Below are 62,558 nucleotides of genomic sequence, written 5' to 3'. Positions count from 1 at the left end.
TAGGCTTTCTTTGTATTCTTATGGTTTTATTTTTTGAATGAAAATTTCAACATTAATTTCACTTTCAAGATTATTTTCTTTTTAAAGTTTCAACAAACTCTTTGTTCTATTTTGTTCCAATACAATGTTTTCTCATGTGTTTTGTTTGGACTTAGGACTTCTAAGTAAAAAGTAAAGATTTTTTTTCTTTTTTTTTGAAAGGTCACATACATTCTGCCAAATAAGAATATTGTTAGTGAGCCAGATATCTCCAGGAGAAGGCTTATAAAAGTGGCTTGAAAGTGTCTGGGGTTTAGAAACCATGCAGTATAGAAACTCATAAAATACATTATTTATGCAGAGAGAGAGAGTTCGAGTCTAGAGAAAAACACTCTGGGGCTCAGAAAGAAAGGTAGCAAACTCTAAAAAATATTTTTAATTTGCTCAGGATATAATTCCTCATGTATTATATGCACTGCCTGCAAAGTGCAGTATTCGACTCTGTAATAGAAGCACCTCAAGCAAGTCATTACTTGAACTTTATTTGGTCTAAAATAATTCATTTAGCCAAACTGAACATACATAGGTCACTTATACTTTTTTAATTTACAGTGTAAACTTTAAAAATATTTTGCTGTGATGTAAATGTTGAATGTAGACGGTAAGAGAGGGATTTTTGTGCAGACTAACTTCAGCATTTATAGTTTCCTGCCTTTCAACTGACTTTTTTTTTTTTCCAAATTTCAGTCTTAGATTGCTGCAGCAAAAAATCATCTCTATAAACAGAAATAACGTAATTAAACCTTCTGTTTAAAAGCTTGTAGATTTTTTGTGTACACAGTAATCTCAATTTAAAAGATGAACAATTGTTAGTTTTCACATTATTTCCCTTGTCCTGAGGGCAGAAGTAACATCTATTATTTATATCAATGAGAGAGAGGTTACAAAATTTGCAATCCCTCAGCTCCCCAGGAGCCATTGTATTAGGTGTTACGCATGGATAAGCTTTGCGATTGGCAAAGTTTATATTTCTCTCAAAATTTTAAATTGGCAAAATGAGTTGCCAGACATTTTCTTTCTGCATTAATTTGTCTGCCGTTTCTAAGGATGAGAAGCACTTGAACATCTACTCCTTAATAAAAGACTGAATTGCTCGTATTCCAAATATAAGAGAAGGATTAATGTCACTGAAACATCTAATTAAAGCTTCAACTAGTTGAAGCTACATGTCAGTTTCAATAGGAGCAAACCCTTCTGGAGGATGGTTCATCTCACGCTAACACAGGTTTTGTCTGAGAAGAATGACTGGTCTTCTGGAGCTGCCCAGCTCTTTTCCTGTCAGCTGCAGAGCAAAAGCAATGGTCAGAGCAAACTGATCTTACCTTTAAATGACAATTTATTTGAGAGGAATCTTACCCAAAGTGCCCAAATGGAAATTAATCAGAAATGGTAGCTGTGGTAAAAAGCTCAATTCTGTGACGTGTTACATTTAAGGATTTTAATTCTGTCTCTGTATTAATTAATTAATTTTTGACTCGGAAGTAGTGCTTCTGCATCCATAGTATGTCAGTGAGAAATATGGGTGTCTGGAAAGTTTGGTACCTTCTGAGACACCGTGAAAAACCTGAATAACAATTGAACCTTGGCAAAGTATGGGAGAAGCCAGATGGTATATGCTCTTCTACGCTAGTAGCAGGGGAAGAATATAACATAAGGAAACAAAGTAAATAATGCTGGTTCTTTCTCCTTTATATTTTGCAGCCAGTTGTAAATCACTATTAATGCAAAGAAATTTAATTTGTAATAGATTATAAAAGCAGAGAGGCACCTTAATCATCTGCCTGCTAAGGAAAGACTTCTGGAAACTCAGAAATGTCATAAGCATAAGTGAAAACACAGAAAAACAAGGTAGAAAAATAAGAAAGTCAACGAGGCATTGGTTTTCCCACGTACTGTTAATATTACATTTTTCAAGAAACATTGTCTTCTCTAGATGTCATTGTTTCATTCTAAAGAACAAGTAACAAAATACCGGAAAGAGGAAGAAGAGCTGCTCTTGCCTGCTGACACTTGTGTGTAAGCAAGGAAGTGCCTACAAGGCACCATTATGGAGAAATCCCCCAAACCCTCTCCAGGAACTCCACACGCTGGAGCTGAGTTCCTGGAGTGCCTTCATACTAGCGCACACAGTATGGGGAGTGAAGGGGGTGAGTTGGGGACCTGCGTGTAGTTGCAGGGCTGTGATGTTGTTGGGGTCATGAAGACGTGCTGGGTTGGCTCCATGACTGGAGTGTCACGATGGAGTGATACTGGATCTGTAGGAAGGGCAGGATGGGCAGAACAAAGGGGAGTTGCCCTTTATGTGAGAGAGCTGCTGGAGCGCAGGGAGCTCTATCTGGGGATGGATGAGGAGCCAGTGAGAGCTTATGGTTTAGGATTAAAGAGAGGACCGTAAAGGTGACGTTATAGTAGGTGTCTGCTGTAGGCCACCTGACCCGGAAGAACCAGTGGATCAGGCCCTCTGCAGACAGGTAAGAGCAGCCTCAAGTTTCCAGGCCCTGGTCCTCATGCGGGACTTCAGCCACTCCAGTATCTGCTTACACTCATGTAAGAAGGCTGTGCATTGACATAGATTATTCGTGAATGTATAGGAAGATGATTTGTATTGTTGCTGTGAACAGAGGGACTCAGTTGCTTCAAGTTTCAGGTTTTGTTCTTTGTACCCACTGAAACCTGACAGAAGTAGTAGTATGTGGACATGCATGTAACTTTACTGTGACGGGAACTTAGAAATATTTCTTGTCCTAGTGCTGGGCTGTTGGACACGTGCAACAATAGGACAAAAGACATTGCTGGAAATGGAGTGTGGATTGGAAGCAACTTGAACACCTTGTGAAGCTGTGGAGGTAAAAAAAGGGGGGGAGAGAAAAGAAAAGTGTGATTGAGCAAATCTAATAGAATTGCAGTAGTGAAACACCACCTATCATGCTTGCTTCATTTTGAGGTTATTTCTCCTTAAGTATACAAAGAGGAGATTTGTTAATATAAAGTAAAAACACTTAGAAATACCCTTTTTTTTAAAGTAATCTTTAGTTAGTTTTCTTAATGTAGATCACATAAATGGGATCAGGACTCTTTCCAAGATGAGTGAATAAGAAGATGTTACAGACTATATTGTAGGAATTGTTTATCTTCTGTAAAGAAATAGCTACATCTTGGTTGAGCTGTTCCCATTACAGCAAAAACTATCAGACTAACCTTTGACCCTAAACAAAGGGGCAAACACTAAATTATTTTGATTTTATGGGTGGGGGTGGACATAGGCAACAGAGTTGGACCTTGTGATTGATAATTCACTACTGTGAATTCAGAATGTTACACATGAAGTCCCTTAGGATAAAGGTATACATCAAAATGAGTATGGTTAAGCCATCAGAGTGATTTTAAATAGCAATCTTTCCTTTTGATTTAAGGTAGCAGGCAGGAAAAGTGCATTTAAACCACCTATTTTAAATAATTTTTAAGTACAAAGCAAATTTTCCTTGGTTTTCTGATTCTTAACAATTATTAAAGCATCAAAATATGTAATCAATAAACGGGAATTAAGAAAGATGTCATCCCCACTTGTAGAAGAGCCAAGTGATGTAAAAGTTACTTTTTATTTCAGGATGACCTAATTAGGACATTAAGCCCAGGTTTTCCAAAGATTCATTGGTTTGACCTTCCTGAAAATTTTTACTACAAGCACTTGAAGTTTTTAATGTTTCCTTCCCAAAAGCACACTTTAATTTCTTTGACTTCCATTTAAAAATTCTAAAGTGCATCTTTGTGGACGTTGTATATACTAAGTAAATAAATGCTTTTTATTAAATGCATTTTAATAAAAAGACAAAATTAATATACAAAACACCCAAACCAAATGTATTTAGGGTTGAGCTTAATTTTACTTTTGCACAGGCCTATGTAAACCCATAGATCTTCAAAATGACTGGGTTAATAAATAACGGTATTTAATGAGATATTTGGAAACTAAATCAACTTCAGACAACAAGTTAGAGTTCAAGCCTTGTGCAAACAGGTGCGATTTAAGTGGCTTGAATGGATTTGATTATTGATATTTCTTAGGAGGCTGAAAGAGACTGAGATAAAGCTTTTTGAAAGGCTATGTATGAGGGAGAGTTGCCAGTGTATTTCTCCCCAGAATTTTAAGACATCAGTTTTACCTCCTGGGGAAATTTTCTGTTTGAAATGTTACAACTTTGCCACTGTTACACTTGCCAATATTGTGTCATATTTGCAGCATGAAATTTACTAGTTTACAGTGTGTTAGCTTGAACTATTTTGCACATATACAATTAGAAATTATTAAATAGGGTTTCAGTTAAACAATCTTCCCCTGACAAGCTAAAGCAAAATTTTATTTCAATAAACCAAACCATCAGGAAGCCATCTGTTTGAAAATTTTTTAGGACTTTGAATTTAATATTTGTGTCTACATTAACTGTTACTGAATCATTGACTCTTGTATTCCTAATTATGTGAAACCTACAAGCAGAGATTTATAAATCTTAGGATTTCGACACTAACTATACCAAATCTTTGTGATTATTTATTTACTGCTACAAATTGTCAAACAAGAGTCGGTCGGTCTCCTGAGTCGCAGTTCCCTAAAGAACTGTAATGTATGCAGTCTCCATCACTTTCCTAACCTGTAATTATTTTTTTTCATAAGTTAAGTGGAGAAATAATGTCATATACGCGGCAAACTGTTAAAAAAACTCATGTTTTGTTACCTTTCACTTAGCAGTTTCCCATTTGGTGCTTTACTTTGGATGGTATATAAAGCCAATAAGCAGGTGGAAATTGGGTCATAGGAGTCTTTCTGGTGACAAAAAGCAACTTCATGGAAATTGTTGAGCATAGCTGTGTTTTCTAAGGAGCTTTTCTGTTCTCATCTGATTTTGGCATAATAGTCTGTATTATGTATGTTTGAAACAATTGTAAATTAATGCCGAATCCTTTTGGCTCTCTTCAGATCCTCTCAACAGCGAACACGTTTCGTATAGATATATGTCCACTGGAAATAGGAAATCTTTTATTTGAAATGTTACAGCTTTACTTTTACATTTTCATGGTCTTTAAATTTCGATATTCTTAATCTAGACAAGAGCTGCAGCTGTAAAACGCCAGTCTACTGAAGGCTGTTTATTAGGTTAATGCTTACTTTGAATACTATTAAAAAAAAAAAAAAAGGTTTTTGAATAGGACTGACAGTTGAATGGGTAGGTTATACACATGGTCTATTTTCCTTCCCCCCCCTTACTATCTGTCTTTCTCCAAAAAAAAATTACCATTTGGTAATCACTCATGGTTCCACAGAGATCAACAGAGACATTGTCATTACATTAGTCACTATGAAAACTATCTTGAAAGCTGTCGTTAAATAGCTAATTCAGAAGAAAAGCTTAGTATTTACCAAATGAGAGCCCTGACAGCTGTCTTTCTGCACTGGTCAGAGCTGATCAGCCTCGTTGTTCTCACCTCTCTATGACTCAGACTCTACCTAAACATCATATGTTGGCAAGGAACAGGGAAAGATCAATCCAGAATTCATCCATGTTGCTGACCTTAAGTCTTGGAGACACCATTCCGTCCCTCCTGGGAAGAATATGCTTAATGAAGCTTGGGTTTATTTTTATTTATTTGCCTTTGATCCATAGATGTTCAGCTTGAGTTCTTCTGAAAAATGTTTAGACTCACAGGGAACTTTGTCCTGGTGATAACTTTAGGCTCCTGCAGATGTCAGGCGATTAAAAGGATCAGCAGAGTTTTGGACTTCAGTATCCAACTACACTAAATCTTTTTATCCATCCAGGCCTTTGGACAAGCTGTAAGACTGTGCTTAAAACCAAATTACAGTATTTTCATGTATGTAATTGGTATTTCAGAAAATGTATTTCCTGCTATTTTTGCAGAATAATAATTTAAAGTCATCAGATAATCATTATCTCCAGGGAACCAAATGCATGTTCATCTGCAGCATGAGTTGTAGTTACAGGTGGATGGTGTACAGCAGCACTTTTAGGTCAAATGGTATGCACTGGCTGGTTAGAACAGGAATTGGTCCCCTGCTGCGGATGTCTTAATCTTTTTCAGATCTTTCTTTTCAGATACAGTACATATTTGGGACAATCTAGCGTCTCTTGAACTGTGTCACCTCCTCAGATTCCTTCCCAAAAAGAGAGGCAATAATAATGTATCTTTGCTAGGACTCAGGTCTTACTTGGGCTTATAACTGGTTTTCCATGCCTAAACTTCTGACAAGCTAATAAGTGATGCTAGCATATTATCAACTATTAAGAATAACAAGAAAGTAAGGTAATACAGGTGCTGAAATCTTCAAAGCAATATCTGTTTTCGTACAATTATCAATATTGACTAAGCATTCTAATTGAAGGTTTGCGTAATGCTCTCCTAGAAATTAGAATAGAATTAGTGGGTTTGCATGAAAGAGAAATTCATATAAATCTTTGTCCACTGAAAGCAGACGCTTGTCCTACCTGTAATGTACAGTTTTGAAGTACTTCATATAATTGAAAAACAGTAAGCTTTTCAATTTTGTCTAACCCCACGTTATTGCTGTATTATCTTTTGGATAAACTTGATAACTGACTCATGGTTTGCAGATATCAAAACCAGAACTATTTCTGAAGAAATAAGGTGTAACTAAAGGAAAAAAAAAATTCAAATAAAGAGGGTGGGTAATTTGGCATCCACAGGATGTCTGAGTCCTAATGTATATTAAAATAGACGGACTAATTTAAATGAAATAACTGATTCTGGGCCTTTTGGAATAGGAAAGCATCTGTTGGTTAAAAAAAACAGCATAGGCATGCTTCAGAAACAAAAGCAATGCCATAATTGTTGCCTTCACTTTAAAACAAAACAAAAACAACCTCTGAAATGATTGTGAGTCAACAACACTTGATTTGCAACACAGGAGAATGAGACAGTAGCATGTTTATGAAACACATCAACACACATGCTTACTCCTTACTTTTGTGCTGTTTAATTCTTTTCCTGATGGATTTTTTTTCCAAACAGAAAAGCTTCTTGTTTGTTCTTTCACTTAGTTTTCACAACTTGCGTCTCATTCTTTTATGCCTCCATTTGCTAAATTTCCCTAATTATTTCAGAGCTTGACAGTGATGATATTGATCCTTAAAAAATAAACAAATCTCTTCTGTTCAGTCCTGGCAGAAGTCAATGTAATCTCCTCTGAGTCAAGATGCAAAATCACTGGGTCATGAGTGGCCGGAGGAAATAATTGAGCAGTCTAGACTGCTCACCAGTTATTTCAGAATAAATGTGAGGTTCTGAAACCCTGGGTTAGCTCTAGGTGTGGCATGAGCATGCCCGCAGGAGTCCAGGGAGGATGGCTGAGAAGCCTTGTCCCAGTGTGCAGAAAGAGTAGAAAAGGTGGTGATCTTCCCAGTAGTGGGCTCACAACTGCAGATCACAGCATTGGCTGCCTGAAAGCAGACAGGTTTGTCAGAAGGAATTACTGATATGTGAGCAGTGAGACTAAAGAAAACTAAGCGTACCCGCGTTTGTATAACTACCGTTACAGTTACTTTTGCCAGGCCACTTTACATTTCCCCAGATGTGAAAACTGTTAACATGTAAGCCCAGTTCAACTTTCATCTGCCTAGCATTCTTATTTCTGATAATTAAATAGTATTTTGAAAGAATTATAATTCTTCTGTCTCACCATTGAGTTTAGATAAGTGATAATTTACAATTATGTCAACAGATTAGAAAGATACTGATCTAAGAAATTTAATTCCTGCAAATAAACCTTAGGTTATGTAACTTTTTTAAACCAACTCATTTGTTGCTGTAATTTTTGTAAATTGTTTTGGAATGGAGATGAATTTGTTTCTTTTTCAGAAATATTTACCCAGAACAAATGTGTGTTATGCACCATTTTGTTTAGTTACAAGGCTACTTAACATAATGATATCTTGATAGGATTCCATTGCTAAGAAGGATCAACACTTTATTTTTATGCTCTTTTTGTAATGGATTGTCTAAAATTTAATAAGGACGCACTATTACTGCTAAAAGGTGACATGCAGGACATATGGCAGTATACAATCTTATGAAATAATCTGTTATATCCAGTTCATTTAATTTGTTTTTATTAATCATGATTTGTATTGTAACATAGAGCTGTTTTTTGAAGTGATTGAAAGAGAAGTGGAAGTTTTTTATCTATCACAAATATATGGTTATGTTCACAAGAAAATTATAGGTGATAGAAATTCTGCAAGTTACATCCTTATGTTATGATGTTTTAACATAAATATGTAAAAGATGAGTCTGTGGTAGGTTGACTCCCGGCATTTATTTTCGTCTTTAGTCTAACTGGAGTAAAAACTACAATTTGTTTAATTTTGCGGGTTATTTAGGGTTCTTTGGGGGTTTTTTTTGGTTTGTTTGGGGTTTTTTTTATTATTTTAATGCCTTTTGTGCTAACCAATTTGTAATTAGATATTCACAACATTCCACATGTCATTGCTGGGCCAATTACTTTTTTTTAGTATCAGCACAATATGTTAACATTATTTACATCTGCAGTAGTTAAAATCAGTGTTTACCTCTACTTGGACTGGTGTGGAGTGAACATTTTAGACAGTATGGCATCTCTTTGTGAAATTAAACTTCATGCAATTCATTGCTCTTTGGTCCTACATAGTAATTGTTCACAGTTGTTAGTTATGATTTGCTTTTAATAATTTTCATAACTAATTGAAAAAAAAACACCTTACAGGGTTTTTTGGTTGGTTTCAGGCATTTCACAGTGTGGAATTACAGGCGTTCTGTTACACTATCTGACAAAATACAAAAGACTTCATGCATATCATTAAATAGCTGGTGTTATTTTTACCATAGCATTGTGGGACTTGATATTATAGAGTTTGTGGCTGGAAGAGGGAAGCTTTAATGTCCTTCACAAATTCTTACTAATGAAAATATTAAGAAACAGAGAGAAATATTCCAAAGGAAGTGTTTGGTTTCTTTGTTACAAACTTCAGTTCAGCCTTGAGATGACTCATCCTTTCGTTGGATTACTGAATAGACTGGATAAAGAAGGTGATATCTAATGTTGCACAAAAATCTTGAATTTCCTAATATTGTCATACCTGACTTTGAATATCTATCCTTTAAGGCAGATTTTTTGAAAGTTAGTACATAGCAACTACTGTTACTGCATGCTTTTGGTATACAAAAGTAGTAATTCAGTGAAAGATCTCAGATGTTTACTTTGCCATCCTGAAGTGAAGGGCTTTTTTTTCTAATGATTGCAGAGTTCCAAAAGATATCTGAACTTCATATTTCACTCAGCTTTATTATTCCTCATTTTTCTCCCTTGAGATTCAAGCCTCCAACTGAAATGTATTCTCAAATAGATATTCATAAAGAAAAAAAATTAAAATGCATCCTGTACTATTCTGAGCACTAGTAGCAGGACTAGGCTATTTTACTATAGTTAAAGGGATATGTGCTTTACATAATTCTTTTTTTCTTTTAAGGAAGGGGTATGATGCTGGGGTTTGATAGAGCATCTCCTATCCTACACTGAAACAAGTACATTCCTTTATGTAGTTGGAATAAAAATCCTTTTTATATCTGTAAGCAAGAAAGTGAAATGCTGTAAAGGAAATATTTCTGGAGAAGTATTGTACAAAACAAGATTTTGCAAGCAGTTGTCTTTTTTTCCCATACAGTTTAAAGAATGATTTGCTTTTAAAAGTTTGGACAGATGAGTAGTTTTGTTTGAGGATGTGCAGATCTTCGCATTTAGTATGAATCTGATGACAGTCCTTGAAATGCCTTGCAAAAGAAAAGACAAACATTTCATAATCTCTGTATCAGAATTTGCGGTAATGCAAATTCATTATATATATTAATGCTTCCTTCATTAGCTTTGATGTCTAATTTTACAAAATGTTGAATTTTCTATGAGCTAAGTGACGAGGATTTTGCCATACTTTATTTTTTTTCTAAGTAATAAGCCGAAGAGAAGATAAAATGCTCTGGAATGAGTTACACCAAACTTCGTCAGATTTGGTGACATAAAGGCTTTCTCTTGTTTGTCAGGATTTGTCAGAGTTAGGAGTGAGTTAAATCGGTACCTGGAATTTTAGCATGTGAGTCACAGTGAGGTCTCTAATAACAAATGTTTTGACTGGGTGTCCCAGGTGGAAAAAATTGGCCACTTGGATCTCACTGAAGAACAGTTCTATAGTTCTCTCTTGACCTTAGTTTTTATTAATGTTTTATTGTTTCCTGTGTGGAGGAAAAAAACCCCAACATTCACACAGGTTCTTTTATGGTCATGATTCACCACTATGGAAATCAAGCAAAGCTTGGAAGAATACTGCATGATGGCTTGCCAGTGCTTTGAAGTGCATGGCAGTCAAAGCTATTTGGACACAGCTTAACTTGAACATTGTGCTAATGTGTGATTTCCAAAGTTTCTACTTGTGGTTCTCCACCCAGAAAATAAGAAGACAATGACAATCCACCCTCATACTTTTGTCCAAAGGACACATTAGAAATACATAAACAGTGAAGAGGAGCTGAAAATATTAAAAGTGCAAATTATTATCCTGAAAAGTTGCAGTCAAATGATTCTTATGAGTAAAGAAGTCAAGGACAGAATTAGTTGCCTATAATGTTAAAAAAACAGCTCTGAATGTTGTCCTTATCTTATTTTTGGTATATCTACAAATGGTTTGAAATTCCAGTTTAGTATCTTGGGTGTAATTTTACAATATATTGAAGAATACATGTTTTCATTAGGAGCAAGTACTTAATCTCAGGCACGAAATCTTTGTCTGGTATTTGGCTAAGAACATGGGAGGAATAGCAAGATAAACAAATTGCAGCTAAAATTTTGTTAAAGTTATTTAATGAAGAGCACTCAGGTAGTGAAGAGCCATTTGTAAGTATGAATGCATGGAGTGTTTCCTAAAATCATCGTAACAATGTTAACTTTTATTGAAAGTGAAAGTTGGACAAGTGACCTGCAATTTTCAACTTACGCAATAGTGAGAAGTAACACGGGCTTGTCACAGGATTGATAATGTCAGCTGGAAATGGACTAGATTGCTTTGTTTCCGTGCTAGCTCACTAAGCCCATATACCTTTAAGCTTTGTTTGATCAGAGTTGGAAGCAGTTTTTCTCTGGTTCAGTTTCCAGTCAGGATTATTTGTCTTCTGTTCCTTGGTAAATGTGAGACTTTACTGGCTACTTGCACATGCTCCCCCTGCCCCAGGGATGAGCACTGACAGTTGTGTCCCTGGGTTCTCTGAAAGATTAAGCACATCTTTTCCTTTAGTCCCTGTTTTACTCGCTCAGGGTTTATAGTTCACCTCTTAGAAACATGCAATAGTTGAAGTAGACAAGCACAGATACAAAATTCCGTAAAATCAATGATTCTTTATATTAGCTGGCACAAAATATCATACAGATGGGAAAAAACTAAATATACTGTGTATACTTCCCTTCCTCTATTTTAAATGTTGTTTTGGGCATAGTCTGTGTGCTCCGTGCCATCCATTTCTGTACATAACTTTTTATGTTGCATGCATGTCTGTGTCAGAATTCTGAAGCCAGTTCCTTCTCACTTGGCTGGCCCACAGTTAGCAAAGCATGCCTCACTGTTCCTTCTCGATGCACAAGTTTTCTGTCTCTCTGTGATTCATGGCATTTCCCAAATGCTCTAGCTTTTGAGGTCCAGTCATAACATTTGATCTTCCTTTCAGGCTTTTTTTTAAATTCCATAGCTCCAAACCCTGGCTTGCAGGAAGAGTTTGGGTGAATTGATTGCTGTCTGGCTCAGGCGCCCCATTGTCCTCTTATTTTCCCTCTTGACTGGGAGCTGCTAGGGTGGGACGTTTTCCACAGTCCCACGTCTGAGACACATATGACTCAGCCCTGACAGCATATGGTTGACTTCACATCCTCTGAAGTATTTAATGATACAGCAATTTCAGTACCGCAACCAGGATTCATACTTTGTACAGGGATAGATTTCCCACATTGTGACATAAGCTATTTCAAATGTAGTTTCTAAACAGTTTTGAGTATTTTACCTACAAGCTGTAGTGGTGGCATTCTCCATTTCACACAATACTTATTCACCTGACTGCTTCTTATGTGCAGAGTGTGTAAACAGGTGTTAGAGTGGAATAAAATATGAAAAGTGAGAATTGACACACCACCTAACTTCTAAGTAGAAGGGTTAGTATACAAAGCCAGCAGCTGCTTTATATAAATCTTAAAAAGATACATAGCCAGTACTTCTCTGAGCAGAAGAATGCCACATTGATTATGAATCAGAAACATGAGCAAAACTGATGCAACAACAGCCTATTCTGTATCTTTCCAGGTTTGTTTTAAACAATTTGGTGTTTGCTTATAATATATACTCACAAGAAGGTCGTGAATATGTCTTCAATTCATAACAAACCCGTAATGTATATCTCAAATTAATACAGATGTTATTTATTGGACTGCCAACATTAAATGATAATCAGCATTTTCATAGCTTAGTTTTATGAGAATACACGTAGGTCTCAGAAGGCAAGGTGCTCATGGAAATTGTGCCTGACCAACCTGGTAGGCTTCTGTGATGAAACGACTGGCTCTGTGGAAAGTAACATAAGCGATTATTCCTCTTGTCACCAGCACTCGTGAAGCTGCATCTAAGTACTGTGTGTGGTTTTGGGCTCCCCAGAGGTACTGACAAACTGGAGAGAGAACAGCAGAGGACCATCAGAGGCCCCAGGTGACCTGGGGACTGGAACCAAGCTGTGCAAGGAGACACTGAGGGTGTTTTTCTCCCCAGAAAAGGCTGGGGTGGGTGGAATCTAAACCTAACTAGACATGTTCCAGAGAAACCTGCTCTAACTTCAGTGTTAAATCATGCTTTGAGCAGGAGATTGGATTAGAGATTTCCAGCAGTCACTTTCAAATTTATTTGCTATAATTCTAAAGTATTCTTTTAGTAGTTTGTTTGGTTTTTTGAGGAGTTTGGTTTTTTTTCAGAAGATCACATTGAGCACATCATAAAGGTCTCGAGCAGCATCAAGTCTTGTATATCACAGCTTATTTCTTGACGCATAAAGAATAATCCATTTCTATATGCTTTATTTACTAATTTTCATCACTCAAAATAACAACCAAGTCTTATTTGATAATACTTCGTAGATAAAAAGATGATACCTTCCAACCATATAGAAGGCTAGAGGCTTGGAAGCATAGTTTGGGCTTTTGTCACCCCTGAAGCCACTCCACCCCCCTCACCCCGCTGTAGTTTCAAAGAGGAGAATAATAGCATGATCTGTTATTTTTGACTTGCACACAGTAAACTTTCTGCAAAGGCATTGGAGCAACATCACTTCTGCTTGGTTTTGAATAGTGTGCAGTGTGTGTATCTGGCTGAGCCAGACTAGGAGCTACTCCTGATAGGAACAGTCGTCTTGGTCCTGGCTTCAGATTCCTGCCTCTGTTATACCAGTTTAAGGAACTAATCTGGCAGAAGATTATTTCCTTTTCTGTAAGGATAATCTTTTGCTTGCTTCACTCCCTGAACTTACTGAAAAAGTTCAGAAGGGTCCTTCTGACAAGGATCTTGTCACAAGATGCTGGTTCAAGGGGAGGGAATGAGAACATGTGGCCAGAGACATGGGAAACCCTTTATGTCAGCACCTACATCATTGTATTGACTCAGCTCCATCATCCACACTTTCACTGTCATGTTGACTGTTTTCTAATTAAATTGCTTTACTTAGATTTTTTTTTTTTCCAGACTGATGTACGTATGAACTTATCAGCTAAAACTCATAGTCTTAGAGAATTTTCAGACATCAAATGACTGAGTTTCAAAAAGCGAAGAATTCTAATGTACAATAGAGCATTTAGAAGAAAAAATTATGAAGAGGCAATTTTAAGTGTTCTAATTTTACATCAGCGTACATTTTATTATATCTGCTTGTAATCTCCTAACGTTAAATATCTTGCACATGAAGAATGTAATTGAGAATGAAAGAAATTTTAAGCTTCAGATTGTGCGGGATTAATGTTTTGGCACTTGGTCCAAGCATCTAAATATTCTAAGTAAGTATTCCTAGAAGTTATGTTGCTATACCCAATATCCAGATGGGATAGCCTGGGACTTAGTTTGGCTAATTCTGAATACCCTAGCAATCCTTAAAAAAAAAAACAAACCAAAACCAACTCACATAAACAAAAAAAAAAACCCCACCCAAAACAACTTAGAAAATAAACTTTGACCTATTCTTTGTTTGTAGAATGATTTACATGAATAATACATTAACTATTAAAAAGGAGAGACCATAGAACAGAAATATTTTTGTATTTTCAGTGTAAACATGGTAAACTTTTTGTTGTTGTTGTTGGGTTTTGTTTTGTTTTGTTTTAAATTAAGCTAGGGGACAGCGTTCTATATTGTCCTCATTAAAAAACAAAGGTCTGGCAACTTTTTTCTTTGAAATGCTGGAATGACCCAAAGGCTTGGAATTGAGATTTGATGTTGGCAGGAAAGTGACCTGCCTGTTGAGCATGTGCTTTTTGTTATTTCTGTGACAAATCTACATATTTAACCAAGTTTTAACCCTTTGGGGCATAACTCCTAGTATGATCTCTACTTGCTGGGTTTTTAACAGCAAAATCTTTGATAATTCTATTCCCTAATTATTCCCAGAACCTCTCTCCTCATGGAGTATGTGCATACCAGCTCCGCAGAGCTGTTGGGTATGCTCTGTCCCCTTAGAGGTCTTTACGTGACTAGACTGCAGGTACCTTTCAATGTAGACTTAGTGGCATAATGAATTCAGTCATCTTTAACTGTTGTTGAAGGTGATTGAACTGAACCTAACGGGCTCAGGATGTCCATTTCACTTACTGGGACTTGAGAATGGTAAAAAATTAGTAGAAGTAACATCTTAAAACTATCACAGCTGTTTCTGAAGTGTTTGACCACAGCTGGGGAGCCCCAGTAGATTAATTTCTCGGCAAGCTGGTTAAAGAGTTTACTGCATCTATCTGTCTGCTCTGCAACTCAGCTGGCAGTGTCTGTCCCATAACACGGCTGCAGAACCAAAGGAATGTTGCCTTTGTGGTCATTGCAGTTCACAGCTCTGTATGTTAAAATTTAACAAATAGCAGCTTAATTTCACATGCTCAGCAGTAAACTGTAGTAGTTTCCCCCCCAGTTTTTGTTCTGAGAAATTAGCATAAAAAGTTACGGACCTAAGCTGTAGATGTGGCTAGAATGAAAAAAGTATAGCATGTAAAAGGTTAGCCTTATTTGATGTTACCAACTGTTAATGGTTATAAAGCATTTGTAGTTACTCAGCCTTTTCACCTGCTATTAGGAGAGTTATGAGACATGACAGTTATATCTGATTATGATGGTTTAAGGAACATAATCTGTCTGAGGGATTCTGCAAAACCACTGAATTGCAAAAGTTCTGAACTTTCTTTGTATTTGTAAGTTAGAGATTTTTCTTCACAGTATCAGCTTTACATGTGAACCACTGTACATGAGTTACAATAATGTAGCTGTATAAATGAATTATTTTTAAGGCTTTAGCATTAATTGTGCTCTCTGTAATTCCTACCACTCCTTGTAGTAGTATGTTATTTAATGAGTACTAAGTGTAATGATTTTGTAATTTTGGATTTTTGTAAGAATCCAGGTATTTTAAAAAAAGATTCTTTAAAAGAAGTAATTCACTGGGAACATCAGTTTAATGTTGACCTTCCTCACGCCTTAATCGTCTTCAGTAATTAACATTTTTGGTGACAAATTATTTATGATTACTCTGTTTAAATATTGGGTTCCTCACTGCACTATGACTAAGCAGTCTGGGTGCTTACATCTTAAACTGAGAGCAGAAAGAGTTCATCATTCAGACAAAACTATGCTGTGGATTAAATCTCAAGCAGCAAAATTCCAGTCTCATAAGCACACATAAATGCACATATAATTTTATGTGTAACTTGCAAAGGGGAATCAACAAGTAAAATTTACCTCTCACCTTCTGATATCTCCAGTGTCTGTTAGATAACAGATAAAATTAGTGCAAATGCTTGTCAGAAATACTGAGTAGACAATCTTAATTTTACTTACAGTTTGCATAGAAATGAATATGTATATGAAGTGCCATAAAGGAGAGAATAAGGCCCCCCCCCAAATCACTACCATTTAACTCCAGATACTTTTTATTTTATGCTTTCATTTTTATTGACATAAGCATAATATTTAGAATTAAATAATCTACATTTAAACAATTATTTTATATTGATTGTATTTATCTCCTGAGCATATTGAATCTTTGCAAAGCTTATGCCATAGAAAAATATCCTCTGTAAGTTAACTATTATTTTTCTTACTGCTGTTTTATAATGAGTATGACAAACTGGCAGAGGTACTTCTGGGATCCTAGTATGCTCCTCAGTATTTTGCTTGTCTGTTAAAAACTCTCTCCAGTTGTGTTAAAAAGTTTTTCAATTCCCATCAGTCTCTGGAAAATACTATTTTTCTGGTAACTCAAAATGTTTTGGATAGCTGACTTTCCGGTAAGTTACTCCAGTGCCATAATTAAACTCCAGTGAGTCTGCTGCATCCTTTGCATCTTGCAGCTTCCAGTGCCTATTGGATCCACCTTTTTTTTTTTAAACCCAATAGAAGTGTCATTAGTTATGGGATGGTGGATCTGAGTATGGGTTTAAATTCTGCTCAAGATTTCCTTTATCTTCAAACATTACAGCCATGGATTTTAAACGTGTTGGATATATAATACTTGCATACATTTGTGCACTGTTCAAATACATATATTGTTTTACTTAATTTTCTCCCATCAGCTCTTTGAAAGAGCCCTGGATTCCAGTACGTAAAAGATAAAACATTTAGGGGTGATAGTGGAAATACTTGAAAGCAGAAGCATTACTTCACCATCTGTCACTGCAGCAGGTATGTTATAAAATTGATATGAACACAACAGCCAGCAATCGCAGCAGCCCCTGAACTTGTTGAAGTAATTAACTACTTACAGAAATATAGCTCTAGAGAAAAGAATACAAGTACATTTACTTCTACTTACTTTACTACTTAAACTTGTATATTTAGCATCATCCAGGATGCCATGGATGATGTCATGAGGTTTTTGCAAAAATTTAATTGAATTTCTGCATAATCTAAAATGTGAGTGTGAAGTGCTTGATTACACTTTTGCTTTTTTCTTGTATCTTTCTCTATCTTGGGAGAGTTCTGTGAGTTTACTTCTTTCCAGTTCTCTTAGTAGCTATAGCCAAACTTTTGTCTAAAGTTTTTCCTTGCCTTAAGCCTTTTTCTGTTATATTCTGTTTACCTCAATAGAAGTATAACTTTGTGTTGGTACATTTCTGGCTTGGAACAGAATCTGGCTTTGATGTTCTGCTGTAACCAAAGTTAGTACAACTTTGCTGTTGATTTCGGTGAATAAGATTGCAGGCTGGCTCTTCTGAAAAGCAGTAAGTTGATCATGCTTGTCCAAAGCTAGTTGGTTTTTATTTGTTTCTTTGCATGCACTAATTACTGTCTAGCTTTCAGTGTTTCTTACCTGAATGAGATCAACTGTTTCACTTTCCTCCTACAATACATTATTTGAAAAGAAGCCTACTTAGCTTTTGTTGGATTTAACTTGAATCCTGTTTGTCATCTGGTATGAAATCCACATGGTCCAGAACCCTGGAGGGTAGTTGTCTTTGTCAATAGGGAGATGGAAGCAAATTTCACTTACACTTTCCATTTTAAACATTAAATTGTGGAGGTCTTGCTGCATTTGTTTTCAATTTCTAATACATGTCTTAAAATGTAAGCATTAATTTTTAAGGTTGTTCTTACGAATAAGCTGTGGAATAACCCAAACATTCATTTTACAGATGCTTAATTGACTTGTAGTTTCATGTTTAACAGTTTCAGCCACAATCTGCAGGATGATACCTGTGATTTTTCCAGATCTTTGCACTTTTGGAAATATATTACTGGTATTTACCTGTTGACAATTAATGGGTGGTCTTGCAGTTTGGATTGTGAAGGTCTTTTGTATACTATTCTTTTTGAACAGATTGAGGATTTATTGATTCCCCTCTCCCCCATTTTTTTTAAATTTATGAAACACTCAGTATTCCTTTCCTTTTTGTTTCCTTCTCTATTTCCTGTTGCCTTGCATTTCACTTTAGACTGCTGGGGGTGTCCACCCTCTTTTTTATTTTCTTCATGAGTCCATTATTAAGTATGAGTGACAATATGAAATAATTTGGGACAAACATTACTGTTAACCATCTGAGTTTTGTGGCAGTGGTATTGCAATCAGAAGCTAACATCTTGAGAGAAGATACTATCTTTACAGCAAAGAGAACATCTTTGGACTGATTTGTAACACATATTTGAAGTATTTACTTGTGAATCCTCCAAAGAACACAGATTCCATCACTGAACCATGTTCATATGCAGCAAGTAAAAACCATTATAGTTAACGTGCTATACCAAAGCTCACTTAAGGCTGGTGCACCCTCTTTAATTAGCAGAAACAGGACTCAGAAGGAACATTAACACCAGAAAGAGGCAGATGGAAACTGTGGTAAAGAGATTAATTCACTGCAACATGGCAGCATTGGAAACATTATCTTCCCCTTTTCCGTGTAGATGAGGAAAAGTTGAAAATGTTAGAGAGCTACTGATTACCTTTAGGATCTTACATCCTGCTGTTCTGGAAGCCCTTGCAGGGGAGCCACTGAACTGGTCAGTATTCTGTCATCCTGCTGCACCCTGTGATTCTCAGATAGCTGTATTTCACTACATTTATTTTTCAAAGTATTGATTGTCTTGTTTGTATTTGTTGTCTGTGTTTGAAACCTATTAAATCAATAGGTCTTATATTTTGTGATCCTCATAGTCGTCTTAAAAATCACAGAAATTATTACAGGCTTTCGTGCTTTAAATTCTCTTGATCCCTGTCTGTACCATGAAGTATAGTAAGGATAGCAGCATCTCTCTCTCTCTCCTCTGCTATGCAATTTCAAGAGTTTTAGTTATGTGGGATAGGATTCTCATTATTGTTTCACTTTTTTTTTCCATTTTAGCACACATACAAAAGTGAGATTCTGCAAAATGACTACTGTTCTGCTGAGGTTTGTAAAGTGATTTTTAATTCCCATGAAAGATTGTAGTTGAGAATGCTTAACATTTTGAATGCCTTAGACTTAAGATAATCATCAGAGTCAGTGATTCTGGAAATTACAGAAGACTAAGGAAAGGCATCAGCTCCAATTTTCCACTTTTCTTTTTAATTGTCTTGCATAAGTATTTTGGTTAAAACATCTCTTCAGTAACAGATTATTTCCTGAAAATAGCAAGATGATTTATACATTTAAAAATATGAAATTACTAATACATAATGTGTTACTTAAAAAGTAATTTACAGTTTGTCACTTATATCAGTTGATATATTAGGAAAAATATAACTAAAGAGAAGGAAATTAAAGGGTGTAGGGGGTTCTGTGCTTTTTTTTTTTTTTTTTTTAAACATTCCATTTACTGCATAATTATGCCACGGCCCCCCTACTCCACAACAGAAATATTCAAACAGCTTGATATATATTCCAATAAGAAGTAAAGCAGGTTTTTGTATGTTAATGGTAGTTTATGGTAGTGGGGAAGAGAGTTGTATTTTAAATATGCAGCAAATATAAAGCAGAATGTCTCAGTTTAGTGGAAAAAGAAACACATAGACAATTCCATGCATTGCTGCCATAAAGCATTAACTTGTAAATGAACAAAAATAGTGTAAATGTTGAATTCCATTACTTTTGTTTTCCCTTGCAGAATGGGGTGTTTTCTTTTTTGCATGAGTGGGAATGAAAGTGCATTAATTTAAAAACAAAACAAAACATCGCAGTTATTTCATAGAGCAACTTGCAGACCACAGTCTGAGAAGCTCTGATGGAAGAGGTTAGATTTTAACGAGCTGGCTAAATTTCATTGAGAACGTAGAGAATGAGAGAAATGGCAGTTACAACATAATTTATCTTGATAACCAGAGGGATTGAATCACTTACCACATTCCCATAGTGCAAATATTTGTGCAGCTAGGTTTTCTGGATCCTTTCTTTGCCCAGTCAGAATCTTTGGCAGCTTTCCTCTATGCTTTTCTAATGTGGATTTCTGGGCTTTTCCTAGACAGGTGTTGAAGAACATGAAAGAAGCGCAAACATTTTGTTTCTTATGTTTAACTACCAGTACTCCTCATTGTCTTTACCTGCTGTATTATAATGCACACACTATTAGATAATACAAATAAAGCAACAGCAAATAACAGAGGTAAACAAAGAGTTTCAGAAAGCAGAGGTCCCAACAGAGGGGCATTGTTTTGTACATGTGATTTGGGAATATGGAAAAAGAATTAAAAGTCTTGTTTAAAACTTCTGAAGCTTAGTCAGGTTTTCGTGGAGTGTTTAATTCAGATGTTCATATTTTAAATTTAAAAGCTAGTTAAGAGACTTTGGAGAAGTATATAATTTCATCAGTAATCAAATGTATAGAAGAATGTATCTTCGATGTCAAAATGGATTAAAATTCACACTGGATATATTTTAGTTGCATAGGGGTTTCAGAAGGTTAGAATCATCAAAAAGTTGGATTAATATGTGTGGGTTTGAATTTATTTTTAAAATATGAAAATAATTTCAAGATTAAAAAAAAACCTTTGAACAGCTGTGGTATGTCAAGGGCTTGAGTGGATAAAGGAAAAATAAGCCAACAGGAACTGAATATTTATAAGGATTTTAAGTATTATATAAATAACACATGCCACCTTTAAAGCAACGTTACAAAGTACGTCAGAGATACGAGGGACAGATTTGTAGAGTCATCGTGGGTATTCTTTCCAGTTGAGCTCTTTCCCACAGTATTGTAGTCTATAGCCACGTGAGTTGTCCTAAGTCATCCACATGTATGTTGTTTCCTCTTAAAAAACAGCCATCCCATATAAATGAAGTGCTTACTTTGGAAAGGACACATCTCTTCAGTAGTTCAGAACTGCTACTAGCATAGATTCTGTGACACCTTGCTGGGTTTTTTTTTGACTGTATCCACCATAAAGTAGCAGAATGTATACACAATAGCCATTTAAGTTTAATATATTCTCAAGGAACAAAATACTGTTTTATAAATTCTCACTAGCAGAGAAAAAGTGCTGTGGTAGAAGCACAGTGCTTTTCCTCAAGCTTCTCAGGAAATACTTTGCAGTTATTTTAGCACTGAGAAGCCAACAATCAGATCATACAAATTTGTTTATCAAGAAGCTAGGCAAGAAAGGTAGCCAGTGTCATGAATTATCTCCTTATCAGATTCAGGTCTGGTATGCCACATGGCTGTTCCAAACTCCAGATTGCTAAACTCCATTTTAGCAATCCAAAATTCCATTTTAGCAATCTGGAATTTGTCCTCTTCACTTGTGAAGCCAGATGAGAGGGAATTGTCTGTTGTATTTCTATATATTTCCAGTTACCACAGAAATCTTTGTTTTAGAGAAATCTTTAGAAATCTTTTAGAATTCCCTTTCTTTTGAATCCCTTCTTTTAGGAAATTTAATTTTTTTTTTTTTTTTTTTAGGGTCTTTCTTTAATTCCTACTAATATTAATTGTATTAAATATAATCATACTTTCATAATAACAATGAAATAGTATAATGGAGTATAGTGACAATAACAGATTGAAAAACTGTAAGACTAAAGTTGTATAAGATGCCTGCTAATTGTTTACAATCAGCTTGATATTATCAGAGATTCTTAATACAGAAACTGTAGCAGGAGACACAGAGTTGAACTTTACAGAACACATGTAGTGCTTATCATCTTACATGTTCCTTATAATGCAACTCCCAGATATTATGAAAAACCAAAAGGGAAAAAGAGAAAAGAAGAATGTGGGTTTGGGGTTTTTGTTTATTTCTTTTTGTGGGTTGTTTTGGTTTTTGTTTTGGTTTTTGTTTTTTTTTTTTAAGTGAAAGGGTGGAACTTTCCTTTTAAAAAGATAAAAAGTATAATAATAAAATAGCAGACTTGTTGAGGCAAACACATTGAAGTCATTCAGAAAAATAACTGCATGACATCATGTGAGAAAGATAGAACCAAAAAAGGGCAAGTTTTATAGGCCAAATAGCTTCTATTCATTCCCAAAGAATTTGCCCTACTCGCACAAGAATTGGGAGAGAGAAAGAAATAAAACCTTCATCCTTGGAAGCTCACAAAATACAAATATGTTGTCCCAGATAGAAAAGGTCAAAAAAGTAAAAAAATAGAATAAAATAAAGCCATGACTCTAATCAGGAATGCTTACTGAGAAATACTGACTTGCTGCTCAAAAAATCAGAGCTGAAAGTTACTCCCAGTAATCCAAAGATGTCCTGGAGCCATTGTGAATCACTGTATGCTCTTGTTATCTTACATTTTCAGCAAACTAGTGTTTGCATATAAAAGGATTATTTTTGACACTTTTTCTATCTTGATCTCTCAGAGCAGCAGGAAGACTTTTACACCTTTATGAATTCAGCAAGGTGATTCACAGGCACTTGCTTGGCACTAGCAAATTTCAGAAACTTGAGCTGCTACACAAGCTGATCTGTGCCTTGTAGCTCATCTGTTCTTAGGCAGATAATTGTTGTCTAAACTAACCCATATAGTTCAGGAGGAAACAAAGCATTTGGGTTCTGAGGACTTCCAGGACTAAAGTACTACATAATCTCAGTTTCTATGTCCCTTGACATATTCAGGCTACTTTGAAGTAAATGCTATGCTAAATACAATGGGGTAAATCTTGCTATGGTTGTTTGAAATTACCATCCCTACTTCTCTGCCCCAGGCCTATTTATCTGCCCTGGGCTGTGACCACATAGCAGAACAGAGCAATCACCTGCCTCAGCCATTTCAGTTTGTTGTCTGACATGGTAGTATAAATTAGTAAAATAGGCTTTTATCTTCAAGGTTTGGTAATGGGTACAGGTGCTGTATTGCACAGGCTGAAGACTATTTACCATTGCAGCATCTATAGTAGGCATACTTACCTCCTGCGCTTTCTTATGTTCAACATATAGGTAATCAACATTCAACGTGGCTGTTCCCTGTCTCTGTTACTCTTCAAGCTGTCTAGTAGGACAAGCTTTTCACTGTTGTAGTCCTCTCTGTGTATTTTCTTCTTAGCCATCAGAATCCGCATTGTAAGCTTGCTGCGCAAAATCTAAAATGTTGGTTGTATAGGCTCTTCGAAGATCACTTTTCAGCCTCAGTCTTCATAGGACAGTCATACTCTGTGCGCAGAGCTGGATACCAGGAACTCTGAATTCCTTGTTGAGAAGCACATTCTTCACTATTGCATCTACTGGCCCTTACTGTATCTATAAAAAGAGAATGCAGTGCTTCTGTACAGGATGGAGTATTCTTGTGGAATATAGAGATGGATGATATTCCTCAAAGAATTCTGGTTACCTTTGAGTAACCCCCATTTACTTTATCACAACTGGATCAGCTGAGCTATAGGCATGTTTCCTATTTTGCTGGCTTTGGAAGGGAAATGATAATCTGCAACAGCTGCCACACCTTGATTGCTCCATTGAACCAGAATCAGCACCCTTAAACTTGACTATACTGAAAAAAAAAATCCACTTCATATTAAAATCAACATGACGATATTTTTGGTTGATATTTTTGGGGATGTATTTTGCCTTTTTATGGAATGCTACTACAATAGACAGATGTCGTAACACAATATACATAGCTTTATTAATATTTTTCCAGTTGCTTTTGTTTTGTCTAGATGATTTATTGACAGTTTTCCACCTTGTGCTTATCCTGTAACAATAGTGCTTGGAATTTTGTTTCTAAAATCCATTTATGTTTCTTTACCTGCCCTATTATTATTTTGTGGCTTTCTGTACTTCAAGGGCATCTGTCTCTGGACAGATACCTGCTACCTGCCTCTTCATTGTTTCTACATTGTCTTAGGATGGTCAGTTGCCATTACTGCACTTTCCCTCCAGCTGTTAGCAATTTTCACATCACATGGTTCAATCCACTTTCTTTATTAGAAATCTTATTTGTCCTTGAACATGCGCAATATGCATAGAAATCAGTATATTATCAAATTAACATATAAAAGTCCTTGACATTGATATTTCTGGGAATGTGGTTAAACTCATGCACTGTGTTAGTCATAGCATTCTGCTTTTATCAAACAGAATAAAGGAGCTACTCTTGTTGAGAAGAAAACAGAACAGCAAAAAAAAAAGTGTCAAAAGTTTACAAAAGCAGCAAGGTAATATCAATAAGGAACTAGCTGTGTTATATGAAACCTGAAAAGGACCTGGTTTAAATGGGTACAGTTGAACAAGATTAGGATAGTTGGGTACCTTTTAGTGCACGTCACAATTATTGTCTTGAATCAGTCTGGGGCAACCTTCAGGAGGTGGTGTATCTTAAAATAGCATTATTGTCACACACGAATGTCATTTCCAGGAATAACACCTAAAGCTTCAGAGGTATATTGGTGCTTAAAAGCAGATTTGCTGGCTTCCTGGAATATAGACTTTGATCAGCTTTATCGATAAAATAATGACATAGAGTATTTGAGACACTTTTACCTTTGTGATTTAAAAACAAACAAGAGTAGTCCTAAAGTTCTAAGATATTAGAAAGGAAGAGTCATTCTTAAAGGAACTTAGAAAATTGGTCTTTGGGACCATGCAGAGTTTTAAGGCAGCAGACCAAACCAGACTAAAAATGTGGCTGTAGTGATGAGCAGTGCCATTTGAGTATTTTACAGTACTAATATGAGAAGTAATGTGAGATTGCTAAACTTCTGTGCACAAGCCTAGCACTGTGGAAACATGGTATTACTGTTGCTAGCAATTTTGGTTCCATTTATTTATATGCCTATGTGCATTTAAAATCACAGTTGTACTGTGGTATGTGTATGTCATACATACTCCATATGTATACTCCTAATGAAAAAGTTTTAATATTAAAGTTAAGGAACATTTTTTACTTTTGAAGAATGTGAGTCTAACCTTTTCAGCAACTTCTTGGTAAGACAAGATGCATCCTTCATGTGATTGTTGGGAGGAGGTGAAGTGAAATTACCCCACATTCAGGTGAAAGCTACATTTAGCTGCAAACTTGAAGAGTAAATGTTAGTTTAAAATAATTTTTTTGCTACCGTTATGATTACAAAAAAATTCTGTAGTAGCAATGTTGTTGCCATGATAGTCTTTAATGCTGCATGATCTGTTGCATAATACAAATTGGCCTACTGTCTGTAGGCTTACATTGGGTATGCAGCTGCTTGTAGTTCTGCAGGATTGGTTTTAGGGAATTGCCAATTAAAAAAAAATACATTAATTTTGGAGCTATGAACTGTGTGTATTCAGACATCCATCCCTGATGGACCAGTTCCCTGGTTAATTTATGTGACCAGAGCCTGTTGTTGTAATCCTTGCTCAACTCAGATAAAGTTTTAATCTCTTCTGTGACAATGTTCTCACTCCACCTTTTTAAAAATCCGCTGTTTAGTCTCAGTTAGTTACTCTAGAGTCCATTAAGAGTCAATCCCCAGAAAATAGACACTTTTTTTTCCCCCTCAAGAAATAGGCATTTCCAGAAGGCAGTTTTTTCTGCCTTCTGTCTCTTTCCCTAGGCTGCACAGAGTATAGATTTAGATGAACAACTTTTTTTGCATATCTACAGAAAACTAATCCCACCTGAATCATGATAGAAATGGTCCTGCTTCTTTTGCCTTGTTTTCATACACTGATAGAAAGCATTGAGAAAATCTTCCAATTAATATTTTATGAAGGCAGAGTCCTCTTTAGAAAGCCCATGTGAAATATGCATGTGGTAGCAACTAAAAAAAGTCCTTTTCTTTTGCACCACCCAGAAAGAGTTCCACATACTTGTTTCTGTAATTCACTCTGAAAATGTTATTGAAGGAGCCTGCATAAATTGCCATCTAAATCCACTGAGCAAAGAAGTGTTTACTGTAACAGTCCAGAAATCTTCATAAATGTAATAGGTAATTCCTTATAATTCAGGTCCAAAAAAAACGTGTGCCAATATTACTTTCTGATAATTGAAGCATATTCGTCTTTGTAAACAGATGAAATGCATTTGTCATATTTAACAGGAGATCTAGGGAGAAGAACACAGTTTTCCATCTGAATCTTTAGTAAGAATAAGGGAGTTGTAGGAAGGGCATAAAAAAACCGCAAAAAAGAGTGATGACGAGTTCTTTTCATGTAGATACAAAGAAACCCCACCACCACAAAGGTAGTCAAGGTCTGTACTAAGGGATAGCTTTCACAAACTTATGCTTTGGATTATTTCAATTGCCATCACTTTAGAGCCTGATTACCAAAATGAGAAAATGATACATGGAGGATAAATAGAGGAACACTCAGTGTTTTATTTTTTGGCATTATTAGTACATTTTAGATGGCAGGCGCTAGTAAAACTCAGAGCAAAGCATTGGAATTTGGATTAAATGATATGTTTTATTTCTTCCAACAGAGAGAAATTAAAACAAATCCTGTGTGTGCTGGTTTGAGTTCAGCATTTCATAATCAATGCGGTTAAGTAAGGAGTTGAACTAACCTATACACCACATGTCAAATCTTTTCTTATAAACTAATGATTTCGAGCTGAATATATAAAAAGCACTTCTTACTGTTATATTCCAAACAGCGTATGTGGTAATACATTAACAAAAATATCCATAGAGAAAATCTACTTTTAGTCTCAGTAGCTAGTGGATTGAAGTTAAAAAGAAATCCAAAACTCTCTGCAACAAGCAATGAATTTTAACACGTAAGAGTAATAAAACAATGGCTAGTATGCAACCCGTCTCACAGAAAGATGATTTAATGTCACTAGCACTCTAAAACAGCTTGGTGTGGCCTTCAGTCTCAAAGACAATTTCACCTGTTGCAAAGCTTGTCTGAAGGCCACATATTTTTGAATTATCAAAGCATGCCTTAGAATCAAAAGCTCCAGGTTTTGCTTCCTTTTTTTTTTTTTGTCGTGTGTAGAAAGAATAGTTTTCATAAACCACGTGACAGTATTATTGCAATGGATTTTAGACATGCACTGATTGTGTATTCTTTTTTCCTAACCATTTTGAAGATTAGCAATATGAACAGCAAATTCTTAATAATAATGCCATTAATAACATACTTGTTAATAAAATGGAAGATTTAAAAATGGTTAGTAATAGGATAATAAGAAACTGAATATTGTGGATGATGGTCAAAAAGGAAGGAGACAGTGGAACACAAAGCTGCTATAGAAATTAATCTGATGGAACTGTAAAGGGTATTCATGCATGTTAACGACAATATAAGATCAATAAGGAAAATGAAGAGACAAATTCATTTCAAAGAACTTGATGAAATTAGATGTCTTTTACCATTGCAAACTGCAAAGAACAGGTGAATTTTCCTGTAACTTAACTGCAAATATTACTTTTATTCAGGAATCCAACTCCTTTTTCCCTAAGTACAAAAATAAAAAATTGTAGGATGAACTAATAACAATAATTTGCAGTCAACCAGAAGATAAGTAGGAGGTGAGTAACAGGATGGATTTGTGAACAGCAAACCATTGTTAAGCAAGCCTGATTTCCCTCTACAACAGGGTAGCAGCTCTTGTGAATGAGGGAGAGGCAGTAGAAGTTGTGTGTTTTAATTTTAATTAGGCTTTTGAAAATGTCTCAAATAGCATTCTCATAAACCATCTAGAGACATGCAATCTAGGTCGTACATTGGCAACATTAAGGGCTGTATGCCAGATTGAATTTCCCCCTCCAGATTCTGTGATTAAGAACCTGTTGCAAGTTGGGAGATGTCACAAGATGCTTCTTACTGGCAATGTGTCGCCTCTGGGAAAGATAGTGGCTTCTCATATGTATCCCTACCAATGTGCTGTGATTCCTATTGTCAGGGCTTGGCACAAGAAAAGAGACAGAAATATAGAATGAGAAGGCTCTAACAGGCAACAGCTGGAAGAGGCTGAGCTCTGCCTGCTAGCCAGTTTTATTAGCTCTCCTGATGACAACTGCAAGGGCTACAAAAAACATAGTATTTACGGCATATAGTCTCCTTTGAACAGGTACAAGTATAACCCTGCACCTGTCTTCTGGCCTTTCTTGCAGCAACTCAAAATTTATGCATAGATTTTCATGTTACTCTTGCTGTAGAGTTAGTGGTGGTTGAAAAGTACTCAGAAATTATCGTCAACTTAGTGGGGCTTTACAGAGGAGTCTAAAATCTTGTACTTTTTTTTTTTGCTTTTTTGGTGTCTTGGATGCTAGAATTAAATGTTAGAATATAATTATTAAAGTTTCACAAGATCGAGAGGAGCTCCCAGTATTCTGAAAGGCGGGATTAGAAATTAGAATAGTCTTTACAAATTCAATAAATAGTCTGAAAAATATAAGATACAATTAAGTAAGGAAAAACACAAACTTAAATGTTTAAGTATAAGTAATTCAACCATAAGGGTTATAAAGAAAATGATCTGAATGTTACAAGACACTGGAAATAGGCTATATCACGCTGTTATGAAAAAGTGGGAGTTTTGCCACAGCCTTTTAAACAGCTTTACTACTGTTTGTTTGCCCCTTCCTGTTAGCCTTTCAGAACTGCTATTTTTTTGAATTGGGCACCTCCACACCAGTCATCTTTTTAAAAATTCTGTTGCTTGGTTTCTTTATACCTGCAAATTAAGTCTCCTGTGAAGCACGTTTTTTAAAACTTACATGATTTTACAGAATGTAGTTTCCATCTCTTACTATGGAGTATTTGGGTACTTTACTGGATTCAGGTCATGATGACACACACAGCAACTGTGCTGGTCAAACAAGCTGAGAGAGTCCCTGTTTTCCACTCCTGCTGTTCATCCCAACTCTCATGCCACCTCTTTTGCTTTGTTGTGCAGGCATAACTATCCATGGGCTAGTATGGAGCTGAATCAGGGAACTCATCCACCTGAAAAATAACATTGTAAAAACCCACAGCCAAACAAAAGATAAAGCCCATAAACAGAAAGCAGGTAAGACTCTGTGGAGAGCTTGGGGAACACCTAAGGCACACTACCACCAAAGCAATTTATAGAATGATAATCGCAGGGATGTTCACAAAGGGAAGCTTCACAACATTTACTTATTGGGACATTCATCCTTGGAGTTGTCCCATTAATATTTTGTACTAACAAAGGTCAGAATGGGTTACAAAAAAGTGGTTGATCAGGTAATGAGACATAACACTGTAGATAATTTTTTGCTAATTGGTCCATAGCAAGTGGAACTGCTCAGCAGTGAAAAATCTGAAGAGTTGCATTTCGAGTCACTGCTGACGGCTTGATAAATAACAGGTGATGAAGAATGAATCAGCACCAACAGCTAACTGTTCATTCTCTGCTAAACAAATTGTTGAAAAAGCAAAGCTTGGCTTAGAAGTCCAAGAATTAATTGGTGTCAGAAATAGAAGCAATGATCGTTAATGTGCCACCTGGGCATATTCACATCCACTGATACCAGTGGATATTGCTGATATCATCAGCAATAGAGAGCAGGACAAATTCAAGCCAGGAAAGTAAGAATGACCTGGCTCAGCTTCTGAGTTTGTTTTGGAGGTAGATTAGTAGCAGAGTTCTCTCTGGTGAATGACTCTGATCTGTTACGCGTCAACTAAACAAGCCAAAACAGAAGAAAAACAAAGCAACTCACCACCTCCAAGTGAAGTGGAGTGCGGGTGCCAGGTATGCTCAGCTATTCACTCCAGAGTGAATCTGTCAGCCCTAAACCTGCACGTTCTGGCAGCTGCTATTGCTATACATGGGGAAGAGGATCAAAGAAAAGATAGTGAGAACACCACAGATAAAGTCTTCTGGAGTCCTCAACTCCAAACACTTCTTTTATGTGAGAAGAACAAAAATAATCTTTATGAAAAATTGAAAAATACGTCCATGACACTGATGAGGAAGTATTCTTCTGTTAACACAGCTTAATTCAGTGATTCACGGACCATATCTCATCCCATATAACTTTAGGTACTGGTATATAAATTTTGAGTATAGTTATCTTAAGGTCTTATGTCATCATCAGAAAGTCACTTTCAGAGTAAGTAACTTTTCAGGGTTCAGCCCTCCTGCAGTCTGAGATGCCTCTAGAAGTAGCTCTCTTTCTGGCTTGGAGTCACTCAATGGCTGGAGCTGATGCTATCTCAGCTATAGATGCTATCGACAGTTACAGAATACCTTTGCCACAAAGGGTTTCTCAGCTTAGCTCCAAACGAATGCAACAGCTCTTCTTCCTCTCAAGTCCCTCTCTTTCCCAGAGGTATAGCAATGAAGAGGAGTGAAGGGATTGTAACTAAAATGCATTGTGAACTGAATATTCTCAGCTCTGGCTATTCTGTGCTATCAGATAAACCTCTGGCCAGCACAAGAGTGAAAGACTGTTTAGACCTGTGGTTAGGTCTCCAGCATGGAGACCCTTAGTCCATAAGGACAGTTTGGGGTATGATTGGATGTGTGGTGCTTAACAGAGTATGTTTTGCTTCATTGATCTGAAGAGAGGATTGTTCGTAAGCAATGAACAGACTAGCTCAAAATTTATACCAGCTAGCACACGTGAGAGATGCTGACTTGACATCTTTGGGCTCTAGCTGTAATTCCGCACCCCCTAGTTTGGCCATCAAGCATACACGCTCTTCTCAACCAACTTTGTCAGGACTTCCTTGCTAATGGTCAGTCTTCAGTCACTGTTGAGATACTTAACAACAATGAGTATTATTCTTGTCTGTGAAGCTATGTTTATTTTCTAGAACTCTCTTTCTTACATTGTATAAAATTAATTTTGTATTGCACTCTGAACTACATTATATTTTTTTAATAGTTAAATAATTTCCATTTTCCTGAGGAGTAAAACTGGAAATAGTGGAGCTTGATAGTCATTAATATTATACTGTGGAACCTGTTTATTTTTTCCCCTGGCTTCTTTGTAGAAGTAGTCTTAAGTGGTGGCGTACAAGAGAGAATTTTAGTAAACTACAGCAAAACAATTAGAGAATGAACTTAGTTTGCAAGCAGGCATTTTTACTGCTATTTCTGGACTTCATACCAAATAAAATGTTTGGTTTCTTAATTACAGATAATAAGATAAAGATTGAAGAAACTAATGATGAAACCAAAAAAAGTGTTATATTTTATCATTTAGATACAGAAACAAATTAAATTCCTTCTCATACTACAAAATTTGCACTAAAACTGCTGTTACTTACAGTAGCTCTTAGTTCCATAAACATTGTATGTTTAAAAAGAAAGTTCACTAAAGTGGCTTAAAGTCTATGGTGAGATGGTTTAAACAGCATAGCTCAAGTTGAGCATGGCAAAATGTGCAGTGATGTGAACAACCTTTTAAAGGAAGTTGGTCTGCATTGATTTGGTGAACTCTGAAGCTAAGGATGAGACGAATGGAGTTCATAGAACTAGCAAGACTTTACAGTGATGTTTTTACTTTGAATGGTTTGGTAGGAATGTATTTAGGCTGCATACAGAAAGAGTAAGGGAGCTGTTGAGTTAAGGGGAAACTCAGGTGTCCTCTGCTGGGATTCCAGATTTCCTCTGCTGAATATTGGGAACTGTCTTGGGTGCAAGGGCTTTCTTGCACTTTTATTAGGTAATCCAGACCTTTCTTGATACAATAAGGACTGTAAGGACTAATGTCTGAGAGAGTCACTGTCCTGTCTAGCACAGCCAGCTGCATAGCAAAGAGTTACTCAACTAAGTAAAGCCAACATTTCATTAACCCATCAAATGTAAAAGCATGAGGAATGGAGAAAAGAAGTCCAAAGTAAAATAAACCTTTACAAGAGGATACCAGAGGACTATAGTGGAGGTGAAGAAAATATAGTCAGCCTTTACGAAATCTTGGTTAAACAAGACTGGATTGAACAAAATAAAATGTGGGAGGAGAAATATACTGATGTGATCTGTTTTATTGACAGACTTGTATACAAATATCTTGACTCTCATGGCTAATTGTAATAACTTAAATATTAAAAGTCCTAGCAAGAAAATACTACAAAACACTAGAATTAGGAACTCACTTTTTAAATTTTTATAAAGAAAATAACCAGAGTCAGCAAGATTCCTAATATTACAGGACATTAAAGAATAGCAATTAAGACTTTTTGCCCTGCACGTTAGTATTTTGAATGATGCAAATTATAGTTCTGTGCTTCCTACCAAAGGTCTGTAGGCAACACAATTTCTCCTTGCAAATGTTAATTTTTTTCTTTAAAGAATGTGTGTACATGATTAAACCAAGCTTGCCCTTCTACCTACTTTTTAGAGAAGAACCATCTTTCTATTGGTGTATTATAGGAATGAAGCTCCCTCCCCCTTTACAGAAGATGGCACAATTCAGCAGAAGTTGTTTCAGAACGTACTCAGTTTAATTACAGGATCAGTGAACACAGCAATGTTTTCTTGGCAACAGGTAGAAAAGCTGGCAGTCAATCAGTTTCTCTGGAGCAGTTTTTTGGCATTATATTGCTGGATTAGAAACTTGGATTTCATTTCTTATTTTGTTTTTCTGTTCCCCTGCTTCATTTCCTCTTTATCAGTTTTTTTCCTAGTGGTACATAAAAATAACGTGCTGCATTCTTTGTTACGAAGAAAGAATTAACTGAGTTGCTTTTTGAATTTGTAAAGTGGTGGGATGTGGTAAGAATTCTGCATATTCACATGCATTATCCGACAATATATAAGGTAGCTAAATGAAGATCATGAACAGCTTAGAAGGAGAGGAAGCAGTTTAAAGGGCTAAGTGTTGAATGTTAAATTTATATAATTGCCATTGCTGAACTTATATGTTAAAATGTATTACATGTGTGAGAAAAAAATCAGTTAGGTATGCAATGTAAAACTACTAGTACATCACGCAAGAGAAGACCCTTAGGGTAGAAAGGCAGAGAACACCCGCCAACAGTACTTGTGACTTATGTTAGTGTTTAATCGCTCTTGCCTTACTGACTTACTGCCTGCCCCATAAAGTTCATTTCTATTGATCACTGCGTATACTCAGTTGAATTTAATATTTGGAAAGATATGATATATTAAGAGCAGTATATTTCAGAGAAAATATGTTGTTCTCCTTCCCTTATCCCTTTGAGAGACTAAAGAAAACAAACAGCAGAAGTAACTGCTGACTGAAGAGAAATATGTTGTAAGCCCTGTGTATATATCTACACTTGACAGAAGAGCATAATTTTTCAAATTTTACAATTCAGATTGCTAGTTTTTTATACTTTAATATAGTCATACATAGAGAATATGAAGATTAATTGACAGTCTGCATTGGATTCTTGATGGAGCCATCTGAGCAAAGATGAGTCATAAAGAATGACATGCTTAATAGTAATTGATAGAACTTTTAGGAAATAATTTGTATACCTCTCTAGCATTCAAAATTGTCTTACTTTTGCTATATTCTTACCTTTGCTTTTAATGCTATCTGAAAATAGTTTTATCAGTAATTTGCTTTTCATAAATAGTTGTATTTTTTGCTTTGATACATTGTTATTTTTGTACAGCACATGGAAGCCATAAACAGACAGATTCTTCTTAAGAGCATGCCATGCTAGCACTCTGGCCTTATAGTTTTAGTTCATTTTTGTAACTCTGTGTTCTATGCAAGCTCATTTCATCCAAAAGAAAAAATCCTTGGAAATAGTTTTTTTTCTGTCTTCTTTTCCACTTACTTATGCCATTGTACAACAGTAATTGAATATGGCTCCCATTACTAATTCACATCACGTACATTATCACATCTGGTAACAGTTTCTCTTTCTACAGTTCCTAGTGTAGAATTGGAAGGAGTACCCAGATAAGATAACTTTTTCAAATTTTTTTGGTCTTAGGATATAATTTTGCCCCAGTGCTGAAGTAAAATATTTAAATTCCTATTTTGAGGTCTGCAAATCTGAAAGTAGGGCAAGACTTTATTAGGTTAAGATGTTATGCTGTGTTTTGTGAATGCAGAGCTTTAGAATTGGTGGGGTTTTTTTGGTTTTTTTTATGAATTGTTAAACAGGCTTTCTGCACATCTGTACACTTCCATAAAAACAAAGCAAATTAAAATATTTTCAGATGTAATGAGGAACAGGACAATCAAATAGTACAGCTTCTGAAAAATGTTAAACTTCTCCTCTAAATGCTCATCACAGCAGTAGCCTAAAATTTTAGGTTAAATTTTGCATGATGTTATGAAGTGTTTATAAGACTTCACAGTGTTTTTCACCAAGTCTGGAAATAATACATTAAAGTTTTTTTCCGGAAGTGTTGCTTATGTATGTCTAGCTTTCACTTAAGTGACTTGAGCTTATCTCTAATAAATAAAGTTTGAGTAAGACTACTCCTGTGTGAAACTTTAAAAAAAAAAAAAAAAAAAAAAAAAAAAAAGACAGGGATGACATAGATCTCTACCCATCCATTCTAGATCTTCTACACAACTTTTGTATTCTGTACTTAGTTAGAAAAATAGTTAATAGAACTAGAGGATGTTTTACTCTTTCTGCAGAGACACCTTCATTCTGGAGAAAGATTCTGTTTATCTGGTAAAGTACATAGCAAATATGAAATTCAATGCTTAGTATGCTGTGTCTTCAAATAGTTTACTGAATCAGGTTGGTATGACTTAAAGTCATTTCCTGAACTTGGGGGCTAAATTATGGAAGTTCTTGGAAGCAAGACTCAGGTTCAGCTACTCACTTGCTCAAGTATGTCACTAAATCATGCCTCAAAAAAGGACTGTACTGAACCTTTAAGATATTTTTGTGTATTTTTTAAATTTGTAAATACCTAAATACAGTATCCAAATTTGATTTCAAAGGATTCTTGTATTTCTGAGAAACATAAACTGCAATGTTATTTCACTGGTTTTAGTTCTTTTTTGAGAACTCATTCTTTTGAGAGCTCAAAGAAGCCTTTTCTATTTAATACTACTCGTAGTATTTTTCTTGAACTTGTCAGCTTTGGAAATAATACTAAAGATGTGTCTTGGATTTGCTCTTTTCATCTTGTTTCTTCTTTTCCTCTTGACTGCATTCTTATACTACAGTTTATATAATGATAAATGTGAGAGTAATGCCTGGTGATTTTGACTCACTTCTGATGATAAATATGAGAGTAACCACTAGTGATTTTGACTCACTTCTGATTTCCTTTCAGAGCTTTCTGCTTTTATTTTCAGGCTTAATCACTGCTATTGTAAAAATATTTGTTGTCTTCATAAAAGTTCCCAAATGATTTTGACTATGACTTGGGTGTGTCCTGTTATTCATACATATATAATGGGCCCATAGACACACATTTTTTAATTAACTGCCAGTTAAGTACAAACCTACTTATTTTTGCAAACATTAAATATACTTTTATCCTGTCATACTCTGCCACACTTAAAATACTGTTTGAGGAATTTACTTGCATCTTTATTTAGATGTGCTAATCCTGGTAAAAGATACAAAAATATTTTTGGTAGCTAAACTGAATAGGTTCATATTTGTTCTACTTTTACTAGCTTTAGTATCTAAATTTGCTGCATGAATATAAAATCTTTCCTGAAGTGCCCAGGATCTTCATGTTTCCAGATTTAAAGTACTTAGTAGAGTCCAGTCTTAGCAATTTTCTGTACTCTGAATCTAGAGTGAATATTCTGTTCCCACTTTCAAGTGTTAAGAAATAGTTTCTTGTTTCTTTTTAGGGACTTCATTTTATTTATTTCTTAACAGACCTCTTACTTAATCACATGGCATTTACTATGACTTCTCAGTAGAGTGTATGATTCTTTTGCAGGGGTTATAAGTAATTTGCAGAGTAGAGGCTTACTATTAGTCTGGTTATGTCACAATTTTCTGATATTAAATGTGAGAAAAAAAGCTTTTTCTGAACTGGAGTCGTAGGCATTTATAGCTTACTTTTGAGCCATGTAGTGTAGAAAGCAACTAACTTTGTTTCCAATTTTTCACATCGATATTTTTCTGTCTGATTTATCTTTTTTGTATTCTTTTTCACATTTTGTTTTCTTTTAACTGAGTTGTATTATTGCCATTTACAGTATCAACCCACATAAGAGTGAGAAATAGAGGACAGAAACAAAAAGTAAGAATAAACAACTTATAGTCTTAATAATTCTTAATCAGCTACTGCTTTTGATACTTCAAACATGGTGATAATTAATGTGGAAAGCTCTGGAAGCCTTAGTAAGCTAGCTTGATCATCTGAAGAATGCCAGTACTTATTAGGGAAAGTTCATGATTCATACTCAAGGATTAAGCCAAGAGAATCTTGTGACCTAAGCAGCCTGGCTCTCCAGTGGTAAAAATGGGATTTTCTTATCTTCAGAAAAATAATAATTGAGACAGAGAACAGGGATGGAAGCAGACAGTATACATTTGATTTAAGAGCTAGCAATACTCAGTGTGTAGGGAAATCGCTGTTTTGGAAAATTGTTGGTATCATGATAGAAATGTAAAGTTAAACTACAGTATATGAAGTATTCTGCAGAGATGAATCAGAGCATGCCTGAGAAACAGTAAAGATGAGAATTGTAACATGAAATGTTAGGTCTTTTATCTTCAACGTTGAGTTATCCTTAAGAAATTTTTAGTCATTTGCCTGATATTCAGGCAATTGCTCTTCCCTGGGTATTAATCACTTAAAACCAAACATGTGAACGTGTGTCACATTATGGTAGGTAGTCAGTGCTAGAAGACTGGATGCAAGATTTAGAGTGATGACATGAAATCTAATCCTATCCCTAATAGTAAACAACTTCAATACTTCAATTTCTCCATTTCTACAACTGGGATAATAATTTAACTTTTGATTTAGTTGTTCAGAATCTTGAAAAAAAGGCCTTTGAAATATGATCAATAAAGGATACAATGCATGAGGAAGCATTGCGAACCATCTCCCTGACTGAGAAAGTCACATAAACACATGCTTATCCTTTTGGAGAGCTCACTGACATAAACAATCTTGATTATATTTAGATATACATTTAGATGCCTTGCTACCTCTATCCTTCTCTCTTCATCCTTATTTTAGTGCTCTATCTAACTATATTTCACAAATTGGAAGGGAAAATAAGATACAAAAGGTCTAACCATCATCGCTTTTTAATTGGAATCTGCATTCACGAGCATGAGAAAAGTAAAACACTACTGGTTCAGTGTAACTCCTGTCTTTTTATATTGCTTTAATTTCCTTTCAAGAATGGATGAATATCAGCAGGCAAAAACGTAATCGTATAAAACTGATGATCCTGTTGGTTTCTTTAAAAACCATGCAGTCAAATTCCTTAGCTTTCACAATGTAGAAATCTCTGGCGTGTACTGAGAGAAGTTTCAGTGGCAGCTTTTGTGGGAACTGCTTAGGTAGGGTAAGAGCAAACTCCTTTCTGTGCAATCTTTTGTATTGGCTTTTGTATTGTACAAATCAGTTATAAGAGAATGATGCTGTAAGGGACATATGCAGGCAAGCTACTCATTTTTAATAACATCAGTGGTTTGGTTTGAGTTCTGTGGAGGAAATCAGACATTTAAAGCTTCTTGCAAGGAGCTGATTTGTAGGGAAAAATTTAACATCATTACACTCGTGTGCTCAGTTGCAACATCTCAAATTCATGTTTATTCATACTTTCCTTTGTGATCCTGTTGAGTTGCAGTTGAAATAAAACAAATTATACAATGAACAAGTATAAACCATAGCAGTACATAAAGCAAATTCCATCAGCGCTGCCAGAATCTTTTCTCAAATAACAGAGTAGTTTAAAATCTTTTGTAAAATATTTTGGTGTATATAAATTTTAATTTGCTTCTGTGATGTTTGGAGAAAAAGTAGACAAATTGCATTGAGGAGGTAAATTTCTATATAGTAATACTTCAGATAATACAATTTCTATACAATAATACTTCAGTTTCAGAAATTGCAGTCTAAATCTTTTAAGATTTTTCTTAAATTTCAGTAGTGCACCAGCCCTTGGCAAAAAGTAGAAGTAGACCTTCAGAGACACATCCTGGACACTCCTTTTGTCCCCCTTAGTGAAAAAAGGATAGAAAAATGCTCTATCAGGACAGCAGTAGTTCTCTGTAATATAAATCTGAAATTATAGGATTGCTGTTGTACTGTATAGCAGCCCTTGCCCAGCAGTGATGTTCTTATTTTTACAAATATTGCCACTTTTATTAGCAGTCAGGAATTTTCATTTCTTCTCATTATAATCACAAAAACTGAAAAGTGAGATTTAAGATAGCAAGAGATTTCTTTCTCTTTTATGTTTATAATGAACACTTCTAGGTATACAGCATTGTTATTGTATTTTCGAAAGGAAGACAAAGCAAAAAAGACAATTAGATCCCAAACTACATGGAAATCATGATGACTAACCTGCCTAGCTCGATTTGTAGCTGGGACATAACCAAAGTTTTGTTAACAGGTTTGCTAACTTTTGTTTACTACATTTGACAAATGGGAAAAAAAAAAACCAAACCCAAAAAAACAGAAAAGAGCTATTATTCTACAACCTCTTTCACCTGCCAGGACAAGACAACCTTCTATTGTGGTAAAAATGAGGACCTAAAGCTGTAACATATTTTTGGGTAAATGCTTTTAAGAAACTATCAACAATTTAAATGGTAAGTTTAAAGTGATAGTTCCTGTTGTTAAACTTGGCCTTCTTTCTATGCAGTGATTATTTCATATATAAATTGAAAATTAGTAGGTCTTTTAGATCTTGTTTTTTAAGGTACGTATTTTAAAAGTATTCTCCAGCTGAACTTGTAAGTCTGACTTCCCTGATTCTCATTCTGAACTAACATTTACAGTTTCCAATCTATAATTATGCCTAAGTTGTTAGCTTTCAGTCCACACTTTATTATTTGCTGATGTGATACTATATAAGAAAATGCATTTAAAGTGTTATACTAAAAAGACTCCTTTATCTGAAATTTCACTTCTAATTACTTTTACTTCATTCTTGCATGTAACTTGCTGTTGAGTGTGGCATAGATGTAGTTTTCACACATACTGAAATGAGAGCTGACATTCAAACATGTTTGAGAACATGAAGAGCTAAACTAAGTGCAAGCAGGCACTGGGTAACTCCCTTGCCCAGCCCTACCAGGGTTTGTTGGTTCTGACGTCCAGAACCAGTCATAGGATTCATTTAAGTAGGGAAGAAAAAGGACTGCTGAAGTGGTACAAACCATGCAATGTTTGCAAGTGGGGACTAGTGTGTTCCAGTTAGTAACCTTTTGTTTTTTCTTTATGCCATATACCGTAAAAGATTTGACACCATACCCCAGCATCTATCCAGTCACCTACCCCTTGAGAGAGTCTATTCTATTATTTTTTGAAAAGCCTATGATGTGCTAGCACAGTTAAATTGTGGTGAGAAAAACATAAAGAAAATGCATCTCTGCCAATCCCTAACACTCTTACTTACTGTTTTCTGGAGGAAATTAGTATTTTAGTTACCGATCAGAAATACCTGTTGAAGGAAAAAACAGCAAGGAAATGTCTCTTGGTGAACAGGAAGAATGTATAAATGTAATATATTTTAAAGTGACAGTTTTAAGAAAATAAAAAGCATTTTTTGTTTCAAATGTCTATGTATAATTGATGAAAATATTCTTTATTTGTAACCTGTATTTATATTTTGGTCCATCTCTGATTTCTTCATGCTAGAAATAATGTCATTGCATTGCAAAGTAGAGGGCTTCTTTTAGGAAAAATGCAATTTTCTTAGTACTACAAATTATATCTTTGCTATGATTAGCTAAAGATGCCTCATTTATTAGCATTTATTCTGGTAATCAATATAAATAAGAGAGGACATCTGCCCTGGAGAAAAGTGGGCCCTATAACATTTGTGAAGATTAAAGTCTTACAAAAATCTGTACAGTTTGTATTGGAAAAATATTTGATATACATTTTATTCTCATATCAAAGTTAGACCCAGTGTGAATATCTAAAACTCATATACATAATCCTGACATTTGTATGGACATAAATGATCTCAGTTTTCAACATAGCTTTGAATAACAGACTAGAATATTTTACCCATAAGAAAAGCAATAAGCAAAAGAAAGACTATGACAAAACTTAGATCTTTCAATTCCCATAAATATTGTAAAAGTTAGCAAAATATATTTATATTTATTTTCTGCTGAGTAAAAAGAATTAAAAAATCCTCAGTTCTACACAGCATTGTATCCAGGAAGTCCGATTCCTGTACAGAGTCCCATCAGTTTAATTATGTTCACTGCAGATTATAGATGTACTTGCAGAAGCACAGTTTGCACAGGGAAGAATAATACACTTGTACACCAGAAAGAAAAACTACTTCTACAATGTTATACAAATTTGGGATTTAGATTTTGGAGAGCAAGCCAAAGCCACCTCTATACTTAAGGCAAGATTTTGACTTTTTGTAGTAAATACCACTCATGGATATGGAAATCAATGAACAGAGGCTTACAAATTAGGAATAATGCCAGATAAGATTAAACTATTTTAAATATTAGATGTAAAGAACAGAGTTATAAAATTATTCACAAAATTATATCACCTGAAACAGGAAAACAGTTTACTTGGCTTTATTTAAAGTAAATATAATTTAAATTTTTGCTGTGACGTGGATTGTTTGCATGCAAAATTTCTCACAGTGAAAGACTGACTGAAAGACAAACTCTAGAAGATTGACAAGAAAGAGCTCTATAAAAATGCAATAAAAGCCAAGTTTATACCTTTTTTTCTTATAGCTTCAAAGAGGAATTAGGTTTATCAATTATTAAGTCCCTCAAGCAAGGAAAATTGGTGTTCTTCCCAAAAAGAAAGTAAAAAGAAGGCATAATATAATATTTAGGAATATTTACTTACCCACAAATACATAAATGTAATAACTCTCATTTATTTTTTTTTAACATTCAGGTTCAATACTTAAGATTTAATATCTGAAGATGTTAGGTTCAACATACATTACTGTGATATAGCCATGTGTGTTTTCAGTTATCTACATACTGGCAGCACAAACCGTATTTTCAAATAATATTTTTTTTTTTTACTTCTGATTTGGCATGCCTCAATTTTTGAAATGTATTTTCAAATATTTTGAACATTGACAACTCCTTACTGGTGTGAGCTACAACTGGAAACTGCCCCAGAAGCAGATTCCTTTTACACTCCAGAGTAAAAGAAAGTAAAGACTTCAGAGTGAGTGGAGAAGAGAGAAGTTCAGTGGAAGATGCTTTTGGCCAAATATTTCTTTTACAAACATAATCTTTTTCCAAATAGTTTGTAAGTAGAATATGAATTCCATTGCTATAAAACCCTAAAAGTTATATATTGGAATAGTTATCTTAAGTCACTTTGTTCCCTGCCCCTTTATGAGTAATGCCACTATCTGTAACTCAGAATTATAGAGGATGTCTTCATAATAGGAAATGGGCTGAACAACTCGGTTTTATAAATACCTGGAATATGGAGATTATTTTAAAAGCAATGCTGCATTTTGCTGAGGTTTTTAACTTACAGTGTTTATTTTGGTGACCTTTAAAATTTTCATGTAAGTAACTGAAACTCAGTCTTTATCAACATTTTAGGAATGTGGCATATGGACTCTGTAAATTCCACCAGTGCCCTTAAATTCCACAAACAGAGTGGGGTTCCAGAGTGCTCTGCAGATATCTAGCAGCTAGCTTGTATCAGAGAATAACAATTTGCTATATCTTTTCTAAGTGTAAGTAACTTGGGCATTTCTGTCAGCATAGTAGTAGTTTATTTGAAAAATCTCTTTCTAATATGTTTTAATTAGGAGATACCTTTTTTTCCCAACTATAAGTCATTTTTTAGGTATTGATCTAATAATCCACGTTTACATAGCTCTGACATAAGGCTGAAATGAATTTTTCAGCTTGGAGCAAACTTCATTGCTAACTAAATCAAACCTTCCCACAAACAGAGCAGATAGCAGAAACACTGACAACACATCCATAACTATTGCACTAAAAGCTGACATAGATATAACAATGATACTTAAAATCATATGGTTATTTAAAAGACTTATTTTCAGAGTGTAAATATTTTTTGCAGTGAAATAAATGTAAAGTCTCTCCAGGAAATTGTTATAATGCTGATTTTCTTTAAATAGTGAGAGAGATTTCTGCAGTGTTTGTATACTCCTATACATGATTAATGGCGTCAGTGCTGTCTTTTTTATTAGCATGTCTTTCCTATGGTATTTATGATATTAGAGGATTAATAGTACTGGCTGCAGTCAAATCTAGTGTAGAGAGGCACTATGCAGGCTTCTTCTACGTATTTTAACTAGACCATTGCATTTTAGGACAGATTCTTAGCCTAATGACAGTTTGCTCAGATCAACACATACAAAGTGGCCAAGCAGGTTAAAAGTCTAACGCCAAATGGAGTAATCATCTCATTTGGCACTCATCTGCATTTTCTTCAGGCAAAAGCCTCTGCAAATGTAGATGGTAGCTACCTGACCATACGTTGTTGTTGATGATGGTGGGGATAGAAAAGACCCTGCTCCAGCACTAAGCATGCTATGTTCCCTGTAGACCTTTGACACACAAAAAAGAAAGACTTCTCTAGTAAATCCTTCAAAGATTTCATATTGTAATTTGTCCATGCTGGTAAAGACTTCAGGAGTTCTGATAGAATTGCGTATGTGTAAGTATTGTTTTGGTGAATAAGTGGTTATCACAATTTAATCAAGCCAGTGAAGGTTTTGCCAGATAACTTCAATCCAAGTATTAAAAGACCATTTAATGCCGAACAGTAGCAAACTGTAACCGAGTAGTTTTCTGTCACTAGCCATTAGTGATTCATTTAGGGCATTGTTTAAGGTGGCTGGACTGAATATGTGCTTTTTACATTATTCACTATACTCAAGTAGTTGCTTTAAGGATAAACCTTATGCTACAGAGAAAAACCCATGCTTGGGTTGGGGGTAAGAGTTATATTTTTAATGGGCATGTATAAAGAGTCTAAATATATATTTATGTAATTGAAACATGGAATCAAGTATTTATTGTGCACAATGTGAACTAATGCCTACAAATAATACTCCTGAATGTAAGTTTTAAGGAGAAAGTATAGTTGTCCTAGATGATTTCTGGATTACGCTAGCCATAATATGCTTCAGCTTAAAGCAAGTACCTGAAACGTGTCTCCAGGATAACATGTCACAATATCTCTTTATTCAGTCCACCTACTGGAATAATGTGAAAATAACTTTTTAGTTATCAGGGAATGTCCTATTTTATAATTAAGAAGGTTCCTAATAGTGCATTAACAGTCTCATTTTTGCATAATGTTCCAGCCCCCACCCCAGACAATGATCAGTATGAAGGGATATACAGCTATACTACAATTTGCCCTCATGCAAAACACATTCTGATTAGAGTGGCAACTCCTGATGCAGCAAAGGTACCTATTTAAGATGATGAATTGAACATATGGCTTGTGGTTAATTTGTTGTACCCTCTCCTCCTAAACCAGCAGGAGTATTCCAGAAGAATGAATACACAGAAATTGCCAGTAGTAATATCCAGAAGGCCATCATCCTCATTTATTCAATGTGTTAATCCAGCTATCAGAATCTAACTCTATTCCAGAGATATCTTCGTCTGGGACAGGCACCAGCCATTTTTATCAAACAGCATTTACAGTCTCCAATGTTTAATCGCTGCATTTAATAAGAGAGGGAACCTTGCTTGTTCAGCACAATTGTACGATTTGGGATTTTTGTTTTATGAATGTAGCAAAAATTTTAATTTTGGTAAATAATTTGGCATGAAAAGGTTAGCATGAATATTTCCTTCGTTTCTGCACTAGTTTCTCACACTTTAGAGTTACTAATACTCCCAATTCCACATGAACCTTAGCCAAAATCTCTTGTGCTTCATGTTATTTTGTGTCATTAGTACCAACTTTTTGCTATGTTGAAACCATAAATCAGCTCAGGCGTACTAAATGTGTTAAAGGGAATTTGGTCTGGGTTTCCAGTTGATTTAAAAGCAAAACATATTGAAATCAAGACTCTTTTCCATGGATGGAGATTTCTTTCTGAGTATTTCACGCTGATCTATGTGACATAATTTACGTAAGTGATTTTTAGGGTACAGTACAGAAATAGGGACTTGGAACAAAAAGTTCTGTCAAAAGAAGATTTTGCTGTGTTCCGTTATAAACAAAATGGTCTCTTACAAATGTAGTTGTTTGAAGACATGCTAAACTTATGGTTGTGCAGATCATTTTCAGATTTCAAAATGGATCTATGCCTAGTAGAGCTGTTAGGTGATAGAGATACCTATTTCTGCATTCTTTGATTTTCAGTAGGGCTTCTCTAAATAAGGAAATTCAATAGTTTAATTATAACTTTATATTACAAGGATTTTTACAACATATTTCATGCACACTTTTTTACTCTATAAGGTTTTATCACTATGACTGTAATGACAAATATATTACTGCCAGTAATTTTCTTTAAGTAGAAAATTACTAAGTAAAACTGTGTTTTGTCATTTAGACTTTATTTTTGATCATGTTAGTTCTTTGCAAGTCAAATGTCTAGTTGCTTTATTTTTTTATGTGATATTAGACTTGTCTAGTACAATTTAGAATGTGTTCATAGGATTACAGAGCCATGGGAGTGGCGGTAGGGACTCTGGAGTGCAGATAGTTTTTTTCGTCAATCCTCCTGGTCAAAGGGAAAGGGTTTGAAAGGGCCAGTCAAATCTGATGAATCAACAAATGGTTACAGGACTGGTGCCACAGCCAGGGGTTCAGCTACTTAGACCATGGGACTTACTTTGAGAAACCTGGTCTGCTGGGAGCTTATGGGGTTAGAGATGGGGAAGAGCATCTTCAGTCATAGGTTTGCCAAGCTGGTGAAGAGGGCTTTAAACTAAAGTTGCCGGGCGAGGGGAACCTCAGTCCATCCCACTCCTACCAGTTTGATGCCAGTGCCAGCAATACATGCCCAGAGCCTGGAGAGGGATCACAGGTCAGCAGGAGAGCACCTGAAGAGTAGCACAAAGGAGTTCCAGCCACTCCAGCCAGTAAGTCAGCTTCATCGGGGGCCCGACTTAAATGCCTCTATGCAAACGCACGTCGCATTAGGGAATAAACAAGAGGAGTTAGAGACGTGCACACAACTGCAGGGCTATGATCTTACTGGCATAATAGAGATGTGGTGGGATGGCTCCTATGACTGGAGCATTGGAATGGAAGGATACAGGCTCTTTAGAAAGGACAGGCAGGGGAGATGAGGAGGGGCGTTATCACCCTCTATGTCAAGACCAGCTGGAATGCATGGAGCTCTGCCTGGGGATGGATGAGGAGCCGACCAAGACCTTATGGGTCAGGATTAAAGGGAGGGCAGGGACAGGTGACATTATAGCAGGGGTCTGCTACAGGCCACCCAACCAGGAGGACCAAGCAGATGAGGCCCTCCATAGACAGGTAGGAGCAGCCTCACGTTCATGAGTCCTGGTCCTCATGGGGTACTTCAACCACCCTGATATCTTTTGGTGGGACAACACAGCAGGGCATAAGCAATCCAGGAGGTTCCTGGAGTGCATTGATGATAACCTCCTTCTCCAAGTGATAGAGGAGCCAATGAGGAAAACTGCTATGCTGGACCTTGTTCTCTACAACAAGGACTGGCTGGTGGGGAATGTGAAGTCAAGGGCAGCCTTGGCTGCAGTGACCATGAAATGGTGGAGTTCAAGATCCTTAGGGGAGTGAGGAGAGTGCACAGCAAGCTTGCTACCCTGGACTTCAGGAGAGCAGACTTTGGCCTCTTCAGGGATCTGCTTGGTAGAGTACTACGGGATAAAGCCCTGGAGGGAAGAGGGGCCCAAGAAAGCTGGTTAATATTCAAGGATCACCTCCTCCAAGCTCAGGAGCGATGCATCCCCGCAAAGAGGAAGTCAGACAAAAACACCAGGAGGTCTGCGTGGATGAACAAGGAGCTCCTGGACAAACTCAAACACAAAAAGGAAGCCTACAGAAGATGGAAGCAAGGACAGGTAGCCTGGGGGGAATATAGAGAAATTGTCCAAGCAGCCAGAGATCAGATTAGGAAAGCCAAAGTCCTGATAGAATTAAATCTGGCCAGGGATGTCAAGGGTAACAAGAAAAGCTTCTATAGGCACACCAGTGATAAAAGGAAGACTAGGAAAAATGTGGGCCCTCTCTAGAAGGAAACGGGAGACCTGGTTACCAAGGACAATGGAGGAGGCTGAGGTACTGAACGACTTTTCTGCCTCGGTCTTCACCGGCAAGTGCTCCAGCTACACCGCCCAAGACACAGAAGGCAAAGGCAGGGACTGGGAGAATGAAGAACCGCCCACCGTAGGAGAAGATCAGGTTCGAGACCATCTAAGGAAACCGAAGGTGCACAAGTCCATGGGACCTGACGAGATGCATCCGCGGGTCCTGAGGGACTGGCAGATGAAGTGGCTAAGCCACTATCCATCATATTGGAGAAGTCGTGGCAGTCCAGGGAAGTTCCCACTGACTGGAAAAGGGGAAACATAATCCCAATTTTTAAGAAGGGAAGAAAAGTAAGACCTGGGGAACTACAGGCCAGTCAGTCTCACCTCTGTGCCTGACAAGATCATGGAGCAGATCCTCCGGGAAACTGTGCTAAGGCACATGGAAAATAAGGAGGTGATTGGTGACAGCCACCACGGCTTCCCTAAGGGCAAATGGTGCCTGACAAATTTGGTGGCCTTTTACGATGGGGTTACAGCATTGGTTGGTAAGGGAGGTGCGACGGATGTCATCTACCTGGGCTTGTGCAAAGTGCTTGACACTGTCCCACATGACACCCTTGTCTCTAAATTGGAAAGACGTGGATTTGATGGATGGACCACTTGGTGGATAAGGAATTGGCTGGATGGTCATGCTTAAAGAGTTGTGGTCAATGGCTTAGTGTCCAAGTGGAGAGCAGTGACAAGTGGCATTCCTCAGGGGTCAGTATTGGGACCGCCGCTGTTTAACAGCTTTGTCGGCAACACGGACAGTGGGATTGAGAGCACCCTCAGCAAGTTTGCCGATGACACCAAGCTGTGTGGTGTGGTCGACACGCTGGAGGAAAGGGATGCCATCCAGAGGGACCTTGACAGGCTAGAGAGGTGGGCCCCTATGAACCTCATGAAGTTCAACAAGGCCAAGTGCAAGGTCCCGCACATGGGTCAGGGCAATCCCAAGCACAAATAGAGGCTGGGCGATGAGTGGATTGAGAGCAGCCCTGCGGAGAAGGACTTGGGGGTGTTGGTTGACGAGAAGTACAACGTGACCCAGCAATGTGAGCTTGCAGCCCAGAAAGCCAACTCTATCCTGGGCTGTATCCAAAGAAGCAAGGCCAGCAAGTCGAGGGGGAGGTGATTCTCCCCCTCTACTCCGCTCCTGTGAGACCCCCACTGGAGTGCTGCGTTCAGCTCTGGGGCCCCCAGCAGAAGAAGGACATGCACCTGTTGGAGCGAGTCCAGAGGAGGGCCACAAAAATGATCAGAGGGCTGGAGCACCTCTCCTATGAAGACAGGCTGAGAGAGTCGGGGTTGTTCAGCCTGGAGAAGAGAAGGCTCCAGGGGCACCTTACAGCAGCCTTCCAGTACCTAAAGGTGACCTACGAGAAAGCCGGAGAGGGACTTTTTACAAGGGCATGTAGTGACAGGACAAGGGGTAGTGGCTTTAAACTGAAAGGGGGTAGATTTAGATTAGAGGTAAAGAAGAAGTTCTTTACTGTGAGGGTGGTGAGGCGCTGGAACAGGTTGCCCAGAGAAGTTGTGGATGCCCCATCCCTGGCAGTGTTCAAGGCCAGGTTGGATGGGGCTTTGAGCAACCTGGTCTAGTGGAAGGTGTCCCTGCCCATGGCAGGGGGCTTGGAACTAGATGATCTGTAAGGTCCCTTCCAACCCAAACCATTCTATGATTCTATGATAGGCTGAAATGATTTAGTTTATAAATGCATTATTTTTTTCTATATTCATGCTTAATTTTATTTTGTCATGTAGAGTATCTTTAGGTGCATAAATAGATCTGGGAGATTTATAAAGTGTCAGAATAGCAGCCACAATGAGACAATATTAGAATAGTCCTTTTTTGCAGTATTTCTTCTGATCTTGTAAGTATGAAAAATAATGTGCTGGCTTTTCATTTCTTAATCCTCTAAGGAACGTAGCAATTTTAAGGAGAATTAATCTCTCCTTACTTTGGGAGTCTAAAACTTAGGCGCCATGATGAACAAGATCACTGAGGAGTACCCTGTTATCAGGGAAGAGAAATGGCTACTGCCAAAGAGCTGATAAGCATCTAAGATAGGTAGGACTCAAAGAAGAATTTGCTGAATTTTGAAAGACTCTACCCTGAATCTGGATTTATTCTACAAAGCCAGATTGCCATCTTTAGGGACGTTATGCTGTTAAGTCACACTACAGCCATGAAAAGGTAGATTTTTATAGAAAGGGGTATTTCCTTTGCATCTACTAAAGCAAACCATATGTGTATCTATATCTATATATAATTAAATATATATACATAGGTAATGGTTAGGTCTTGCTCCTTAAACAATCATTTATTGCAGCGAGGCAGAACCAGAATACATCACCTGTATTCTGAAATGTTTGTTCATTATTTTAATCACTTTTTAATTTAGACCTTGGCTAAGAACAATCAATATGGCTGTAAATCTGAAAGTCAAGTAGAAATGGATATTTCAGCTATAGGAGTACAGGTAAGGTACTTACCATATTATCAAAAATTGTTTAATAAGGATTTGTTAAATTTTTAAAATTTGTTACTTCAATAAGGATTAAATTAGTCATGCTCTGTAGGAATTCTTTCTAATACTCTACTTAGCTTATACTTTTCTGTAGAGAACTTATCATTCAGCTCTATAGTACTTTTTTTCCATAGAGGAGGACTATATTATTTCAATTCCATTCATCTTTACATTCCATTTGCTGCTTTACTAGGATTAACAAAGCGTTCCAAGTATTTTAACTGGAAAGTAATACATTCACAAAAATTCTCATTAAAGTCATTATCTTCAAGTTACAAAAGACTGCACTTTTTAATGACTAAAAACTGCATACTGAAGCAGCACATGCTTAGAGAATGATTCCAATAGTACTTTTGTTGTATTGATTTGGGAAGATCGCTTTCTTTGCTAGCAACATTCTTGTGTCTTGGAGGTTTATTACTATAGTAATAAATATTGAATTCTAATTTCAGGATACAATGTGTAGCTATCAGTGCCTGACTAACTAACACAGATCTCTCTTATTATTAAAACAATCCCAATATGGAAAAGTTCACTTTTAAATCTAGAAGATCAAATTGTATTAGGTTTTGTAAAAAGTGAATAAGGCTACAAGCACAACTAAGTATCTCCTTTCCAACAAAGGTTTATTGCCTTGCAAGATTTATGCGTCTCAATTTCATGAAAATTTGGGAGGATTCTTAATTGATACTGTATTTTTTTTTAAATTCAGAAGGGAACTTTATGTAATTACTATCAGTACTGGAATACATTATATAAAGAGCAGACTAGGTGCATTATCTGTTTAAGCAGAGATAAACACTAGAGCTCATTAAGATGAATTCCTGGTGCAGTACTCCTGGTGCACTACCTCTGAGCCATTACTTCAGAATAGTTTCTCTACCTCTAGCATTTGTCAACAGAAATCCAAATAAACAGAACTCCCTACAAAATATTCTGAAGTTAGGAGTTTCAGAATCAGAGCATGTTCCCAAGATGGGTCCTCCCAGAGAAATACTGCTGCCCCATTGTTTTAAATGAAGTGGTTCATGAAGTACCTTTGTAGATTACTTCTGAGAAATGTGTGAGTAGAAGAGATCTCAAACGTGATCTCTATAGTGTTATGTCACACACATTCAGATCTTAATTTTGAGCTATTCTCAATTCTGAAGCAAAGCTCTTACTAACCTAATTGTGCAGTCAGGCCTACGATGTTGCAGTTTCTAATGTTTCAAGTTATCATTGTATTGAGAAAATACAAATACGGCTGATTGCTTTGGGAGATACACACACACATTGCAGATTAAATGACCTGTTAGAACAACATGAATATTCTTCACGCGTGAATAACACTAGATATTCACTAGTGAACTTGGAAATGAAGAAATGCAGTTCTTAATTGTTATTATTCTCCATGCACTTTAATTCTCCATGAATTTGTGATGATTTATGAATGTACACCACTGTTTGCTTCTATATGCATATACTTTCTTTTGCTCACCTCCCTGACAGGTTGCCAGAGGTTTGTTTCTCAAAAATTAAGTTTTCATAGAATGGGTTGGGTTGTAGGGGCCCTTAAAGATCATCTAGTTCCAACCTCCCTGCCATGGGCAGGGACACCTTCCACTAGACCAGGTTGCTCAAAGCCCCATCCAACCTGGCCTTGAACACTGCCAGGGATGGGGCATCCACAACTTCTCTGGGCAACCTGTTCCAGCGCCTCACCACCCTCAGAATGAAGCATTTCTTCTTTATATCTAATCTACATCTACTTTCTTTCAGTTTAAAGCCACTACCCCTTGTCCTGTCACTACATGCCCTTGTAAAAAGTCCCTCTCCGGCTTTCTCGTAGGTCACCTTTAGGTACTGGAAGGCTGCTGTAAGGTGCCCCTGGAGCCTTCTCTTCTCCAGGCTGAACAACCCCGACTCTCTCAGCCTGTCTTCATAGGAGAGGTGCTCCAGCCCTCTGATCATTTTTGTGGCCCTCCTCTGGACTCGCTCCAACAGGTGCATGTCCTTCTTCTGCTGGGGGCCCCAGAGCTGAACGCAGCACTCCAGTGGGGGTCTCACAGGAGCGGAGTAGAGGGGGAGAATCACCTCCCTCGACTTGCTGGCCTTGCTTCTTTGGATACAGCCCAGGATAGAGTTGGCTTTCTGGGCTGCAAGCTCACATTGCTGGGTCACGTTGTACTTCTCGTCAACCAACACCCCCAAGTCCTTCTCCGCAGGGCTGCTCTCAATCCACTCATCGCCCAGCCTCTATTTGTGCTTGGGATTGCCCCGACCCATGTGCGGGACCTTGCACTTGGCCTTGTTGAACTTCATGAGGTTCATAGGGGCCCACCTCTCTAGCCTGTCAAGGTCCCTCTGGATGGCATCCCTTTCCTCCAGCGTGTCGACCACACCACACAGCTTGGTGTCATCGGCAAACTTGCTGAGGGTGCTCTCAATCCCACTGTCCGTGTTGCCGACAAAGCTGTTAAACAGCGGCGGTCCCAATACTGATCCCTGAGGAACATCAAAAAGTTTTTTAAAGTGCTGGGATGGCAGGTGTGTGAAATGTGGCAAGAATTTGCAATCAGAATTTGAAGTGTTTTTCCATTGTAGAGACAATAATTTTTATGGTCTCTGAATATAATTTATGCATGGACATGTATGGGTAATTAGGAATCTTTTGGATAGTAAACACGTCTTGCAATACTCAATACAATGCCCCGTACTATGAAATTTTACAAATTCTGTTGTACATTTAGATGCGATATAACTTGGCATTCTGCAAATCCCTACTGGTATTTTGCTGTTGTTCTGTGTCTTTTCTGTTAGTGTGAAAAGAATCCAAAAACCAAAAGAGCTGACTGTAGAAGAATTATGCATTTGACTGCATATAGGAATAAAATAAGTTGTGAAAGCAAATTTTTACATGTATTTATACATTTACAGATAAAATAGTTCTGATTTTTCTTCATTCATGTATTTAATTTAATAATTTTAAAAGATGCAGATGGAGTAGAAACAATTACATAATTTCCATTTTGCCAACAGGTTCCTTGTGTGAGTGTTTTCCTGAAAAACACAGAGTCATTCCAGCGAATTAGTCATTCTTCTCCCCCTCCTCAAGTTTCTGGGGTCACCTTCACCAATGGAAATCGCAAGCTCATTATTACTACTTGAACTGGTAGGTATTATAAAAATACTAGATACAATGACAAAATGAGAAAGAGATAACAGCATGTTGTCTTAAATGCATTAAAATCATTATTTGCTTGATGTTTCAGAATTATATCAATTATTAAAGGAAGGCAAATACAAGACCACTTTAGCTTTTTTTTTTTTTAAAAGTCCTATTTCTGAATATTTTGTTATTCATTCTGTAGTAGTAGTGAATTTACATTCTTGTGTAAAAAGACTTGGATGTAACTGCACAATTTAGATTTGATAAGACCAATGAACCTGCCTATAATATGCCTCAAATATTTTAAAAGAGTGAACTTTGATCTAAAATAAATGATAATATCTACAAACCATGTCAGGATTGGGAACAGGGTATATAAATTCTTAGGTAAGGAAAAGATTTTAAACCAAACACTCACTACCTATACTACTTTCAGGAAAAGCCAGCTTAGTTTTAAATAAATCCTGCGTTCAAACATTACATATTTGGCTAAATCTAAATATCTCTTAGTTAAAAACAATAAAGTATTTTCCAGCTACATTCCTGCTGCCTTATGTTTCAATGTAAAGCTAATGTGCAGATGTAACCCTGTGTGTTCATTTCCTTTACTATTTCTGGAAGATGTCCTAACAGATTTAGATTTATGTATATCAGATATTCCAGAATTTGCTTCTTGATACATTTTTTTGGAAGAGAGATTTGCCTCTAAATTGTGCTAGGTGTTGACTCAATGCTGATGTATACCAGCTACCATACGGTTCTTGTTTTTTCTCTAGACTTAATAAATCAGGGTAACAGAACAAGTGACAAGTTCTGTGTTAAGGTCTCATTTCATGACTCTAAAATTGAACAAGACATTTAAGATCATTCAGGTCAAATTTTGTGTCTAAATCAGTCTTCCTTCCTGAAAGATGATACTTGTTTTGGGAGACCTAACCTAACCTAATATAACCTGATGACAAAAAATAAAATTGAAATCTCCTTTAGGCAGGATGATGAGTCTAAAATGCTGTATCAGTGGTCTTTTATGATATATGAACATCATTCTACCCTAAACATTAAATCAGTCAGACCCAATATAAGACAAATGTATCAAACAGTATTCTCTTCCATTTTAACTTAGATTTATTAGGTCCTTATGGCCATTTGGGTTTTTGCACAAACTGGGAAAAATATTCTTAGACCTCAGAAGAGAAATGCCATCTGTGTCTGGTGTGTCTGCTTGCCATATGTGATTGATTTATCTTATGAAATACCTGCAGCAAAGTTGTTGGTGCTAGTTTGAAAGACAATTTATTCTTTAAGCAGTGTGTTGCTCCTGTAGGCAGCCAGTCGGCTAAAACGGCACGTTTCTTCTTTGCTTCTGCATTCTCACAGGTTATTATTTATGTTACAGGCCTACACGAGTTCCTTTGATCAGAGCTAAAAAGCCTGCGGAATGATGATCCATTAGCATCCTGCTTTCTTCATGCCACAGTCAAGGTACAGTAGTTTCATAACATGGGTTATCTGCTCATTATCACAACATAAATTATCACAAAACAGATTATCTGCTGATTATCACAATATAGAGGTCTGCTGCGATGAAATATTAGACCCTTTGGAGGAATCTCATTGCACGGCAAGAAGCTATTGACCTCGCAGAAGACTTAAATTGAAATTTACACCTTATAGGCCATCTTACTAGATTGCTTGCATTCTGAGTCTTTTACAGCTACTCTTAGTCCCCGTTGCTTAATAGTGGAACTCTCTCTTGTATCAAGAGACATCTAATTTCAGTGTGCTGTTTTATGAAGGCCATATCCCGTACCTGAATTTACATGTATGTCAGTGTCTGGTCTGTTGCTTAAGTTTTAATATTCTGGATTTGAGAATCAGAAGAAACCAGGATAAGCAATTAAATAAATGAACTTAATAAATAACTAATTGAAAATTACTAATTTATTAAATTATTGAACTTATGAACTTAATTAATTGAAAATATCTAGCATGCCAATAGCAATACTTCTGTGCTATTAGCCTGAGAGTAGTTCAATTTAAAACATAATAACCCCTAGTTGACTAATAGTAATATGGTGAATTAATATGCTACCAAGAAAACTGTTTATGTTTTCAAGGAAGCCAAGCATCTGCACACAAACAATTTCTGTCTTGCAGCAGAATGTTATTCAGTGTCTGAGAATACAGAGGAAAAAAAGCCTTTGCTCTTTCTCCTTCAAGACAGATGGGAGTGTGTTTACATTCACAAATATCCATATATGTGTGACACTCTCTCTCATGAACGTTCAGTTGCTGGAAGTGTAAAACTTTTTTATTCTTTTCAGTAAACATCCTGCACACATCTCCTCTGTGTATGCACTAAATAAAGGAGGAAGGAAGTCCTGGAAAACTGTCTGTGTATTCAGTTGTGAGCTCCCAGGGGGAAACCAAGGCAAAGGACACAATTCTCATACAAATGGGCAAAGGTATCTACATTCCACAGTGCCAAGCAACCATCAAATCCAGAAGAAATTCCTAGTCATCATCCTTGCCCTACTTCAGGCATCTGGGAATCATTGAAGTCTTGCAAATACCTGAAAATATTAGCCTTCTGGTTACTGATCACATCTTGCTAAAGTATAAATTTCATCTACCCGTCCTAATTTTCTTGTCCCTTTTACCCCATATTGTGAGACAGGATATTAAAATAAGTTCTTCATATTTCTTTGACAGAGTGCAACAACATTTTCCAGGCAAAATGTGCCACAATTTTCTCCACAGTGTATTATTGTTATTTCTCTAGAGCCACAAAAATTGGCATACCACAAATGTCAATGGTACTTAAAAGCCTGTCTTAGTACGGAAAGGGACTATAAAAATCGTATGGATACTTTCTGTAAGAAAAAAATTAAAACTTTTCTAAAATAGTTTTTCAATAAAATAAATGATACAAAAAAGTCATTACAGTGTAGGATAGAGGTATCTTCCTACAAGCCATGAAGAAGCCCTTTTTCCTTACGTTTTTATCACCTGTGATCAATATAACCACCTCCCATTTTTGTCAGTAAACCTGATACTGCATCCCTGTGCATTATCCCTTTGTTACTCCTTGTTTATATTATGCCGCATGCCATTACAAAAAACTAAAAGTGGCATTTGGGATATACACAGCAGGATTTTTAATATTTACTCTGGCAGATCTTGTAGTGACAATATCAAGAGTCAAACACTATCAATTTGTTCTAAGGCATACAGGCCTACATCAGAAAAACAGGCGAGAATTTAAGGAGTGCTAAACAGAGGTGTAGAGCAGAACCCGTCATAGCACCTATTTTGTACCATACCTAAATACACAGTATTTACTTTTCAGTAATTACAAAAGGCAAAAACATGGACACAAGATTCCCAACATCCACAGTTAATGTGAAAAGATGCAGAGCAGAAAATGCTTATTTTTAATCTAATGAAGTCACTATGTCAAATTCTGCCTATTGTGCCATGACTTTAGCATAGTTGCTTAAGTTTATCAATGTAGAATCTAGACTCCTATATTTGTACCACTTGAAAATACAGAACTACAACGCAGTGGTGTAAGGTGTACAAAGGAGGCAGATACATTGAGGAATTTACCATAAACAGAAATAAAAGTTGTCTATAGCAGTGAAAGCTCCAGTTACTACGAATAGAAAACCTTTTTTTCAGTAGAACAGTTTGGGCATTGACCAATTATTTTTCATTTTTCAGCTGCACATCAAAACTTTCCAGCACATTTCTATCTTGTTCAAATAAACTAATAAACTCCTGATACAACTCTTGATACTGCTTATCAACTTGTCACGCATGGCAGTGTTTGTTAACTTGCAACAAGAAAATGTTTATCTTTTTGCTACACTCAAAGCAAGCAGCAGAAATGAAAGTTCCTGTAAGAAGCTGGCAAGTGGCCTGCAGTCTAAAGAGACTTTGGTTTGCTCTGTTTTATTTTTCGTTCCCATGCCTTTTCTCAGCACAACATTTTCTATATTCCTAATGCTAAAGATTGGTAATAATTATCTACAGCCTGAAGTACAAAAAATGTTCTAAAATAAGGTACAGCACCTTAAAATTACTAGTTGTTGTTTCCAACCTTTTAACACCCGAGTATTAAACACATAGATCAGGAACTGGGAGATGTAGAATAACAGAACAGAAGCAAAGTCCCTATCTCCTAAATATGTTTAAAACTCCATGTATTACTGCTGTATTCTGGTGAGTTAGCATAAAATACTGCAGTGTTTTTAAGTGTTCTGTAGGTAGAACAGGAAAATACATTTTTCTGTTCTCTGTGATACAAATAAAAGGTGAAAATATGTCCTTGGAATATATAATATGTATAATGATAATACCACCCAATATTATGCTTCATTAGAAAGTCTAACTTTTTTAGTGCAATAAGATAAACTTGCTATTACAGGTATTGTGATATACTCTGCAGAATTTGGTGTTCAGGTATACTGCTCTGCTCGTATTAATTCCTAGTGAAGTCAATGAAAACTGTGTAGCTAAACAGTTTGTCTGTTTTGCAGGGTCAGGGTTGTAGGCTGTTTTTCAATCCCATTATTAACAACGATAAAGGAAGCTTTCTTAGGGAGTTAGGTGAGATGAAACGCATAATGCAGCTATCTTCTAATTCTTGCTATCTTGCAGGTGATGTCTGAGAAAAAGTCAACAAAAACAAACACATAAAATAGCAATAAAGGTCAAGTGTGATCTGCTTGCTGACCAGCCCCAACCAGTGTGTGCAGCACAAAGGACAGAGCCACCGTATTGCCCTGCAGGCAGCGGACTGGTGTCTTCCAGCCTCCCACCACGCTCACAGGGTCCTGCCAGAAGGCACTTTCCCCCCAGCTCCAGCTTCGCACTGCCGTCTCCTGTCGCGTGCACCGATGTGTTGTACGAACCCCTGGCAAAGGCGTGCTTTTATTATACAACCTGCCGCACTAGATGCATGTCTCTGTTGCAGGACACGATGCATGGAGTGTCCTGCTTTATGAGAAAATCAAAGAGGCTTGAATTAACTAATTGGTATAATTTTTCCTCTCACACATACCATACCGGAATGTTAGCAAGAAGTGTGTTATCAGGAAATTGCAGCTGTGGCTCAGTCTTTACTTTCTGGCAGGAGCATCTTGAAAAGGAGTTACCTCTGGGTTTGGGGGGTTTTTTTTGACTTCTTGGAACTTTCTGTTTATTAACTGGATAATCTGCAAAGGAAGAGATAGGAATAGAGCTGGTGCAGAAAGATACTATGTTTAAGGCTAGAGCTGACTTACCCTGGCCTACTATTGCAGATAAAAATGCATTCTGAAATCAGCTGGTAGCTGTAACTGCTCCCTCTGATAGGTGAAGTGCATGCAGTACCTCACCTTGCTGAGGTTCCAATGAAGGCATTTTACACCTTTCTGTGACTGGCTAGAGGGCAAATCAGGGCCCAGACCTTGAATCTAGAATCTCTTGAATTTGCAACATTCATCTCCTAATGCTCAGACTGGAACAAAAACGCCACAATTTTCATTTCAGATATGTTCTAAGAAAAGGTTTGTTTTCCTTTTGGTTTCAGATATACCCAGAGTTTTAGAAGAATATTATTGTGAAATTCTGGTACAAATTAGAATAAATTTATAAGATAAGATGATTTTATATGAATTATCAAGATACTGTATCTAGATTATTTGAATATGAGTCCAGATTATATCACAGAGTCTATGTTTGATTCATACTCCAATCTGAAGATCTTCTGGACACACTCAGTTCTCCTTACTGCCAACTCCAGTCATGGGATGATTTTGTTATGGATTAGTTCTGAACTCCAGAAATGACTAGCACAGATTCCCTGGCTTTATATATGAATATCTTGGTGATTCCTCTGATACAAAATTAACCTGCTGCAATCTAGTTAGATATTTACGCTGTTCTCACCACTGAGGTCTCCAAAAGCCTCAGAGAGCAGTCATGGCAAGGCTGTAGATTTCTCTTTTAAAGGAATATACAAAATATAATTTGTCTTTGGAAATATAAAGACGACTTTTAAGTGGCTTTTTGTTAAAAAAAAACCAACCAAACAACCAACCTAGAAGTCAACAAAAAATCATTTTGGTTAAGAATTCCAGTCACTCAGTGATTATTTATTGGGTAATATCACCTGTCAAGTCTGACTACTGGATAAGTTAATCATCTCCAAATATTTCAGCTTCTATTTTAATTGCTTAAGTATAAAATAGGTCATACTATCTTGATGAGAGCATGATTATGAAATGTGTGATTTCTTTTAATGATCTTTATTAACTTACAATGATTCCTTGCATTTCCACACTGTATACACACTGGCAAATCTTCCAGCTATAATTAACATTATGTCAGCTCTGTACCTCATAACTTATATTTGCACTTGTTTATAATACAACCATAAAGATCCGCTTCAGTCAGAATCTTGGCACTGGTGGTTTAAATTTGGGAATAAAAACGTTTATACACATTTAAAATTTAAGGAAAATGAAAACAAAACCATTTACATGTATTTAATCAGCCATCAATGGCAACAAATGAACAAAGTCTGAAACAGTTTAGTATAATTGAGAAATGTAGTAGTGACCATTTATTAATGGAGTTTATTTTTGTATGGATTTCTGCTTCCATAACTAACCATTTAAGGAAAAGATACATTGCAGGCTCATCATGAATACTGGTCTGCTTCCTTTACCCTTACTTCTGGCCACATTTCTGGTCCCCTCTTGAGAAAACTAGTTAGGTCTTTATTCTATAGACTTACAGCATCTGAATAGTGATTTATCTCTTGCAGTCAATTTGCTACTCTGTTTGCTATAGCTCTTCCCTTCCCCACATCTTTCTCTAACACATGTGAAACTAGATGGCTTATCTGAGCCCTTCTGAACAGCTTCAATGTGACACAGGTACAGTACTGCTTCCTGCGTTCAAACTCTGATACTGTTATTTATGTAGTCATATGTCCTACATGTAATGGTACAGGGAGCTGCAATGGTATCCCCTCAGTACTGACTGAAGCAGAATTGATTGTGTCTTAATTCAGTGAGAAACTGGATCTAACATATCAGAAGTCAAATAACATAGTAAATATAACATTATAATGGATGACCCAAGTTCTGTATTCTGAATAACATTTTAAATAGTCAGTGTACGTACAGTTGAAGTAATGTTCAAAACTTGAGATAATAATGGGCTTATTCCATACATAAATGAGATTGGTTTATCTTATTCAGCCTATTTAATAACTGCATGTCTTTTCTGCTATTTTTATTTATCTATTATGAGACTGTTGGTAATCAAAAAAAACTTTACATATAATAAAAACCTAAAATGCTGTTAATGCTCTTCCATTTTGTAAAAGAACAAAAGTATTCTCATATTACTCATTTCCTGGCACATAACAAACATTTAATATCTTTTCCACTGTGGAAATTATATTTGAAAAATATTACCTAGTTGCTACTGTTCTAACTTTTAGAACACCACCATGAATTTGTTGGTTCATGTTAATGACTCTTGGTCCTATAATTAAAAGAAATCAAAAGCCCTAAGAAGAAGCTAAAAGACATCTTTGCTTTGCTCATATTTAGAAAACAACCAGACAGCAAAATTATCTTTTACAAAATATTTAATATTGAAACCTACTCACAGCCTATTCACAGGCAAATTGCTGCTAGCTTCAGTGGACAGATTTACAGATGAGTTTTGCAGTCCTTCCACTGGGGCTGTATCAGATCCAGAGGTTTTTGTGACATAGTATTTCGAATCAAAATAATTTAAATACTTAAAATAAACAATTTGAAGCAAGTATATGAATTCAAAGGTTTAAGTACACATCTCAAGCCATGTGCTTGGCTCTCATTTTTTAATGCTTATTATTCAGTGATAAAAATGTGTAAAAAAAATGACAATTGTGTGTCAGGTGATTCCTATTAGATATAAAAGGGACTGGAATATAGTGTTACTGATTTTGATTCCCTTCCTTGAATTTAATCTCAGGATTCCTAGGTCTAAGCAAATATTTTTCTTGATAGTAGTGTCATATGATAAATATATTTTTACATATTGACAGACCACATGTTCAGAGGGAATCTGACTTTTGCTACGGTCTGTATGTATATAAGTAGGTATGTATGTTGTAGATCTCAACAACGGATTCTAAGTTAAACATGCAAGAGATTTTATGAAAGATTGCTTTTGTTAGGAAAAAAAAATAAATTCTGATATCCTTGAAAGATTACATGTAAGGTAAGATTGCAACGTAGGACAAATACAAAATCGTATCAGTTTTAATGCTCAAATCTATCACAGTATTCTTTACATAGTGTTCTGAATAGCATAGCCCCCAAAAGACTTTTAAAAAGTAATTAAAATTCCAATCTGTTCATATTAGCAGTGTCTTCTATATAAAGGTGATACAATTTATAGCTCTGGGAGTACTCCCTTCACTGATCCTTAATATTACAGAACTCCATAGAACATCTCATGCCTTTTTTTTTTTTTTTTTAACATTTTCAATTAGATGCAGAGTCTTCAGCTAGGAGTGTTACTTGGAAATAAAAAGTTTGCTAAACATGCACACAGATGGCAAAAATCTTTACTAATAACATTAATAATTCAATTAATCTAATACCTTGTAAGTAACTTTTATAATTTTAAAGGCTGTATAAGCCTCGAGCCAGTCTGTGTTACACCACCTTTCATTTATGTCAGAAGGTGCTAGGAATCATCTTGCAGTCAGCAGTCCAAACAGAAACAGTTAAGTATTGATGTGAAAATTTAGAATTAATATAATGACTAGTTTTTCTACTGCCTTCTGTCTATACATACATTTGAAATGCTGTTGCATGTTGAAATGTTGCATGTTGAAATGCATATGCCAGCGTGTTTTGACCTGTGAACATAATATTGTGCAACACAGCTCATTGTGTCCTTCTAGAAAGTAATTTTCTTGTTATTGTGGTATTTATCTGGGCATCAAAAGTTCTGGGTTCCAGTCATAACAGCGAGCTTGCTTTGTGACCTATAGGACATGACTTAACCTGTAAGATTTTCCTGTCTGAAAAATGAGAAACACTCCTTTAGCAGAATGAAGAAGAGCATTTCCTTGGGGATAAAACTTTAATATAAAAGGGGCAGGGAGAATCTACCCAGCTAGTTTCTTTCCTATGGCTCAAAATATTTTGAAGGCTATTTAAAGATATTAGACACTGTCAGAGGGACAATGTGGTGCCGTGTATCTATTATTTCTTTTAAGCTAGTCAGTGAAGTCAAGAGTACAATTAACACAAACCAGTTACAGTACTGTCCTACACAGAGCTACTGAAATAAACGTCACTAGCACTGCACATGTCAAACTGATGATATATTGTGCTGCAATACCCAGACAAAAACAAACCATGTTTACATTTATATGTTCTGCCTTTTCCTTCAAGAACGGTGGAAATCTGCAGACTTCAGGGGAACCTGCCAGCTAGGAGGAATAAACTGTGCCTGAGAGACTTAAGTGTGGGCACTCCCATCGTGGCGATCTCTCACACTCACCCGGAGGGGTAGAGAGAGGAGCCATACAGCACAACTGCTTTCCCAATGGACTATGCCATCCCTCCTTCCCCAAAAGCACCAACAAGAGGTATGCCCACACAAAGACCTTTCAAGCTGAATAAGCATAGAATAGCTGAGAACCCACAATGTCTTTTCTAGGTTTAATCATAAATTTATTTTGGGACTGCATGAAAATTTTATTTGAATATTTTTGTGCATTTGATTTAAATAAAAGTACTGGGCCAATCTATTAATTTGATAAATGGCCTGATGTATGTTCTTAAAAGCGGTTAATATTCTAAGTGAGGTCCACTATAGTAGTCATTCAAATTAGCTTGCAAAATCTGTGTCATGTTTTCAGAGACATACACGCTAAATTCTTACATTAAAAACAAGTTAATCATACCAAAAGAGTGAAGCTCTCACTCTTAAGCCAAAATATATTCCTCTTCATAATACCATGCAGTTATCGGCATGTCCCTTGGATTTATGACTTATGACATTTGTTTACCAACAGGTGGTTGCATATCTTGCCATTTATATTTTAAGCAACAGTAAACACAACTAAAAATAATGTAAGATAAACAAAATAAAACTCAGTGGGTTTTTTTAAAGTGTTTTTAGAGAAAAGCTGTACTTATAAGCTAGGTCTTCAAGTAGTTCACACCAGGCCCAGCAACACAGAAGAATACTGCAAGAGCAATAAGGATTTTTAGGGGCATTATGATAGTGTAATGGAAACACATCTGCCCCCAAAAGTCCCTCATTTTCCCTGCGGTAAAGAGCCATGCAGGAAG

The 62,558-nt window shown here is 36.3% G+C and overlaps 2 long non-coding RNA genes across 3 annotated transcripts; one reads left to right on the top strand and one right to left on the bottom strand.

Annotated features, from left to right (window-relative positions):
- Positions 1-34,628: 34,628 nt before the first annotated feature.
- On the bottom strand, positions 34,629-61,656 carry LOC115335866. 2 transcript variants are annotated; one of them, XR_003921562.2, is made up of 3 exons: positions 57,268-61,656; positions 39,675-39,719; positions 34,629-38,267 (listed from the first exon to the last, which is right to left on the bottom strand). It is a non-coding gene; the product is annotated as an uncharacterized LOC115335866 (long non-coding RNA). The 2 variants fall into 2 exon arrangements; XR_005931447.1 differs by lacking the exons at positions 34,629-38,267; positions 39,675-39,719 and adding an exon at positions 51,978-52,088.
- Positions 55,892-56,906, top strand: LOC121232619. Its single transcript, XR_005931448.1, has 2 exons — positions 55,892-56,262; positions 56,860-56,906. It is a non-coding gene; the product is annotated as an uncharacterized LOC121232619 (long non-coding RNA).
- Positions 61,657-62,558: the final 902 nt, after the last annotated feature.

This window comes from Aquila chrysaetos, chromosome 25 (genome assembly GCF_900496995.4).
Source record: "Aquila chrysaetos chrysaetos chromosome 25, bAquChr1.4, whole genome shotgun sequence".
Classification (NCBI taxonomy): domain Eukaryota; kingdom Metazoa; phylum Chordata; class Aves; order Accipitriformes; family Accipitridae; genus Aquila; species Aquila chrysaetos.
Note: the sequence above shows the minus strand (reverse complement) of the source record. Positions and strands in the feature narration are given on the sequence as shown.